Source organism: Octopus bimaculoides, chromosome 20 (assembly GCF_046866305.1).
Source record: "Octopus bimaculoides isolate indiv1 chromosome 20, ASM4686630v1, whole genome shotgun sequence".
NCBI classification, from domain to species: domain Eukaryota; kingdom Metazoa; phylum Mollusca; class Cephalopoda; order Octopoda; family Octopodidae; genus Octopus; species Octopus bimaculoides.
In genome coordinates, this window is record NC_142947.1 from 4117197 (window position 1) to 4189285 (window position 72089).

General features: G+C 34.2%; 1 long non-coding RNA gene across 1 annotated transcript; it reads left to right on the forward strand.

Moving 5' to 3' along the window:
- Nucleotides 1-41227: 41227 nt before the first annotated feature.
- On the forward strand, nucleotides 41228-60565 carry LOC128250365 (uncharacterized). The gene is made up of 2 exons (XR_008266399.2): nucleotides 41228-42061; nucleotides 60300-60565. It is a non-coding gene; the product is annotated as an uncharacterized LOC128250365 (long non-coding RNA).
- The last annotated feature ends 11524 nt before the right edge of the window (nucleotides 60566-72089 follow it).

Genomic DNA, 72089 nt, shown 5'->3' on the forward strand with positions numbered 1-72089 from the left:
TAAGTTAAATTTGAAATTATTTTTGCACCACACCAGCATAATTTTCCTGAAAATGAAATCTCTCAGGCTATGTACGTTCGCAACCCAAATGTTTAACTTCTCTGATGTCTAATGTTAAAAGTTAACTTGTTTCATTTTAATATATTGTTATGACTTGCAATTCAAATACATTTAAAATAATATGTACAGAGGAAAAATGTGTCATTGCCAGAGTAAATACACCATAATTGGCCTAGGGCTAACCAATAAGAAAATATAACTGACAATATGAAAATTATAGATTTGATGTATTATGCAATTCAACATAAAATGACTGCGTGGGTTGACAGGTGATGTGAAATTTCTCTACGAATATCAAATGGTTGGTCTTGAATATATCGCTGTGGAATATTTTAATTTTCTTTCGAGGTTCCTGAGCTGTATTTGCTGGACTTTCATGTTTCTGCGATTGTCGAAATATATCTGTACGATACCACTTTTTACAATGTTTGACATGGACGCTCCGAATATATGTGTATGCTTTGGTGACGGTCTGTGTGTGTGTGTGAAGGTGTGTGTGTGTGTGTGTGTGAAGGTGTGTGTGTGTGTGTGTGTGTGTGTGTGTGTGTGTTTGAACAGGTTAACAAAGGAGAGAGCACTCAATACATTGTCAACAGTTTTTCTTCGTTTGGAAATAGTAGATGATACATCAGGTCATTGTATAAGGACTCGAACAGCACGTACATGATACTCCAGAGGACCTCACGTGAGTGTATATATAAATATATATACAAACATACACATACATACATTATATATATATATATATATATATATATATATATATACGTCTACACACATATGGCACTATGGAGACATATGTGTACGCGGGTAGGTTTCATGTGTGTAATTTCCAAATTTCAATATGAAAATAAAATTTCCCTTCTTACATTGAACATATATCCATACCAAAAGTTGCTGACTGACTTCATTAAAGCCAATTCATTATAATTTGGAAAATTAAAATATTTACTTATTTCTTCTTGAGAGAAATCGTTAGAAAAACGGCGAAAGTATTTTCTAAAACTCTTCATTAACGCATTTGAATTCCGCAAATGTAATACCTGATATTTTCTATTTAATTATGGTGTGTGTGCCTATGGTGTTCGTGTGAATGTATTTATGTATGTGTGTGCGTTAGTGTGCGTGTATATATATATATATATATGCCTATACAGATATATATGTATGTTTTATATATATACATATTTAGATTTCCATTCATATATGTGTCTAAATGCATGCATACAAATAGAGGGAGTCATATATGTATGCATGTGTATATGTATATATATATATGTGTGTGTGAGAGAGAGTGTGTGCGTGTGTGTATGAGTGTGTGTGTGTATGAGTGTGTGTGTGTGTGTGTGTGTGTGTGTGAGTGTGTATGTATATATTTGATTTGAATTTAGGTGAATATCCGTATTATACATACATACTTATATATATATATATATGTATATATATACACCACACACACACACACACACACACACACACACACTGCGAAATACACGTATTCACCAAAATTCATGTTAGTAGAACTTTGACAATTTATTTCCTTCTCTGTGTGTGAGTGGTGGGGGACGAGTATTGCGTATGTGAGCTTATAAGCTTCGTAGCTTATACATCAATAAAACTTCCAAAACTTATTCACACACACATATATACATTAACACAGCTTCATAAATACACATACACATTTAGGTATGCACACACATATATATCCACATGTATATACGTATGTGTGTGTCTGTATCTGTGTGTGCACACACACGTGTATATATATACATACATACATATATATATATATATATATATATATATATATATATATATATATATACATATATATATATATATATATATATATATACGCGTATATGATCATATGCATTTATATATATATACATACATGCATACATACATATACAAATGCAATAGAATGCGTTCTTAGATGCACACACTTAGTGACCTCAAAGTTTGCACATATTACCACATTACATGTATTCATGTACACATTCTGCATGTTACACTTTTCATCACCTTAATTAACGCCGAATACATATTGTGATGAAATATTCAAGAAAATTAACAGGGTCTTCCGAATTGACGTTAATATTTTTTTTTTTTAATTTTTATTCTTTTAGTATTTATTTAAATTCCTTTTGTTATCCTTCAAATAAATTGAACGTGTTAGGTTTTTGAAGGATCTCTTAATTTGTATGGAGCCTTACATGTCAGCATGAAGGAAGGAGACACACAGATCTGTAAAACTGTTCACTGAATCCTGAATACAAATTTGCAAAGCTAATTTACTTGAATAAGCGGTGTTTTATTTTTTTTCTTTATTTCTGATTGAGAGAATAATTAGACATTGCCGTAGAATCTACACTGAGTATTTCTGATCAATCTTGTTCATTTACCTAACTAAACGTTACTCTAATTTCAGAAAACTGGTGTCAAATCTGTGCTTATTACCTTGCTGTTACTTTCTACCTAAATGTATAGCTATCGATGTCTCTTTACAGTAAATAGAAGATTACCAAGCTAATGTCACATAAGAGGATGCAATATCGTGTTGGGTATCATATTTAAGAATTATCTGTTCTACTATAGGCTCAAGGCTTGAAATTTGGGGTAGGGGTCTAGTCGATTACATCAACTCCAGTCCTCAACTGGTACTTAGTTTATCGACCCCGAAATGATGGAAGCCTAAGTCGACACCGGCGGAATTATATCTAAGAATTATCCGACGCCCTTCTTATGATCCATGTTATGTTGTATAGTCTTGCACATTTAGACATTTTGGGGCTCTGCATCACAAAATTTTAGACGAATTCTGAATCAATTTACAGTTATATATGGCGGCGAGATGACAGAGACGTTAGCACGTCGAGCGAAATGCTTAGCGGCATTTCGTCTGTCTTTACGTTCTGAGTTCAAATTCTGCCGAGGTCGACTCATATATATGTGTGTGTGGGTATGTGTCTGTGTGTTTGTGTGTGTTTGTGTGTGTGTGTGTGTGTGTGTGTGTGTGTGTGTGTTTGTGTCTGTGTTCTTATTTATGTATGCATGGATGTATGTATAGCTATATAGTTATATAGTTTGGACTCTCATTACGCCAATAATAGAAATACAAAAAAGAAACATATATATAGAGATAGATACGTATGTATGTATATATATATAAGTGTGTGTTTGTGTGTGTGTGTTTGTGTGTGTGTGTATTGGGTGTTTGTTTGTGTCTGTGTGAATCAATCTTTCATGTAACGTCAGAATGTATAAAACAAGAACAAAATGTATAGAAGCTCAGTTCCATAATGTGGCTAGGATGATCCATCAAGAACTGTGTCAGAAGATTGATCTTACTGGTGAGATCAAACAATGCAAACACGAACCACAGAAAAATCATGGGGGATACCAATGGGAAACACCTGTGGCACTTTGGCATACAAACCAACTAATGTGATAAAACACAGTAGGCTAGATATTTTAGTCCTGTACAAAAAGGACAAAATATGTGACATTATTGACATAACAAGCACCAGGGATTAGAATGCAAAAACTAAATAGAAAGAGATGTAACCAGCTGTAGAGGATTGAGAAGATAAATGAAAACGAAATGGAGATTAAAAGAAGCGAGTGTAACTCGTAACTTTAAACGTATCTTCTCAATCATCTACAGCTGGTTACATCTCTTTCTATTTAGTTTTTGCATTCTAATCCCTGGTGCTTGTTATGTCAATAATGTCACATATTTTGTCCTTTTTGTACAGGACTAAAATATCTAGCCTACTGTGTTTTATCACATTAGTTGGTTTGTATGCCAAAGTGCCACAGGTGTTTCCCATTGGTATCCCCCATGATTTTTCTGTGGTTCGTGTTTACATTGTTTGATCTCACCAGTAAGATCAATCTTCTGACACAGTTCTTGATGGATCATCCTAGCCACATTATGGAACTGAGCTTCTATACATTTTGTTCTTGTTTTATACATTCTGACGTTACATGAAAGATTGATTCATGCCTTTCACCGTACAGTCTTCAATTTTCGGATCCATCCTGCTTATTGATATTTGTCTTCATACAATCTGTGCAAAGCGCTGAATCGTGGGCTGCAAGTATCACGCATTCTGTCTCTTTCTTGAAAAAGCGTTTTGTGCTAACTTTCAAGATTCATTACTTATTCCCTCTGAATCCCTAATAATTCTTCCATGGAATGGTTCGTTCTGTTTCCAAAACTAGTTCTCTTTGATCCCTCTTCATATTCTTCGTATCGTTGTCTTTTATGGTTTCCACATTTTGCAGGAAGCTTTCTTACCAGATTCTACTTATCATCTCTCATTGGATATTCCAAATAACTTGGCCAAGTTTTCTTCTTCTTCTTCTTCTTCTTCTTCTTCTTCTTCTTCTTCTTCTTCTTCTTCTTCTTCTTCTTCTTCTTCTTCTTCGCTGTGGTCGATGTTGTCTTTCATCTTGACAGGAATAGTGTTATTATTATTAAAGGCGTTATTATTACTTGACGTCTTTACGTTCTGAGTTCAAATTCCGCTGAGGTTGAGATTTCGTTTCATCCTTTAGGAATCGATAAAATAAGTACTAGTCAAGCACTGGGTCGAATTGATCTACTATCCCCCTCCCCTCATATTCCAGGTTTTATGCCTATGGTAGAATCCATTATTATTATTATTATTATTATTATTATTATTATTATTATTATTATTATTATTATTATTATTATCATCATCATTATTATTATTATTTGCAAAACATTCAGAATGGAATAATCGTGTTGCCAACTGCTGTGCGCTTCTATCGAAGTTTTGTTGATTTATATGGTATTGCATATTTCATGTGCGATGCTTTTCTTTGTGGTTGTAAATACGTGATGAAACGACAGTCGAATATGATAATTATTAAGAAAAGCCTAAGTTACAGAACTAATAGTGAAATACGCAAAGCCTTTCAGAAAAGAAAATCAAATAAAAACAGTGTCGTGCTTTCTAATATGTTTGAAAGGGAAGTTGTTTTTAATATCTCGCATCATATTTGTGTTTGTGTATGTTTGCATGCTTCAAAGAAAGTTTACGTTTTCTCTTCTTACTCAAATATACATAATTAAATTCCAACAATTAATATAATTACAATTTCTGTATATTTAATAAAATTCACCCTAATGCAGCTTCATTGAATTACCCATAATCTATTGCATCCTCTCATTTAAATATTAATTTTTCCTTCATCCATTTCCCAGTTCTTTCATTCACACTTTTACACTTTCATATCCATTACTATATTCATCAAAACTAAATCCTCATCATTTTCTGTTACTATTCACAAATCTTTCTCCACCACCTCATAATTTTCCTGCTTTTCAAAACACATCCGTCACTATTATCTCAATGTAAGGATATGTGTCTTAAACATTTTCAGTTCCCCACAGCGAGTTTTCTGGTCTTACTACATTCTTTGACTCCCGAGGAAGTTGTATTTTCAATAATTTTGAGTAAACCTAAATCATTTCACTGAAATTTGACACCTGAAAACTGTGCGGGTACCCGGCGAAAATATTTAATTATAAAAGCATTATATGATTTATTAAACATGGAATGGCTAGGAGTGTCCCTCCGGGCAAAAGAGGTATCAAGAATGTCCGCAGGATAAAAAACATGATCGAGTGATACTGATTTAAAGCAACTAACCCTTTCTGCTGCAGGCTCAAGGCTGAAATTTTGTGCGGAGAGGGATAGTCAATTACACAGGACCCAATGCTTAGCTGGTACTTATGACATCCACCCAGAAAAATCAACCTAGGCGGAATTTAAGCTCAGAAGATAAAGACAGACAAAATGGCGATAAGCACTTTAACCGGCTTACTAACGATTGCTGTATTGGAGCTAATAAATCCTTTGTTCTATGGGCACAAGAACTGACATTTGTGGGGAGAGAGCTAGTCGATTTCTGACCCCAGAACTTGATTGTTACTTAATTTATCGACGTCGAAATTATGGAAAGCAATGTCAACCATGGTAGCGTTCGAGGTCCAACGTAAGGTGGACGAAATTGCACGTAGCATTTCGTGGTTCCATAACCATTCTACCAGCACTCAGCGTAACAGCGCATGATATGGACTATAGTGCCACGTTCTTCTGTTTTTATCGAATTCGTTCGGAATTCTAGATTTAGTAATAAGAAGTACAAGGGGAAATATGTTTCAATATTTATTTCAATTACTCGAAGCGACGTGATTGTAAAATTTAAAATTATTATCAAAGAAAGTTTATGTCTATGTACACCGGCATGTATACACCTACATCCATATACACAATTTGCGCACAAACACTGACAGAAGTAGATACACTTATAAACGTAAAGACATACACACACACACACACACACACACACACACACACACACACACATACATATATATATGCATATATATATATTTCATTAGAAATGCAGAGACGCCTATAATAGGACATCTACTCGCTAGAAATAGCAGCAAAAATACTACATACCACAATATATATATATATATATATATATATATATATATATATATATATATATATATATATATATATATATACATATATATATATATATATATATATATACATATATATATATATATATATATATATATATATATATATATGTATGTATGTATGTATGTATGTATGTATGTATGTATGTATGTATGTATATGAATATATTATACACTCACACATACAAACTTGCTCCCTCTCGCTCTCTCTGTCTCTCTCTCTCTCTCCCTCTCTCTCTCTCTCTCTCTCTCTCTCTCTCTATATATATATATATATATATATATATATATATATATATATATATATAAATATATATATACACACATCTGTTTTGAAGCATTACAATAAATATTTCCCCTTGCGCAATAAATTAAGTCGTGGTGACCTCCAAACTGATGGTTGTGAAACTATTTTTTTTTTCTTAAAACTCAGTGCATAAAGCATAAATAATTTTCGTTTTATGAAATTTCAATTGCTGCTAGAACTAATGATGGAACATAGATTTAGAAATGTCAACAAAAAAAACATTATCGTTTTATAAAGAACCAGCCATTTCATACAAAATATAACTTAACGTTTTCTATGTAAACCAAATTAAGCGACTACGAGAATTCCTCTAAAATTATTGAGTTGTATCTAAAAAAAATGTTGTCTTGAAAGCATGCATTATCAAGTGGATACAGTTAGATATGTGTAAAAAATATATCTAGAAGTTAGTAAAAATCTATTAAAGTAAACCGAATTTTCATTTGTTTAAAGAAGAGAAAAGTATTCTTTGGCTCCCGTTTACTCCTCCGATATGAAACTTAGAAAATAATTTAAATATGCGTACAATATTGTTACAATTCAGTAATATCTATCTGTACACATATGAGTTCATATTTATGTATGATGTACTTGCACATTTACGCAAACACATACACACACACACATACGCACATGTCTCTATGTATGTGTATGGTTATACACTATATATATATATATATAATGCTCACAGCCTTGGTCTTTTATCTCATTACGAAAGATAAAACTTTATATATATATATATATATATATATATATATATATATATATATATATATATATATATATATATATATATACATATATATATATACATACACATATATATATTGGGTCATCCTATAAATAATGTGATTTTTTTATACTTCTTTAGTTTTTCAAAATTAAGATAAACAACATTATTCTACCCTGGGTTCTCATTCCTGAAGTATTTTTCGATGTTGTTTTTATTATTATTTAGGCAGAATATTATAATACAAATGTTCAGTGTGATCACATTGGTTAATTAGTCCAGACAGCTCGCATGAGTAAATCAGAAAACACTTCATATGAAAACTATTGAGAAGAATCAATTATAATTTAAGTTATACAACAGCAATTTCTGCTCATCTTCACATTTTGCCGACCTGATATAATTAATTTGAGCACCTTCCTATAAATAGTATATGAATAATTCAGATCTGTGTGTGTTAAATGCGGTTATGAAGTGCAGAATGGCGATAGGTGTGGGGCGATAGGTGTGGTACGAAAATAGAAAACTAAAAGAACGACATAAGGTGGAAGGACGAATCAGGAAAGAGTTCAATTTCGAAGAAAGTTTAAAGAAAAGCACTTGTATATGTTTTTGAATTTCTGTGCTATTATTCTTTTTCGAGTTCTATAATGGTCACTAAAAGATCTTGTTTGCAGTTAAACTGAGCACTCAGGAAATTATTGGGGAATATACTACTTTTCTGTTATGGAATGATTAAAACACACAACCTTGCCTGCCATTCTGCATAGCTTAGACAGTTCTAAACTCTCACCACGAATGCTATTCAACAGAAGGGCAAGATTAAGCAATCCTCAGATATCCCAATTCTCTCTTATTGTCAATTAAATTAAGCCTCAATAATTAAGTGGTATGCGCACTATTTTGAGACAGTGGGAAAATGAATGGAGAAGAAATACAAACTGCAGTGGGAAATGAACTCAAAACTACAGGAGACGGAACAAGTAACCGCCAAGCATTTTCTGGATATCTAGGGATCATGCCAACGACCGCCCATTCACATTTATACTTACACATTCAAATATGTACACACATGCAAACATACATATATACGTACACCGCATGAGTCCATATATACATGCAAATACATATATATTGAAATATATTAAGGCGTATTATGTTCACGTCAAGATGTCTATATAATTAATTCATTCTTAGAGATTATGAGGTTCTCAGGAGATTTATCCGCCCTTTTTTAATATTCTTGATAAATATATCGATTATTTTCTTTCTACAGAATTTAAAAATTGAGTGATGCATATAGGACTAACTGAACAGGCATATGTTTTTTGATCCATCAATATATTCGCCTCTATGTTCTTTTTTTTTCCATTCTATACTATTTCTAATCCATCACGTTACATTTCCTTTGCATTTATTTAAATTCCTTACCAACATATACCTTCAATCATTTCAATTCATGCGATCTTGTTATTATGAGGGGCAAACAATAGGAACGGAAACTAAAATAAACACTTACATCTGTAGATATTATTCTTCAATATTATCGATAAATTACATATACACACATACATGCAAACACACACATATGGTGCACACACACACACACAAACACACACACACACACACACACATATATATATATATATATATATATATATATATATATATATATATACGTATATATACATATATATGTGTGCGTATATATGAATATCTATTTATCTCTATATATATACATATATGTCTGTGTATATATATATGCTTATATATATATGTATGTATATATACGTATATATATATATATATATATATATATATATATATATATATACATACGTATATATATACATATATATATATATATATATATATATATATATATATATATATATATATACATATATATACATACGTATATATATACATATATATATATATGTATATATATATATATATATATATATATATATATATATATATATATATATAGACATATATATATGTATATATATATATATATAGATTTAAATTCATATATATATGTGTGTGTGTGTATATATATATATATATGAATTATGTTTCGTCTTTTTTTCTTTCTATCGGGAATTATTGCTTTGAATTATGTCTTGGTTTATATTGCATGCGTTAAACTTTTTTCTATTCCATTCGCAAATTGTAATCCTCCATTCATTGATGTCCTTTTTCTTCATTTGTTTTTTCTCCAAAGTTCTTTCGTGTTCATATGTATTAAAATCCCTAGCTTACATAAAGAATAATATCATATATAGACATACATTCACACACACACATACATATATGTACATATATATATATATATACAAATATATATATATATACATATTGCACGCGGATGTATGAATATATGCTATTTCGGCAGAGCTTTGTTAAATGAGAAAAACGAATTTTATATCACTCATATCGCAGCGAACTTTCCTGTGCAACCTGCAAATAGACCATGTATTCTAATGTGTTTTTCATGGTAAATATTTCTCTGATTATTAGACTAGAGAAAGTTTATTTCCACACGTTGCTGTGTCAATAAGATATATTTTTCTATTGCTCTTCTCCGAACTTAGATATTTCATTTTGAAACACTTCCCATAAAATACATTCTGAAAATTCAAACAGTTTTCAAATATTCATACATATGTGTCTATATATATATATGTAACAGCACTCTTTTATGTGGATATATATATATATATATATATATATATATATATATATATATATATATATATATATATATATATATATATATATAAACATATTCTATGTATACATACATAAAGGTAGGTAGTTATTAGAGGTTTTCAACATCGGGCACATACGCGTATACCCATATGCACACAAACACACACACACACAAACACATAGACACAGACATACACGCACACACACATACACACACAGCGATGTGTATTTAGAGCTGGACATAGGGTGCCAGACACAGATAGATAGATAGATAGATAGATAGATAGATAGATAGATAGATAGATAGATAGATAGATAGATAGATAGGTTTCTTTATTAGCCACACAGGGCTCAACACAGAGGGGACAAAATACAAATGTAGAGTTTTTCTTTTCGAGGGGGTCGAAAACAAAGCAGAAAAAAAAAAAAAAAAAGTGGGGACAACGATGAAAAAAAAACATCGCAAAACGTTTGGGGTATTTACAAAAAATACGAAATAATACAAAAAATTCCCAATAAATGGGGAGGTTATCCGTGGAAAGAAAAACCTACGAAAAGACCACGGTAACCTCGGTCTTTAGCGTCACACTTTGTTAAATAAAATTTCTTTTATTTAAGCAAGAAACGTGAGTAACTCTCTGTTTACAAAATTTTAAAACGTTTTATAGAATCATGGTCAAGGTGGCTTCGTCATTTATACGTGCCATTCTTGCTACATGTATCCATCTTTTTGCGAAACATTTGCTAGACAACACTTGCCTCTCTACTCTCACCTTCCTTTTCAAGTGATACTTGAAAAAGTTGATGAGAGATTGACCAGAGAGGAAAGTATTTGTCTCTAATCCTTTCAGACGCGTCCACCAGATGCATTCTTTGGCCATAGCCACAAGTACGATAAATACAGCTCTTCCTTCCCGTTTAAAGGAAGGAGGCGTGACGATATTGACGATAGACTCGGTTGATAAACCGACTCGTCCCACACGCGACAGCAGTCGTTCGACATAAGCCCACAGCTCCGAAATGATTGGACACTGCACGAGTGCGTGCAGAACGGTTTCATCGCTCTGACCGCATCTCGGGCAGGTCGGCCCCGCATTTCGCGAGCCGTGTCTATAGAGCTTATCCCGAACGGGTAGCGCCTCTCGGTAACACTGCCAGGCCAGGGATCTCTGGAAGTTGTCCATAGGTCCCGGCCCGAAAGTCGTCCTGAACAGGCGGGTCAGGTATTCCTCGTCGACGCCCAGGTTCGCCCCGAGATCGTCGTCGTACCTGCCCTCCACTAATCCCCTATAGAATGACTTCGTTGTGATGCAGCCGCTCAAGGTCGACCCGGGACGGCAAAGTTGTTGCAGAGCAACGCGACACTCACGGTGCCAATCGCCATTCCTCGGCCTCTTTTTGATCCACGACTGCAGCTCGGTCATGGAGACGAGCTGCGGGAAAGCGCGTCGCACAAACGGCGACCACACCTGCTCACCGTCGTCTACGTAGAGCCGGAGATGTCGCAGTCTCAGCGCATGTCTGCGCATCATCAACCACGGCATGCCCAGCCCTCCTTTCAGCGGGTGTTGGCAACAAACGGATCGCCTCACTATCGGAACGCTTCCTTTCCACAAAAAGCGGAAGAGGATGCGCTCCATTTCGGTGATGGCGCGATCGGGACAAGGCACGACGGTCAGGCGGTATTCGATGACGGACGCGATGTACGCGTTCGCCACCTCCGCCCGACCTTTTAGGGACAGCTTCCTCTCGGACCATTGCCGGCAGAGAGTGGCCACCCTACTCATTATCTCGTCCCAGTTCTTCTCCGTTGCAGGTCCGGACCGAACCAGACTCCGAGCAACTTGACCGGACCGTCCGTCCAGCGTCCCACTACTGAGGCGCTGCCGGACGGTATGGGCTTGCTTCTCCAGGTGCCGAGCAGCAAACCCACCGACTTATCCCGGTTGATTTTCGCTCCCGTCACCGCTTCGTAGTCTTTCAGCGTCTCGCCGACAAGCTCAATGTGCTCGTGGCTAGACGCTATGACGGTGACGTCGTCCGCGTATGCCGACACGCTCGTCCCGCACCCCAGTTCTCGCGGGATGCCTCTCAGCGTCGCCAGCTTCCGCAGTAGTGGCTCGAGAGTCAATACGTACAGGAGCGGCGACAGGGGGCATCCCTGACGAACCGAACGTGCAATGTCGAAGGGTCCCGATAGACGTCCATTGACACGAACAACCGAACGGATGCCTGTGTGCAAGGCAGCCATCCAGCCGCGGAAAACGGGACCGAAGCCGGCCGCTTCGAGGACGGCCTCCAAGTATCGATGGTCTACCCTATCGAAAGCTTTGGATTGATCCAAATTGATCAGGGCCCCACCCATGCCAGGTTCCTTAACTACCCTCTCTATGATGTAGCGCATCAGATGGAGGTTGTCATGGATGCTCCGGCCCGGCACGGCGCACGTCTGCTCCGTGCCGACCAGTTTCTCGATGACAAGCGCCAACCGCTTGGCTAACACCTTGGCCAAAATTTTCATGTCTGCATTGAGCAGAGTGATGGGCCTAAAGTTATCTATGGCGTCCCCCTTGTTTGGATCTTTCTTCAGCAGCGTTACCGCTCCTCGGCTCACAAAACCGGGAATGCTCCCGTTCTGCTGCCAGTTGCAGTACACGACCGCCAAGACTTCTCCAAACAAGTCTGGCATACAGTTGTAAAGCTCGTAGGGCAGACCATCCAAACCCGGAGATTTGTCCGTCGAGCAACCCGCCATCGCGTCCCTCACCTCCTCCGCCGTGATGACCCCTTCGCAGCACTCCGCCTCTCTTGCAGAGAGTCGTGGCAAGCTGTGCAGGTAGGCACTAAAGTCCACCCTGCCTTCTCGCTCGCCACTCCTCCCGAACAGTCGGGCAAAATGCCGCTGAAACGCCTCGCACATCTTGCTCGGCTCGAGCAATTCGCGCCCCTGTTCGTCTACCAGAGACCGGATGGTGGCTCTGTTACCCCGCTGCGCCTCCGCCACCCGGGCCTCTCGTGCGGCTCCAACACCTTTATTCCCCAGAGCACGCATCCTTGCCCTGACAGCACACCCTTCGTGTTTAGCATTGAAGTGTTGGTCGAGGGCCAACCTCGCCGCTAAAATGTCGGATGCGATGTCACTTCGCAATGCCTCTTCTAACTTTATCACTAGCTCCCCCTCTTCTCTGTTCCTCTCTACAGCTAGTGCCCTGCTATACCTTATTGCTTCCGCCCTTACTGCTCTCTTGAGGGCAAACCACCATTTGTTGTTGACGATGGCTCCCGTCAAAGCCCTCTTTACTAACGTGCTAATCCGGTCTCTGAAAACCTGTCTCGACGGGAAAGACGCGTTTAGTTTCCAGTAACCGGGACCCTGCCTATGTGCCTTATCTAAGTCTAGCGTACACGTCACAAGTTTGTGATCCGTGTAGCTGACTATGTGGAACTGTGGACATCCTAAACTATCTCTATCTCTTGTCCTACACACTATCCTATCTAGATACGATCTCGACGACCCAATGCGGTTGCTCCAAGTCCACGTTGGCACATTTGGGTGGTCGAGTCGGTACCTGTCAGACAACTGGAAGCGTCTGAGCAGGTCTATGAGGCCTTTGCATCCCCTTCTAGTTTTGTCACTCCCCACGTAGTCTAGATGCGTGTCCAAGGTAGCATTCCAATCCCCCACTAAAAGTAAGGGACGAGACGTTCCCAGGAATACTTCTAGACGTCGAAAGAAGTCTGACCGACCTGTTAAAGGAGGCACATAAACTGCCAGCAACCGAAAAGCGCCTCCATCGCTGCCGTCCGCATCTAGGACAACCAGTCTACCCTCCGGGTCCGTAAATATCGTCTTTACTTGGAGATCCAGACTCTTGCGAAAAAGAACCGCCGTGCCACTACCGCCCATCCTCGGCAGACAGGGAGAAAAATAAATGTTAAACTGTCCGCCAAACATGGACTTTAGGGCCCGCGGTTCATGGAGTCTGGTCTCACTAATGGCTATGATATCCAAATTGTGTGACTTGATGTCATTTAAGAGGTACCCTTGTTTCCAAGGGGACCCTAAGCCACGCACATTCACACAACCAATCTTCACCATGATTCTATTTATACGTGTGCTTTAAAGCACAAAACAAAAGAACAGAGTGTTACTTACCGTTAGAAAGTTTTGTTTCCTCCTTGGATTTTTCACCAAGGAGGCTATTGTACAATTTCTTGCACAAATATTTCTGGAATCCCCCTACCGAGTTGGGGTAGAGGGATGTTATTGTGTTGTGTAATGCTGGTGTTACATGAATAATTTTAATGTGTTTTGGCGGTGTTGTACGTGGGTGGTTGTTGGTTTTGATATCGTTATTTGTGATGTTTGTTTTAGAGTTGATGTAATTCATCAACTCTGTGTTTGTACTGTCTATTGCTGTTAGCATTGTTTTTTTTATATTACTATTGGTGTTAGTAGTATTTTCGGGAGATGTGAATCTCCCTGCTTTGTTTGTGTTTGCATTTTGTTTTGTTTTCTTCTTACTGCGCTTCCTCTTTCCTTTCGTAGCTATTTTCCACTCCTCCCCACTCTCTTCATCGGATGATGGGAGATCTGAGGAGTCAGAAAGAGGTAACGGCAAATTTTGTGCGTCTGTGTGTGTTTCTGTGAATGTTTGTGTTGCTGTTTTTATTGATGTTGGCTGCTTGTTATTTATGTGTGGTGTATGTGATATGGGGGAGGGAGAGGCAGTCTTGGAATTTTCTTTTTTTTCTTCTGTTTTTGCAGTTTCTGTTGTCTTTTCTGTTGTGGTTATTGCTGATATTTCTGTTGTTGTTTTTTGTGTTGCTGGTGGTGTTGGTAGTAAGGTTTTTCTGTTGGGGGTATTTGGTAGTTGCTTCTGTTTTTGTTGTTGTTGTTGTTGTTGTTTTTCTTTGTATTGTTGCCGTTGTTGTTGCCTTTTCTTCTGGGCTACTGGGCATGTTTTTTGAAGGTGAGTTTTGCTACTACAAACGTAGCAAACTGGCCTTCTGCCTTCGACGAAAACATGAAAAATTGAATCCTCAGTTAATTGGATTCTATTTGTACCAGTTTGCTGGATCAATTTGTACCAGGAGTTGAAATTCCTGGCCAATCCAGTTTTGATTGCAAACGGCAGATGCTTCTAGTATGTTTATCTCCTCCTCTATGCCTAGACATATGGCAGATACTAGCCATTCTTCCTCAATTTCAGGAGGCACATTCGAAATTTTTATTTTCGTAACCCTACGACCAAGGTACGTAGGGATCATGAGCAGGTTCTCATGCTGTAATGACTTAGTGGAGAGGTCCTTCGCTCGCTGCTCGCTGTCTAGTCTTACTTCTATCGTTCCGAATTTCAAACCTCTCGTTATGTAAGTCTTGTAAGACCAAATCGGCTTTAAGCATTTCTCAACATTTTCTTGGGTGAATGTTTCCACTGTCCTTGTCTTTAAATTAATGGTTCTGTAGATGATAGTTTTTTTTTCGATGTTTATCTTAAAGTCCGCGGGCGTTTGAAGATGGACTGTAACGTCCTTTTTACTTAGCATGCTTTTGCATGCAAGTAATTTCTCTTTCGATATATTCAAAATTCTTTTCCTAGGCTTCAAAGCCTCGGCAAAGTTCGTTGTGGTGGTGGTAGTGGTGGTATCAGTGGTGAGGGCAGTGGTTTTGTTAGCAAGGACATTTGTGTCCTTGTTGTTGTTGCTGCTGCTGCTGCTGCTGTTGTTGTTGTTGTTGTTGTTGTTGTCACTGGTTACGTTGGCAGGCAAGACTGCTGTAGCAGCAGAGTCTTTCTTTTTCTCCATTCTCTCCTTTAACTGTGAGGAAGGAAGACTAGGAAATTCTTTTTCGAACGAAACACTGCAGACTGCAGCGTTCGTTTCACAAAAATTTTCATGGCTACAAGACGCCATCGTCTCAAAAAAAAATGGCTAGAAAGCCGAGATTGGTTTTTATATCCTGGAAATGTGCCACACAGGGCAGATTTCCGTCGCAAAAAACTTGCACCAGAGAGTCTACAAGTTGTTATACAACTTTGTATATAAAATAAATTTTACAAACAAACTTTTTAAAACATGAAAAAGGCAAAACTTACAGAGCCGACACGTCTACCGTCCGTCCATAGAGATAGATAGATAGATAGATAGATAGATAGATAGATAGATAGATAGATAGATAGATAGATAGATAGATAGATGATGGTTTTCAGTCTCTGAAATTTAACTGAGTAGAGCAACAGTTGTATATCAACAATATTCCTTGTGCCTAGATGTATTTTGAAGGCAGCGAGCTGGCAGAAACTTTAGCACGCCGGGCGAAATGCTTAGCGGTATTTCGTCTGCCTTTACGTTCTGAGTTCAAATTCCGCCGATGTCGACTATGCGCGTGAGTTCGATTCCGGCAGAGTATGCTGTGTCCTTGGGGAGGTCACTTTATTTCACATTGTTGCAGTCTGGTCAACTTGCAAATATGAGTAGTATTTGAATTCTAAAAGCCATCCTGTCGCAGTCTGTTTTAGGCCGAATATCCCTGAGAACTTGATTAAGGGTACGCGTATCTGTGAAGGGCTTAGCCTGATGCACGTTAATTTCGCGAGAGGGCTGTCCCGTTGATCGGATCAGCTGGAATACTCGTCGTCGTAACAGACGGAGTGGCAGCTTATATTAATGAGTTATGTACAAGTACTTTTCAATGGCCATCAATCTGTCGGCAGCAATTCAATGTGGCGTATTTAATTTTGGTGAATTGTATGAAAGGGGGGATGAAAGGGCGGTGGTAAAATAATTTGATGATAGTTAAAAAGATTTCAGAAGCACTGATGTAGGCAGACAAAAAGAAAATATACAAGTAATGAAGATATGTCTCCCGGTCAGGAGATCTGTAAAGGAAAGACAACTGAGGTCGTTGCTGCAGGGGGTATTTCTCTAAAAAAAATTGAAAACGATATTAAAAAGGAATTGTGGAAGCAATACATAATAGCAATAAAGTTATATCTTGTTTGTTGATTATCTATTTGAAGTATAGCGCTTTAAGACGCATACAGAGCAGCCAACACACATAGACACAAATAGACAGATAGAGAGTGTCTCATTTTTCGATAAATAATGATATACAGACATACACTCCTCACCCAAATCCACAGACACGAGCTCACCCATGTGTGCTTATGTATATGTATGCTATGCTTATATATCTATACCTGCCCATCATTCTATCTATCTATTTATATATATATATTTAAATATTTTTCATTCCCTTCGAAATTGCTCTCAAATGTGGTTTTGGTCGTTTTGACTGCTTCTTCTAGCGTGTAAAATTACCTGTTAAAGGTAGTTTTTCTTGTGTTTAAATTTACACTATTTTATATTGAGAATATGTTGTCTATTGACTTTTTATACATGCTAGGCCACCGGTAGTGAAATTTTAAAACAACTCTTAGCCTTTATATTCCACCAAGGCTTGCAGGACGTCGTCGACAAGCTCTACAGATCTTCCAGGAAGATGCTCGTCTTCTAAGTTGTAGTCAGCGGCTCGGAATTTCTGGAACCAACATTGACACTGGCTTACGCTTATTATCCGATCCCCATATACTGAATTAATTTTCCTCGTACTTTTTTGACATTATTGAAGTAACAAAACAAAATATGCCGAATAAGATCCTTTGCTATTTCCATCATAGTTTTAAAAAATAAGTGTTAAAATCGAACTGCACTCTTCAAAACTGGCACTAAGATTAAGAAAGTTAGAATTACTACCTGCTTTTATAGCAAGTTGATACAAAATATGGCAAGCTTCAAACACTAATCAGAAGCAAGACAGCTAGGATATAAGCCACGTCTGTCTATTTGAACTTTTAGGAAATCAGTGTAAATTGTGAAGCCGGTTAAAGATTTAAATATATTAATAAGAAATATTTTAACTATTCTCAGTGCATTTTTAGCTTCTACTTTTCCTATATTTCTAGCCGTGTGGAATAAAATAACTTTGTTTTCTATTTACATATGTGTGTGTGTGTGTGTGTGTGTGTGTGTGTGTGTGTGTGTGTGTGTGTGTGTGTGTGTCTATATGTATGTATATATATATATATATACATAGATAGATAGATAGATAGATAGATAGATATACATACATATATACACTTATATATATGTATATATATGTATGTGTGTGTGTGTGTGTGTGTGTGTGTGTGTGTGTGTGTGTGTGTAAGTACTTATACATATATGTATATATATATATATATATATATATATATATATATATATATATATATATATATTGCAATATATTTTATGTTGTGTGTGCGTGTTTATGTGCGTGGCATATGTGTGTCTGTGTATACACTTTATGAAGAGTGATAAAGCACCACACGTTACCATATAGATTAGGGCAAGATATTCAAACGATATTAATCTACCATATTCCGATACTGCACACTTAAAAGCGTATACAGCAGCATATATTTGGATTGGGGATATAACACGGGAGAGATTTTCAAAGTTGAAGTAATCGGTGTTTTCTCTAATTACTTCAAGTCTGTCTCTTATATACACATATAAAGTGTGTCTTTGTGCTTATTATATCTGTGTGCCTATAAAGATATATATCTATATATACATGTATATAAATATATATATATATATATATGTGTGTGTGTGTGTGTGTGTGTGTGTGTGTGTGTGTGTGTGTGTGTGTGTGTGTGTGTGTGTGTGTAAATAGATACAGAAGTATGTGTGTATGTATACGTGTATAAATATTCAAACGTACATATATGCGGTTATATCGATATATCTATCTATATAGATTCAAATATATATTTATGTATATTTTTATATACATATATACACACACACACATATATATATGTGTGTGTGTGTGTGTGTGTGTGTGTGTGTGTGCATACATACATATAAAGATAGGTATACAATATATATGTGTATGTGTATGTGCCTTGGCATGGCTGCAGATCTCGAGCTGAAACTGATAAAATACATACACACACACGCACGCACACACAAACACACACACACACGCACACACAAACACACATGCACACATGCACACACGCATGCATACACACAGCACACACGCGCGCACACATAATCCAGCGTGAAACACTACATCTAGGATGGTAAATGCTTGGAATCCACATCGAAGATCTCTCTGTTTGACAATGAGTTAACTCGAAGCTACCGTTAAACTTCAAAGCGTCATCAGTCCTATGCTAGATTTCGGTAGAAAAGCCAGATTCCATACGAGTGAATTACTTTAAACGATGTCTCTTCCATGGAATTCACTGTACATACATAGTGGTGTTTAATTTTATGAGGCTTTATAAAAGGCCTTACATTCAATGCGATGTGGGTGCGGACTAATACAAATCTCTTATACAATAGAATATAAGTTTGGCATTGAAGACACATTATGGTGGTGTTGTATCCAGTTACTACCCATTAAATTTGACGTGTATCACAAGTAAAAACAAGAATTCATGCGCAAGAAAATAAGAAAGTGCTTCAGTAGAGACACTGTGAGGCAGATAGATCAACTGCCCAGTGCTAGAATATTTGCAATGGCTTTAATAAAGTAAAACTAATATATCCCATATTGTGGGCTTTTAGATTACTTTCCTTAGCTCTCACTCGGATCCATGTTGAAGCTTTTCGTATATTAGAAGTTGTTTCGAATATTAGAACTTAGTAGAGTCGTTAACACGTCTGGCAAAATGTTTAGCAGCATTTCCTTCTGAGTTCGAATTCCGCAGATGTAGACCTTGCTTGCCATCCTTTCGCGGTCGTTAAAATAGGTATCAAGTGAGTGCTGGAGTGGATGTAGAAGACTGAATTCCTTCCCCGAAATTGCTCCCGTTGAGCCAAAGTTTGAAATGAATATTAGAATGTGTTCGGAAATATGGTGGGAAAATCTAATTTATTACTTTGTAAAAAAAATTGATTCCTTAGTCCATTATATGCATCTAAATTTCTATTTAGAACGGTGCGTATGAATGGGAGCAGACAAAATTATCTATGGAAGTAAAGTCAAGAAATAAACCGCCAGCTGATAACTGTCAAAACGAGGCAAAGCCACTGATGATACTGCCAATCACGTGATTAACTGTAGAGAGAACCTCCCGCTGATTACGCTCAAAAGGAACCAATGCCAACGACACATACTGAAACCCACGCGATTAACCTGGGGCAGGGCTCCCTGTTGATACCGCTCAAAAGAGCTGTCGTCGTTGATTTTACTTGCAGCCGCGTAAATAATTCTAAAACTGAAAGATTTTCTGATATCAAGTCAATATGAAGGAGTCATTAGCAGTACTAGCGACCACATAACCAATCACCTGACCCACTACGTCATACAGCACATGTCAAATTATAAAAAGGCTTTCAGCACCTATTAATATCCTAAAAAAGCATTCCATTCCATTATTTCACACTCGCTGTTGGGTACTCTGTTCTAATGTCAACTGCTACTAACAACAGCACCAGATGTTCTGTACGCAGAACTTCTTTTGAACATCTTACGCATATAACTGAAACAGTCTTTTAATACGCACACACACGCACAAACACACACACACACACAACCTTATTATTGCTCTCAAAATTCTCAAAATTTTCAAGTCTCAAACTTATCTTTCAATTATCCTCAGAATGCTAACTATCAGGTTGAATTCTTTTGTAACAAATAATGGAATGTCTGATTACTATAATTTAACAATATCTTGTTTTCATTAACCTACGTAGTGCATCACCATGACAGTTTTCAATTAAAGTTTTCATTAAAAATATTCGCAACTAAAATAACCAAACGAGTTTGTTAACTTCATGGAATTGCGCAAATTAATTATTTTCATTTTCGGTTGATTCGTCCAAACTGTTAATAATTAATGGATGTCGATTAATTGAGGCAAAAATGACAGCTTAAATGAAAATATGTTGACGATTAAATATTGAAAAAATATAAGTTACAAAAATATTTTCATCTTCATATTATAAAACTGATGAGGATTCAATAAATGTAAGATGTATAAACTTTTTCTCAGATACTCTAAAGAAAATAGAGGAGTGTAAATGAAACTTGTAAAAGCAAGAATGAACAAACATCCAAACTGTCTGTAAAGTGTAATCTGAAAAGACGAGCCTTAAAACAATACGTGTATCAAACTTTAGTGAAGACATCAGGTTACATCAATTTTTAAATACTATAACAATATACACACTAAAATTACATTATTCACATGTACGTTCTTTTCCTGAAGAAAAATTCCAGCTATGGTAGCTATGGCAACATCAAGTACTAAAGACAATCAAGCGACACTTCAGGAACAGCATGATGAGACAAAAAAAGACCGAATAACCTAGCCGTCCTTAGTATGAGATCAGACATGTGAAGAGAAATGACTTTAATGAAATAAAATTCACAAACATTTACTTTGAAAATGCACGTAAATCATGTTTTGGTTAGTTATGAGAATTCTTTATTTTGTATCATTCAACTCATTAAAACAGTCCTTGACAATAGTGTTTCTCATTAAATTATCAAATTACCTGAACAGATATTTTTCCTATGATATATTTTTTTTCTTTTCTTAGAATGATACTTTTGTTTCAGCTACCGTGTGGATGCGTCACTTTAAATAATTTAAGAAGAAACGAAACTGTTATATTATTCACGTTTTGACTCTTTCTTCAGATGTTGAAACTGTCGTCGTCCTCTTAAGTTCTTCTTGTTAGAACACGCTGGGCAGTTACTGATACTACATTGTCTAAAGGACTAATTGCACTATATTCAAACTATCAATAACAGCGTAATTCTCTCGTATAATGGAAAGAATATCAAAAGTCTTCATTAAGTTTTATGCCTGAGCGTTTGTTCGTAGCATCTCATGTCTGCTGCTGTTGTTTATATTCAGTTTCATGTACTGAGAATCTCAAAGATAAACGTACCCCACCCAAGTCAGGAACATAAATAATTATTTAGTAAATAATGATTTAGTACTAGATGCACTATACGCTCTTCGTTTAAAACTAGTTTGATACGATTACGATTTGCGTATTACTAAGCTGCTATTTCTTGCAATAGACATAACCACGTAGTACACCTGTCGGTTTACGAGACGTTGTCTAAACACTAGCAAGATTGGCGCAGAATTAATACATTCAGTGGGTATTGATATTTGAAGTGTGAAATGGAACGTTTTCGTCAGGATTTCCGCTAAGTGATCTTTGTCTGACTTCACTCTCTATTTTAAAGGAGACCAAGTATCCCAAGTTTTATCAATAACCATTCTATCATGCCACAGTTTGTTTTCAACAATAAATAACCATATCTCGTGTGTACCTACCATAAGTGTTGGAATTATTGTTGCTACTCGACAGAATGAGACAAAGCGAAATCAGTTGTAGCTGGAATTATATAGAAGTGCATCGGCCGTTGTATTCTATCGATGTTACGTATAAAGTAAATCAATATTGACCATCAAGTTGATGGATTTGAAGAAACGTCAATAGATTTTCAGGTTTTCATGTAAAGTGTTATTTCGATTGGGTCGGTGAGTCATTTAACCAATTAGTTAATTAATAAGAGACTGGATAACAATATTTGTCAGAGCGGATATATTAGTAGACATACTGTAACGATGTTTCAAATCCAGTTTTGGTCATCCATATATAAAAAAATGCGCGCGTGTGTGTATGTGTGTGCGCGTGTGTGTGTGTGTGGAGATAAACACAAGGATTGTCACTGGTGACAGCGATTTAAGCGATATCTCGGACAAGAGAAAGAAAGGATGTATAACTGAACTATAGTATTGGAGCAAGCACGTACATAAAAACACACGGATACATACATGTACGTACGTACGTACATACATACATACATACATACATACATGTATACCATATCATACTTGTACATTTTGCCAAACGACAATAATTCGTGACCTTTGTTGTTAGCAATTTAAGTGAAGAATTGCACTTGTCCTTCGTGTTCGCGAATTTTAGCGGACGACGGCCAATGGATATGGAGTATATGGCTAGACAAATACAATGATCGCACTGCGAATGAAGACCAGCGACATGTCTTCCGAAGCAACGATACACGTCGAACCAAATATGTAATCGATCGATTTGTGCGCTACCAAAGGTACAGTGGTATTTATTGCATTCTCCAGTGGTACTTTTGCATTTAATGATTATGTAAACTTAAAATCCAGAAACGATTCACAGAGTGCGATCCAGTTTGTGATGTCACCTGATCTGAAGCAGGCCGTCGTTTCAAATCCCATTGTGGATGGGATGTTTTATTCACTTCTAACTATTACAGTATTTTAGTTATTTATTTATATCATGCAATAAAAGAAAATTATTATGTTCAAATATAATTTAACAGCATTTTCCTCTCCACTGGGTGTTTATACTGTTTTTTCCCTATTTGTGTATGCATTTGTGATAAATGGGTATCTTTTATAAATTCATTTCTTTGTATGAATTGATGAATGAATAAAATTATTATGATAATTGATATACTACTACTACTACTACTACTACTACTACTACTACTACTACTACTACTACTACTACTACTACGACTGCTGCTGCTGCTGCTGCAGCCGTGGTAGCAGTGGTGACGGAACTGTTCAAACGTATCTCTCTCCGATGTGTAAGTTTAATAACAATTGTTGTTTTCCATTTAGGGATTTGTTGTTATCGATTTTCTGTCGTATTTTTTGCAGCCCCACGACCCCAAAGGGCTATTCGATTCATTTAGTTTCTATTTCCTATATATTAAAAACAAATATTGATTTTTTTTTTCAAGCATAAACATGTTGACAATATTACTGGTTGGTCGATAATGAGGAGGAAAAAGAAGGCGCTGGTTTAACCCCAGGAATAAATTTGCCACGTGATAAATCACTTTCATTGCTGCCTCGTGCAACCTTGACCACCAACACCATAATGCTATGGTTGTGGAGAGGAACATCCACACCGAACAAGTAAAAACAATATCTAAAAGAAAGGTCTCAAGAGAGACAAAAACAACATTACTGCCTACAGAAATTTAGCAACAACAAATAGGCCCAACATGACAAACCCCCAACACTGGAACCATCATCGTCTGCACCTCGAAACGGCCTCAGCAGACATAATAACAGCAAGTCAGTTGAATGTATGTTTACGCATATAATTGCTATCATCTCTGAATCATGTCCTTACTGGAAAATGCGAAAGTTTGGCAATCTTCCAGTTTATCTTTGACCTATCAGTTAAGTCTGTCATTCTCCTCTCCGTCCACTAATTATTGATGTAATCATGAAGAGTGATTAATCCTTTCCCATATCGATTACGATTCTTCTATCAAAATTTTACAGCAGTAAAGACGATAGAGAGGTTGCAGAAGAAAATTCACGGTTCACCAAACGTTTTGTAATATGTTTTTCATTCATAATAGTTCGTTCACTTCCCCGCCTTCTATGGTCTCCCGAATTTTTCTTAATATTCTGTGATCTCTGATTCTTATTTGGTCAAGCGTTTTGTTATTCTCATCAATTATATACCACAATTTCGAAACTATTTCAGTAAGAAAACAATTGTAGCAATAGTTTATATTTTCGTCCATGAATAGAGAAGAATGAATCGTAACCGAGTATTTGTTATTGTAAACAGCATCTATCACTCGAAGTTGAGAAATTGTTGCATTGGTTTGACATCTAGAGGGCAAGAAGTTATGTTTGTACACAAGCTGTAACTGATTTCGTCTATTATATTTTAATCCTTCTTATTTCTTCTACTAAAAGAGAAGAATTATGTGATTTTCAATCGAGCTGAACGGTCCTGCTGTAAAATAATGTATTTTCAGAAAAAGCGTGTTTGTTTGTGGAGGTCCTATAAAATATAGTGTTGATTGATAATGATAATAATAATAATAATAATAATAATAATAATAATAATAATAATAATTTTATTATTAGTAGTAGTAGTAGTAGTATTTTATTATAGTATCAGCAATAATAAAAAGAATGAAAATGTGAGTAGCAGATGAAGTAGAAAAAGAAAGAGAAGAGAATACAAACAACTAGAACAAGAAAATAAAAAGAGAATATGGAGAACAAAATGTAGAAGAAAGAGATGGAGGAGAAAGATAAAGGAAAGTAGAAAAAAGAAAAGGTGTAGAAGGAAGAGCAACATGCAAAGGAAACGGAAGAGGAAATTAGAGGGATGGGAGGAGGAAATTAGCAGGAAGAAAAGAAGGAGGAAGAGGACGACTTCAGTTTTAGTTATGGCGGTTGAGAGAAATCAAAAACTGTATGTAAAAGACAACCTACAAAAGATGATTAGGTGTTGGAGATCGATATGTGGAAACTGTGATAATGACAAAAAGAAGAAATAAAGACTAATAGCAAAATCCTAACAAATTAAACGCTAAAATTGGAGAAATAACTGCTTAAGACGAATCAAAGAAATGTTAGAAAGCCTCCCTGGCGTCAATCAGTCACAGCGAAGGCCATTTCAAATGTTTCCTTCTCCAGGCTTGGTGTCAAAGATGGGTTACATCAAATATCGCAGAGTTGCTTGTCAGTTGCTTGACCATGTCTCGAAGTAGCTAATGATATGTGCATCCCTGATCAAGAGGAGGAGTATGGAGAAAGGAACATAGCAATATGCTGAGAGGAATTATGGGGCGATATAAGTATTTTCTAACTAGGCTCCATCAGACCCAATACGAAGGCCAACATCAAGCGCCTAGAGGAGATAGTGCTAACCTGCGTTAAGCGGGTGGTTACTGGAGCTACTGGTGGCTACTGGAAGACCCTATGTCTGGCAACAGGACTCTGCACCCTGCCACACAAGCAGGAGGATCTAGTCATAGCTGTCAAGCAATTTCTGCCACCACCTCACCCGTAACGTCTGGCCAAATAACTCGCCTGACTGCAACCCCTTGATTATTATGTGTGGTGTGCAGTTGTGCAAGAGACCAACGAAATTCACTGTCAAAGATGAACTGAAGGCAAGGATTATGGCATCATTCACTAACTTAAATAATGAGACAGTCCAGAAGAGTTGCAGGAGATTCTGAAGTCGTCTGAAGGCCGTGGTTGAAGCCAATGACGATTTTATTCAATAAATTTACTCGTTAGAATTTCAATATATTTTCATGTAATTTTGGTAAATACACCTGTTAAAATCAGATGTCAGTCTTATTTTCATTTTCGCGCAATTTAGACGACAGTTTATTACTCGCACCCTGTATATATATATATATATATATATATATATATATATATATATATATATATATATGTGTGTGTGTGTGTGTGTGTGTGTGTGTGTGTGTGTGTGTGTGTGTGTGTGTGTGTGTGTGTACCCCCGAAAATTTGAAAGCTAAATTAAACTGTAGTTCTGATTTGACGTGAGCACTTGAAATGGTTCCCGATAATTTTTGTTGCCCTGTATTGACTGTAATTAATGACGATTATTAATCAAATTATATTAATGTTAATATCGGTGAATTCCAGTTCCGTTTTCTATAGCTAATGGAAAAATTATGCAAAACCATCGACATGAGCCCTCAGTGTCTTCCCTGCCTATTCCTCTTCTTCGGTGTTCTTTTACTTAAACAGTAATTTCAGCTCACCATTGTCGGTGACTGCAGTGTTTCGACTGATGACGAAACCCGTTTCTCGTAATTACACACAGCCAACAATAAGTGGTGTCTCTTGATTCTGAAGCTTTAAAGTTTTACTAATGACGTTGTTATTGTTGTTGCTGTTGTTGTTTTTATGCTGAAGTAGTCTGTGTTTGTTGTTTGTGTGTAGTTGCCTAATTGCGTAATAGTTTCATTTTCATCATAGATCGCTGAATATTTAGTATTTGCTTGTGAACTGACAAACTGACAGATAATAATTACTCTTGTTGATTTGTTAGCTATGATCTCTCTCTCTCTCTCTCTCTCTCTCTCTCTCTCTCTCTCTTTCTCTCTCTCTCTCTCTCTCTCACTTTCAGGCCTTTCATACAATAATTAATGGCAGAATGTTGCATTGAATGATAAATTAGACATGTCAAATAAAGCTGTCACCTGTATATAGAAATAAATATATTAATTGCTTGTCACTAACTGAACATATCAGCGTTTCATTTGAAATAACAGTAACTTCCAATTAAAATATTTCAAATTCGTTTTTTCTCTTGCTTATTTTTGTTTTTGGGATTTTAGTTTAGTTTATGTATTTGTTATTTTATACCGATATATTGACGTCAATAACTATTTAGCATAAATCTAGTATCAGTATTTTCCATCGTTTAATGAAAATACATGTTGGCCTGAAATATATGTAATACTGCGAATAGGAAAGAATCGTCAGGGCCCAGCAGTGCGCTGTCAACTGCTTCAGTTATGTATGTATATGCATTGCACACGTAATCATAAGTATATGGACTCCATCCATGGACGTTGAGCAATGCTCTTCATAACACGTTGCTGCAAACTATCGATTTTAATTCGAAAGTAAATACTTTTTCCTGCAGAGCTCTCTCTCTCTCTCTCTCTCTCTCTCTCTCTCTCTCTCTCTCTCTCTCTCTCTCTCTCTCTCTCTCTCTCTCTCTCTCTCCAGGCATCGCATTCTTATATTCTGCTGGGCTCAGTTAGAGATGATATGGCGACAATATACGAGTGGGTGCTGAAATGTTCCTGGTTACAAGGTATCGCGAATGGCCTGACTGAAGAGGCCCAACATTCCGAGTTCTTTTACATGGCTTAGAAAAGCTGAAGAACCGCTGCGACAAGAGTGGGAATCTGAGAGCGGAATATGGTGAGTAAAATCATAATTAACTGATCTTCCTGTATTTTCTTTTAACCCAAAGCCAGGAACTTTTCAGCACCGAACATATACGCCAAAATAACAAGAAAAAGCCTGGTACAAACTCCGGGGTAGCAATCGCTTGAAATTGGCGGCAAATATTGTTTATATATATATATATATATATATATATATATATATATATATATATATATGCATGTATTTACCCTGGCATTATTCATATATTTGATTTTATTCTTTGATACAACAATCACTTTCTAATAGGCCTTCAATAAAATTGTTTAATATCAATCTGATGATTGCCTTTTTCACTGGCCTGGATTTTATATTCATTGATGGGCATCTAGTGATTGTTCACGTCACAGACTTATATACATGTATATACATATATATATATATATATATATATATATATATATATATATATATATATATATATATATATATAAACGTGTGTGTGTTTGTGTGTGTGTGTGTGTGTGTGTGTGCGTAAGTGTGTGTAAGTGGGTGTACGTAACTTTATTATCAACAATGTTTAATTCATACCTATATTTCTCTGTATTTCTTTTTATCTGAAAATATCCACGTGTTTGTAATATATTTTTATACCATAATATAGATATATTCTCTAAAGGTATATGTGTTCAGAATATTGAGAAAGATATCGGCCATTTTATTTTGATGGTAATCGACCAAGTATCTGCTTCAATTGTATATTGTATAAATACACATGAATTGAGACAATTAAGAGATAGCAAAGATTTTGAAAGGGGAGATAATTGTTGTTTCATTTTCTCTCCTCTTTCTTCTTTATTCACTCTCTCTCTCTCTCTCTCTCTCTCTCTCTCTCTCTCTCTCTCTCTCTCTCTCGTTATCTATCTATCTATATATCTGTCTATCTATCTTTGGCAAATGAAGTCAATTCAAAATGTTGTAAATGAAGAAATTAATTTTCTAAGGGAAAAGGCATGATCTAATTAATTTTTAGAACACATGATTGCAAAATGGAAAGGTCCGTTGATTAGTGATATTCAGAAATATATGAGTGTAGAGATATGTTATATTATATGTATTCAGAATATATTTTGTTTATAGGTAATTAACGATGGGAAATAACTGAAATTACCGAACCTTTCGAACTTAGACAAATATGTTAACGGATGTCCTATAAATGACATATTCACAAAATAAGAATATTATAATAACAATAATTATAACTGCTAACGATTTTTAAATAAAAGGAGAGAACATTTTCATAAATTGTTACACGAATAACTAGAAGACAGATGATAGCAATTCTGTAACCAGAAAGAATCGACTGGAACTGTTTTCTCCTTCTTTGTCAAGCGTGTAAGCAGCGTCCATCATCCGTTACAGAACTTCTGTGACAGATGTGACAGAAAGGAGAAAGTATGCTCAAAACCGAGCCATGATCTAAACGGTTGTACCATAGTGGACAATGTTCTAATCAGTCGCAAGCAATCGAGTTAAGTCTCTGGTTCAATCAGTCACCGATTCAATCCGTCAATCAATTTAACACAACCGCTTAGCAACGTCAGTCTCCTAAAGGGTCTTAAAGTGTCCACCAATGCTATTAAATTGGGCAATAGATTAGATATGCCAACGAAAAGTCCTGACATGGTTTGAATTCAAAGAGTCGAAAGAAATATCTCAAGATGTCAGCTCAGACATGTTTATATTTTCATCGTTGAAAGTAGAAAAGTAATGTTGAATTGAAGAGATTTGCACTCAGGAGCTGAGCATCAGAGCAAATACTGCAAAACATTCTCTCTCCAAAGCTATAATGATTCTGTCAATTCACCATTTTGTTCCATCACAATAAACGAATTTGTTCTGTAACACGAAAGGAATTCTGAAAGCGTTGACTGTTTACAATCCACAGCCATAAGAGCTATTACGTTTCTTGAAAGTTTGTTGGAACAAGATAAATTCGCACTGCTTGCTTCTGTAAAAGAAGATGTAATATCTCAGAATATCGATCGTCATGATGTTTCATCAAAAGTACATCGTGGTAAAATGACAACGAATGATTTGTATGAATTATAATCTTGTCCCTGACAATCTTAAATAATTTCTCATCTTTTAGAAGTGATTTCGACGTAGAAAATGTAGATTTTTCCTTATATACAACGAGAGACATCAGCGTTGTACATTATTTTCGATTCTGTGCAACCAGATACATTCGACGACCTTCTAATCTGTTGACACTTCGCCTTTCGTATAAGTTTTGTTGTGTTGAAAATAAGTCTTCTCACGACACCCTGTTCACTTATGGAAGTCGCTTAAAACTTCAATTACTCTTTTATTTGTTTCAGTCATTCGACTGCGGCCATACTAGAGCACCGCCTTTAGTCGAACAAATCGACTCCAGGACTTATTCTATCGGTCTATTTTGCCGAACATCTATATTACGGGGACGTAAACACACCAGCATCGGTTGTCAAGCGATGTTCGGGGGACAAACACAGACACATACACATATACACATACACACACACGTATACACAAACATATATTTGTGTATGTATGTTTGTGTATGTATGTTTGTGTGTGTCTGTGTATGTGCGTGCAACTCTGTATTACGTTTATATGTTATGTTATTTATGTATATATAGATATGTATACACACACATACACACACACACACACACACACACACACACACACATATATATATATATATATGTATATATATATATAATCAATACATAATTTAACATTACTGTTGTATATGTCATACTTGATCTATCTGGTGATTTAGTGATATATTATTGATGATGGTTATACATTCTTGTATACGGAAATAAATCAATCAATTAGACAGGTAAAATGAAAACTAATCAATTATATCTCTAAAAATGATGCAAAAAACACAAAATTATAAAAGAAATTTAAAAAAGCAACGGGAATCAGTTTTATTTGCCTATTTACTGAAATGGATTCTTGCGCAGAAGAATATAATTAAAGAAAAGCAGCATATGCACAGTTGATAGACATACATCTTGGAATTGGATAAACGAAGGAAAAAAAAAAACACAATGTGAAATGAGTGAAAGATTTGATGATTTGTAGCAAAAATGATAACAAAAGTAATTATATGCGAATGTATCATTCAATTTTCGAAAGTTTATAGAAAATAAGAAAACCAGAAAAATCATAGAAATAACAATTCTTATTTGCTTTTTGATCCAAAGAAAAGCAAAACAAAAGAATTAATGAGAAATGCTATACATAATTAAACGGATATCAAAATAGATACAGGCTTTCACCATCACAGATCCGTTGAATTATTGAAATCTTGATGGAATAACTCCAAAACTTAGAGATAAATATTACTCACGGAATGTTTTTTTGTCTTTTGTATACACAATATTTATATCAAATGTTTTTACACCACAAATGAAAACTCATCAATTACGTATTATCTTATGTTGTTCTATTTGCTTATTGTGAGCAAGTGTCATGCGAAACCTTCACGGGTTTCGTCGAAACTATACAATATTATATAAAAAAATTCTATTTATCTACTACTACTACTACTACTACTACTACAATTATTATTATTATTATTATTATTATTATTATTATTATTATTATTATTATTATTATTATTATTATTATCATTATCATTATTTTTATTATTATTATTATTATTATTATTATTATTATTATTATTATTATTATTATTATCATTATTAAGGCACGGGAGTGGCAAAATCGTTAGCAATCTTAACGAAATGCTTACCAGTATTTTGAAAGTCTTCACGTTCTGATTTCAAATTCCACCGAGGTTGATTTGGCTTTCATCCTTTCGAGGTTGGTAAATTATGTACTAGTTGTGTACTGGGGTGGAGCTAATCAACTGCCCCCCCCCCACACCCCAAATTTCAAGTATTGTGCCTATAGTAGAAAAGATTATTATTATTATTATTATTATTATTATTATTATTATTATTATTATTATTATTATTATTATTATTATTATTATTATTATTATTTTTGTTATTATTATTGTTATTATTATTATTATTATTGTTATTATTATTATTATTATTATTATTATTGTTATTATTATTATTATTATTATTATTATTATTATTATTATTATTATTACATGTAAACTCAAGGCTTATTTTGCTGCGTATGACGGAAAATGTCAGTTGCCCACAGCCAGCTGACTAAAGTGACACTCGCTTACTGCTCATGCTTCTAGAACCCACCAAAGAATTCTTGCAGCTCCAAGCAATGCTGGTTTTTGTAGATTTTTGTAGGTTTTTGATAACACCACGCTGGAGAAGCAACTGTCTTGAGATATTCCATTATTATCATACTAAACAAAAAATGGGATAATGAGTGATATAACAAAGGTAATATAACATTTATATACATTTGAATTTCTATTTGAGTGTATAGCTGATATTCCATCGCGTTGGGTGCATTGGAACCACAAACTTTGTCGATCAAAGAAAATATGGTTCAAAGCTAAGTCCATCATCAATGCGTTGTGGAAACAGTAAAGCGTTTTAATCTTTAACTATGACTACAAGGTCATTGCTTTTAATCTTCTTATTTCAACTTCTTGTGTTATTAAGCAACCCGATATCAAAGGAATTCGAGTGCAAAATCACTGGTACGCAAGTCCAGGGAAAATATGTATACTTTGATAATAAAACTAATACTATCGTGGTCTTTCTGAAGTTAAATAAATATGAAATGCCGATAGTAATAAAGCGTAGTATACCTTCAATGTAGTAAGAATATTGAGAATACTGTAAGTTCAATATACATATATATATATATACATATATGTATATATGCGTATATATATATATATATATGAATATATAGATACATATTCACAAGATCAGTATCGCAAACATATATATATATCTGTACATGCCTACCTAGCAACATACATACGTCTACATATTTATATATAGATGTGTATATGTATGTACATGTATACGTATATGTATTTATATGTATTAATGCATAAATCAGTATATTAATGTATATATATGTATATACATATTTGTACACACACACACACACACACACACATATATATATATATATATATATATATATATATATATATATGTATATATTTACAAAAAAAGTGGTTATATTACCTTGTGTCAGGGAACACATTATATTTCTTCTTTCACATGAGAATGTAAGACAATATGCAAGTAGCCGGGAGAGCAACGCCTCATGTCTTGCAGATAATGTCTTTTATTGATGTACATCAAAGTAGAGCTGATAAAATTAGTGAGGCAGATGGCATAAAGTGTCAAATATTATCAATCACATATTCCTGTCTAAAGGCATGGAAATCGTATATATCAATGATATGTATATATATATATATATATATATATATATATATATATATATATATATATATATATATATATAGATAGTATACTTTGAGCAACGTTTTTGATATGCGCCCATTTGCGTATGCTCCGTTACAGAAATAGATAAATGCGGCGGAGTTTATATATGGCGGTTCACACACAATTAAAACCTCTCATAACCAAAGAGTCAAATTGAAAAAATGCACGAATACATCCATATTATATCAAGATTCGTTCAGAGCTTAAATACTCTCTTGGAAGATACGATGGTGAAAGCCTGTATTTATTGATCCAAGAAAAAGTTTCAGATGATCCACAAGCAAAACTGAATATATATTTTGTTGGACTAACGATTATGGATTAAATATTCTACACATACATACATACATACATACACGCGCACATATAATTACACTATACATATATATCCTCTGTCACCTACCTCTGAAGAAGAGCATTTCTTGTACTTTTCCTTCGTGTTTTTTTAATACTGCATCCAGAGACACTGGAATTATTATATGTTTACAAGAGCTTGGTAGGCATCGCCAACTAGCAAGTCACGCTACTCCATACTCTTGACGAGCAAAAACTCAGAATCATGTCTTTGTTTATACAAGCACACACAACGCATACGCACACACAACGCATACGCACACACAACGCATACTCACACACACACACGTAAACTATTTCATTTAATTTATAAATTTTATTCGCAATGAAACCGTGTGATCCACGCACGATGCACACCTTATGTTAAATATATTGTATCCACGTAAATATGTTTTTGAAGTATGTGTATCACTCTAAAACTATCGAAAATCAATTAGCTTCCTTCACTAGCACGTGTTACACATTCCCTTCAAATATAAAATCGGAACAAATGAAAAATACAACAAAACAACAAACACAATTCTAGATGTCTAGAAATTCCAATCTATCATTTATCACTAGTGAATGACGTATATAGGCTACGTTTTGTAGTAAACTCGTGGCAACGAACGTAACGAATTAATGCAAGAACATGTGAAATGTGTCATCGGACGTAATTTCGAATTATCGTATATGTGACAAGTGTAAAAGAGACATTAAAAAAAATGGATTAATTAAAGAGATAGAAAAATGGGAAAAAACAATTTATATACAGGCAATTTTAGGCGCATGAGTGGATGTGTTGTAAGTAGCTCGCTTACCAACCACATGGTCCCGGGTTTAGTCCCACTGAGTGGCACCTTGGTCAAGTGTCTTCTACTTTAGCCTCGGGTCGACCAAAGTCTTGTGAGTGGATTTAGTAGACTCAAGCTGTTCGGCTGATCGTATCAGCTGGGTCCCTCATCGTCGTCATCGACGGAGTGCTCATTTGATATATAATATATTTTGAAGTTACGAAGGTTTTTCATTGTTGTTGAGTATATTTTATCACATACTTTAGTTAGTGACTTTGAATATCGGTACGTATGAAGTTACATACGTTCTCTAATCTGACATATACGAAATAATAACTTGTAAGATAAAGCTATTATGTAATACGTCAACAGAATATTCCAGAAAACCCAAACTACGCATTGTAATGCATAAGAAAACGTTAAACAGTGACAAGAAAATGTTATTTAATACACAGTGTTGTAATAACACCTTGTATTAAATTGTTAATTTATTGTTTGAAATTTTAATATAACTTTCAAAAATGTAACATGTAGAAATATTATTTATTTGTATGTACAAAATGAATTCCAGGCATGTTTATGGACTGTGTATATGTCCAATAGTAAATATTGTTGCTGAATTATCAAGAAAATGCTCTAATAGATTTTAAAATTTTAAACTTAGATGTTTTTAAATCATTGTAGTATAGTTTCATTACGTTCACAACACAATTTTGTTGACAAATGATTTTAGCAATATATCATCGAGAAAATATCTTAATTCATTCCAGTCGAGTTATAAATACATATTTCTGATAAAAATCATTTATTAATTTCATACAATGACTTTGTATAATCTACTAGAAGCATGAATTAATGCAGTAAATTAGTTAGATAAGGGACATAGAAAATTTGGTTTATATTACATGGTAACTAATTAATTTTCTCCAGGGATAGCTATCACAGTTTTTAATACTTTAATGTCATGAATACACACACACACACAAGCATGTACATATCTTTATATTTATATATATATATATATACACACACATGTCCATATATATATATATATACACATATATGTATATATATATATATATATATATATATATATATATATATATATATATATATATATATATATATATACAGATATATATATATATATATATATATATATATATATATATATATATATATATATATATATATATCTGTATATATATAATCATCGTGATTGACTGCCTCCGTTTTCCTAATCAATTTCATGTATTCCCATTGGACTCCATTGTAGAAAGGAAAAAATTGTGCAGTAAATTATATGCTGTAACCATTTTCAGCTATCAGTGGTTGAAGGGACCTCATATCACTATGGCTCTAATTAGCATGGATAATTGCACCCCTGTTGAAATTAATTATATGACCAAAAGATATATATATACATACATATATATATATATATATATATATATATATATATATATATATATATATATATATATATATATAATTTACTGTCTTTTAATTGGTGTGATCGACCTAAAAGTACCAGCCATTTTGTATATTCGGATGTAAAAGTTTACTTGGACACAAAATGCATTACTCTTAGTGGTTTATTGTGTTGTAACAGCATGGAGTCAATAGCAGCTCGAATTTTAATATGAAGCAGTTGTGAGTGTGGGGGGGGTGTATTACGTGAAAGTTTCACATAATCGTCAGTAAGCTAGGCGAAATTGCTCCGGTAAACGGACAGAAAAACAGACAGACAGGCTGGAAGGCAGGCTAGCTGATTACTAGGCTGGCGGGTTGGCATGCAGACAGACAGTCAGGTTCACAGACAAATGGAGGGATGGAGGGTTGCATGGAGTGATTAATAGAGAGATAGAGAGATAGATAGATAGATAGATAGATAGATAGATAGATAGATAGATAGATAGATAGATAGATAGATAGGTAGGTAGATAGATAGATAGATAGGTAGAAAGATAGATAGATAGATAGATAGATAGATAGATAGATAGATAGATAGATAGATAGATAACAATTCCCGTCCATATATGTTTGCAGTAGCAACGTGTCACAGAAATGACGGAAACTACTCCTGATTATTCGGATGCTCGATACAGATTAACAAATCATTGAAGCATGTACTCGTCCTTTGATGCTTTCATGCCTTTAAATGTTATTGCTGTATTAGGATCGCTCCGTAATTTTGCTGTGTATGGCTTATTGAAGCTGTAGGATATACACAACGTCAAGTCATTCTTCAATATGCTCGATGAACCTAAATCTTTAGGGTGTCATGTGATCAAATTTTCATTCATGAGATATTAATTAAAGTTACTCAGAAGGAAGTGACCTCATCAATTTGTATGTATTTCTAATACTCACACGAATGATTATTCCATGAATATTGAATGCCATTCCAAATAAAACTTCCATAATATGCTCACTGGACCCCTGGCAAATAGCAGGATTCACTCTTAAATAGGGAAGGAAAGTAACAGATAACGTAGTTCAACATAACCATAACAAATTGTATGATGAAGAACGGAAATACGTGATGAGAGGTTTGGCCGTTCAGAGATAAGTTAGATCTACACAAAGGTATATTGCACATATAAAAGCGTTTTTTTTATTTTTATTAAATAGTAATCTCTAACATAGCCACAGGCTCGGCTGCCTGGCTAAGAAACTTGCTCTGAAACCACATGGTTTTACGTTCAGCCCTACTGCCTGGCAGTTAAATATTTATGCACACACACACGTATGTATGTATGTATGTATGTATATGCTTCTGTGTGTATGTATGTATGTATGTATGTATGTATATGCTTCTGTCTGTATACATGCATTTATGTGTATATGTCATATGTAAAAATATTTTGGCCAACATTTGCGAGATGGTCATGCGTTTTTGGTAGAGTTTTTCCATGTGCGTCTAACATCTACGACTGTATTTTGAACAGGGTATTGTATGTAATAGGAAAACATAGTCTACGTCAAAAAGAAAAAAAAACAAGGTAGAAATACAATTTGTCACATAATTAAAACCATACAGTGGCAGTTAACCATATGAAACATATGCTTTTGCCTTCTTTAATTTGATTATTACTATTAACTAAATTATTTCATCAATTATTATTTGTCATAATTAACCATCTTGGATATATTTTCTACGAGCAGCGGTTCATAAAAAATAAATGACTGAGAGACAGATAACAGAATTATTATTATAATTCTAAATAAAAGCTATTGTACTACTTGTTTTTCTACTATATTTGAGTTTAGATTTATAGAGAAAAACAAGTATAAAAAGCAGCATTACAGAAAGAAAAGAATGTGTTTTGATTAGATTAAGTTATGTGATCATTAAGATTGTAAACAAAACAAAATTGGGAGCAGTGTCTTCGAACGTTGTTTTCCCCCAGGTATATACATAATGCCAGGTATTTTTAATTGACCAGAATTTTAAAGAGCAGGTAATTATATTGTAAATCATTAATGAATAAGTCCGCTGTAGATGCTGTTAGAGAGTAATATGCGTTTTTAATGGTAGATATTCATCGTAGAAACGTATGGCTTTGATCATCGTGGTAAAATGGTTAATGGTTCTTCAAGCACTAAAGTATTTCATAATAGGTTCGAGTTTAGTAAGAACATTTAGACTTCATTGAAAAAATACCTTTAATCTTTTATGTGACTCACGTATCAGGCAGCAGCAATGCTGATGTACTGGCTCGGTTATGTTAATAATAAATTCATACTTTTTTTCAGTCCATTTGTCTCATTTGTCAGCTGCTTTATTTGCCGTATTTGTCGGTTACGGGAACTTAAACCAAACAACTAAGTGTGAGTAGCGATGCACGGACATTCAGGAGTAAAGACATACAAACATGTATAAAGACACACACACACACACACATACACATACACACACACACACACACACACAGGTAGCGAGCTTCTTATCAACGCATCCATGCCTATAATACATTAATACATGCATACACACATCTAGTCAGATACAGCAGGAAGAAGGCAAGTAAATAAAAGCATTTCCAACATATTCTATTTTTCTTCTTTTTATTTTGTTTCTTTTTTTTTTTTTGTAATGTGTGCATCTCATACGAAACCGAAATAAAATTTGATGCGTAGTAAATTATTCTGCATATTAAACCGACTTCTTTGGTTGAAATATCCAAGCCATACACAATGTTGCCTCTAGAAGGAGGTACGAACCAGAAAATCGACAAAATAATTATCTCAGTTCATAATCAGTAATGTTTATGCAGAGATAAATATTCCTATCAGTTGTTTCAGTTAAGTGCGTTATGAAAACTACTTCAAGAAAATGAAAACTGATATAATGCAATATGTTGCAAACCATTTACATTTCAATAGCTTGACAATCATGGCAATGTTTTATGCATGTATTTCTACTCAGAGTACATCTAATGGTATAATTCAATAGATTCCCCAAATTTCAATTTACAGATATATTAGTTTTAGTAATTAAAACTTATATCAAAATCATATTTATGGTTTCTGAATAGTAAATTTTGTATTTATTTTCTCAATGCATCGCAATATTCGCTTTTAGCTTTCCCATTAGCGATTTAAACATGATTTTTTTTTTTACAAATATAATTCCAATTCAGTTATATAAATTTAATTCACATAATTATTTATATATTCATTTATTTTTCAGTTTGATAACAACATGTTTATCACAAGCATCGGTCGATCGATCATTGTGTTTGATTAAAATGTGTGAAAACTGAAGCGGAAGTTTCGACATTCCTCTTAAATATATTTTTGAATCAATACATATTACACTGTCACCTTCAAACAGATAATCTTTACTAAAATATTCTCATGGTAACATCGAAGATCTACATGGAAAAATAAACATAGTGTCATCTCACGGTTTATGTTTTGTTACATTAAGTTATAATATACATGCATACCTGAAGGTAATGCTTCAAATATGACTTCAAATACTTTAAGGATTTTAGCTCTTCTAACATTAGATAGAATCCGGTTTTGAGTAGCCGATAGTTATAGATAAAAGAATTTAGAACTTGGGAGTGATAGATATTATATATATATATATATAGCGGAAGTAGTAAATAAAACGTTAAACTCAGATAGGGAAAAGGGAATTTATAGGTATAAAAATTTGCAAGAGCGTATGCTTTTGTTCCGTTTCATCACATTAACAAACTATAAATGAAACAGTAAAGAAATAGTTTTATAATATCCCCACTTTGAAATATTCATCGATTTTCAAGTTTTTAATTTTTCAACTGCAGTTTATATATGCACTAGCTTAAAACCTGCACCCTGTGCGGAATTACTCCTTTAATCTTTTACAGTCATTTGACTGTAGGCATGCTGGAGCACCGCCTTATATTTATACATATTCTCTTTATATGCTATTAAAGTGATAGCGTTGGTACAATGCTAGAACATACCGTCTACAAAGAATGTGGGTTCGAATTTTGCTATCGAAAAGAGTTTTCTAACCCAAAATTTATCTATTATTATTGGTGACTCTCCCGTCAAGATGTTGCCGAGGTTTACTTTGCTGTTGATCCTTCGAGGTCGATAAAATAAATGTCAGTCGAACAACGGTATATATATATATATATAGACCAAAGGTAAGCAGAGTTAGCGGTTGTAGTAATCGACGAAGGGATAATAATATCGGTATCAATTAAGTGTGCTATCCCTGGGAGTGGGTATCCAGACACGCTATGCTCATAGGGTACATATAACAACGGAATAAATAGAAAGATGACATGACGAATATTATTTTCGGCGTGTCTTTCGTAAGCACTGACCAACACTGGAAGCGGAAACGGCGGTAAGAAATGTTATGTCATGTTTTGTATTAAATAATAATCAATCGAAGTGGTTCAATTTGTTTGTTTGTTGATCAAAAGTTTTCTACATTTTCTTATTATTTATATATATATATATATATATATATATATATATATATTTATATGTTGTTGTACTTGGGGATGGTCATATTGCCAGTTTAGCCAATATATATATATATATATATATATATATATATAAAGAGAGAGAGAGGGGTGTTAAATGTCACTGGCAAATACATCCATATCTCCATACATAAATTTTCTCATTTGTGAATGCATACTAATCATTTGATAAAAATATTACTATTTCTTTTTTCGTAATTTCTGCGATCAGCTTTTACAGAAAATATCTTTTGCTCTCATATTCAATTTAAAACCCCTCGTAAACAATATTTTACCATTATCATTATTTTGACCTTTGATGTCATAATAAATCGTCTTCCACTTTTGAAACGGTGTGACATATCTCTGAAAGGCTGGCATTCTTTTTGCTTAATTTATGAATCAGGTTCAACGTAGCAACTCTCAATAATTGCACTTGGCATATGCTTATGGGGATGTTGAATCTCATTTTAGCAGGATATTGATGCCATATAAATTTGCACCGAAAATAAGTTGGCTTCACAGGTATTCCAAAATGAAACTTTCCCTACCAAATTCTCAAGTCTATTATGAGTACACGTCAACGTATCACATGAACCGCGGAATTAGCAGAAATGTGAATATTCCTTCCTCATTACACATCATGCGATCAAATGCTTGGATGTGTGCGATTCGACTTAAACAAAATGAAAAGTAAATTCCCTTGTGCACAGGTTTTTACGTCCCGACCGTTATTTCTAGTAATTCATCCAACAACAACAACATCCATCCCTTGCCCCAACATCAAGAGGGAAGAAAGACTCATTTTTTAATAATTTTATGACATGACTAATGCATCTGTCACTGCAACTTCCCGAAGAATTAAAAAGCAAACACTCTCATTATCATTTCTATGCTACTGCGTTATGAACGGCATTAATAATATTTTATTAACAATTACAATAGCGTCAGCAACAGCTGAATATCTGTAAAAAACAACAACAACAAAAATAGAAGAATTGACTCAGTAATAACGATAAGAGCAACAACAGCTGCGATTACATAAAACAACAATAGTAGAAGCACCAGCATTGACCAGAAGACTGCATCTGGTTTTGACCTCTACTTTGACGAACGAACTTTGGTTCCGCATCATTCTAACATTATCGTTTCAGTAATTGCTAATATCTCTCCTCGTTTATCGGATCCATGATGAACATCACGTGGTCCTTAAGGATGACTGATGTCTTGTGCAATGATTTTTTTTTTTTTGAGTACAGATTGGATCACCCTCAACCTCACCCTGCCGTCAGTTACAATCTTAATCCAGTGGCAAGAACAGGTCAAGATGGCTGATGATGCTGACAGGTTTTGTGGATGACCAAGAGGTATTGATTTCCTTTTTTTGCTACCTCTCTCTCTCTCTCTCTCTCTCTCTCTATCTATCTATCTATCTATCTATCTATCTATCTATCTATCTCTCTCTCTCTCTCTCACTCCCTTCTCCGTTTCTTCGCCCCAAACTCCACCAGGTCCACACTTTGCATGCATAGGTAAGCAAGCCGTAATATGCAAATTAACCCCGGTCACAGAACCAGGGGTCTCAGATTATTGCACTAAGTCCTGTAGAGTTTCTTATCGCCTTATGTCACTTCTGTTTCCCATCTCTACAAAGTACTTGAAAAACAATAGTGATAATGTTATATCTTACAGTTCCGTTTCTTACTTTCGTTTCGTTGCTATGGGAAACGGAAGCCATATTTCTTAAAATGTTGAAATGCTAACAATAAGAAATATTCTTTTTCTTCAAATCAAAAATTCAACCTATTATTGTAAGTATCAATTTTGTCAAACTGGCAGTTAGATCTGTAAGATAATGACCAACCATATCAAACAGCGAAACACCAGAAGTACAGAAATCAACAGTTCTTAAAGCCAAATTCCGCACAGTTAACTGAACTAGCACACATAATCCAAAAGGAATATAAACAGTAGACAATATAACCTGATATGCTTAGCGTCCAAGATGGCAAATTTCATGAATATTTAAAATGTTCTTAATATTCATCTCCAAAACGCTGGTAGTTTATTCCCAATGTGCAATATTCAACTCAAACACTAATTGTTGACGTAACAAATTGTCTATACAGACGTTTAGCCTAGCACTTTAATGCAATTTCATAATACTCTACCCGTGTTTCTTCTCTATCGATTTAATATTTCTATTCACACAAGTAACAGAGCGAAATGTATTTACAAACACAAGCTATGATACAGGAAAAATCCATTTCTTAACTTAACCTAATTGAAATTTCGCTGTGAATTAATGAAAGCAAATTGTGTTTATATAACTTTATAGACTGAACTAATATAATTTACGTACATGCAACATACATACGTACATATACACGAACGAATGTATATATGTATGTATGTATGTATGTATGTATGTATGTATGTATGTATGTATGTATGTATGTATGCGCAGGCGTGTGTACGTTCGTGAGTGTGCGTATTCGTGTGCAATGAACAACAAAATATAGATCGGCATTTATTCATTTGCAAAAATATCGATGTATTTGTAGCTGTGTCTGTATATGAATGTGCATGTGTGAGTGTGTGTGTGTGTCTATCTGTGCCTGTGTGTGTATACATGCATGCATACATAGACACCACACACACACACACACACACACACGTATCTATACATATATATATATATATATATATATATATATATATATATATATATATATATATATACGTATGTGTATAAATATATGTATATATATATATAAATATATATACGTAAATATATATATATATACGTATATGTATTTATTTATATATATATATATATATATATATATATATATATATATATATATATATATATATACGTATGTGTATAAATATATATATACATTCGAGGTGGCATCAAAAAGTCCCCGGTCTAGTTCTGTAGCATGCCAACAGATGGTAGCACACGGTTGTGTGCTAAGTGAGAGCTAGCAATGACCTTGGTGAGGCTGTGTGATGAGTGACATTGTTGCTTTTACTTCGCAGCTTGTCAAGTTTGCCATTTTGTGATCAAGTGTATGCTGTATTCTGCGATTTTTGTCATGAACAGGAAGTTGGTACAAAGATGTTCACAGAAGCGTTGGCGTAAGTGTCGTTACACACGTGAATTTTATTACGTTCTCTACATCTTGAATGCTTTACATCTTTCGAGAGTAAATTTAATATCTTCCAGCTCAAAACTGTGTATCAGTGGTGTTACTTCTCGTTCTGTAAAAGGCACCTTCACAGCATTGTTATTCAGCCAATTAATCACGTAACCAAGCCCTCTAATAATTATAATTAGAAATCTAAAATCACAATCTAGTGTGAGTTAAGGCGGACTCCCTCAGGTGATTGTTTTTCCTTTTATAGTGTCACCTGCAGAATAACTCTTTTTAACTATTGTGAAAAGTTTCTTTTTTCACAGAAAGATCCTTATGCTTGGTCTGTTAGGCTTCCATTTTACTGAAGTCTTTACAAGTTTATTCTATCATTATTTTCTCACAGTTTTACACCCAGCACCTGGAACTCTACTTCAAAAATAACGTGGATCTCATCCATAATGTTATGGTGACATCGACGATTTTCTCGGACCATAACTTGATAGAACTAATAATATATGTTCCAAAGAAATCTACAGAGATGCAGTCTACTAGAATCGCACAACTCCTCTCCAGCCTGAACTTTTACAAAGCTGATTGGAAGATTATTGAGTAAGAGGTCATGCAACAAATCAGGTCTACCAGTCTCTCAATTTCTGCCTACCAAATCCATTCAAAAGGCATTGGTCAAGCCGAGGCTATAGTAGAAGACTCAAGGTGCCACGCAGACGTACCGAACCCGGAACCGTATAGTTGGGAAGCAAGCTTCTTATCATACAGCCACGCCTGCCCCTATAATAAAGGATAAGGCCCGTGGAATTGTATCAATATAAACGACGAAATTTCTGACCCCATATTTATGCATGAAGCAATATTGAGCCTTTCAACCATTTACAATTTTCATAAGGAAATATCATTTACATGACCATATAAGGAATGTACGTGAAAGTAGAAAGATTTTCTAAAATCTACAGCCTTGCTTCAAGATTTATGTATATTTTAACGAATCACTGATTTTTGGAAAGATACGATATATGATGAGGTCAAATTTAACTACCAAATAATAGCTTCAGAGTATTGTACATATATATATAAATATATATATATATATATATGTGTGTGTGTGTGTGTGTGTGTGTGTGTGTGTGTCTGTGTGTGTGGGTGTGTCTGTATGTATAATATATATATATATATATATGTGTGTAAAATATATATGTATATATATATACATTTTATGAGTTTGATGATTTAATATATTTTCATTTTTTAGTACCTATGAATAACAAATACGCAGTTTTACGATTCCTCCCTAAGGCAAGTTTCTCTACTAACGGTATATTTTTTCATATATATAAATAGAGATAATTACATACATGACACCACACACACACATACACGCACGCACGCACGCACGCATATATTTGTGTATATGTACATATATACATACATGTGTGTGTATCTCTCTCTATATACATATATACATATTTGTATATATATATATATATATGTATACATGTATGTATATATATATATATATATATATTATATATATATATATATATATATATATATATATACATGTATATGTGTATATATATATTTATATATATATATATATATATATATATATATATATATATATATATATATATATATATATACATACATATATATATATATATATATATATATATATATATATATATATATATATATACATATGTATGTATGTATATATAAGTATATATGTACACACACACACACACATATATATACATATGTATATATATCTGGATATAGGTACATATACGTCTGTATTTCTGCGTACACCATCCATTCAGCTGCGATCGAGAACTCCTAAAAATACATGCTAATCGATGATATTAGAAAATAATGTTTACTCTATAAAGTTCGTATAAAGAAAGTGGGCGGAAGGGGAGCGGTGGACAAGGGGGAGCAGGGAGAAATGTCAGGTGAAATTTTACCCCTACTTCAACAGGTGTTGTAATCGAATTTTTTTCGTCAACTCAAAATTCTGGAGATTTATTTCTAAAAGCAATTCCTTCTCAACCACATGGATCCGGGTTCAGTCCCACTGCGTGGAACCTTGGGTTGGACCCGCTACTATAGCCTCGGACCGACCACAACCTTGTGAGTGGACCCGGTAGACGGAAACTGAAAGAAGCCTGTCGTTCATGTGTGTGTTTCAGAAGTCTTTCGTCAGTTGTGGTTTATAATAGAACATTCTTACGTAAGATGTCGCTGTTGAGCACAAAATTGAGCACAAAATGCAGAGGCTGCAAAACTAACTTCTTAATCACATGGTCATTGAGTCAATCATTTAGAAACATATTCAAATCGTGGGAATCAGAAAGAATATTCTTTTCTACTCTAGGCACAAGGCCGAAATTTTGTGGGATGAGCAGTCGATTAGATCGACCCCAGTATGCAACTGGTACTTAAGTTATCGACCCCGAGAGGATGAAAGGCAAAGTCGACCTCGCCGGAATTTGAACTCAGAACGTAAAGACAGAAGAAATACAGCTAAGCATTTCGCCCGACGTGCTAACATTTCTGTCAGCTCGCAGACTTGGAATTGGAGACAATATTGAAGACAGGATTATAACGTGCCCCAGATTCGTTTTTTTAATTCTGGCAGCTCAAGGAAATAATGTCTAATGTGGATGGAAAAAGAATTAATCAAACAATTCTGCAAGAATTACGAAGATATAATCTAGTACAATTTGTAAGGAACTCAATTTAAATCATACATAACCGTAACTCATGCTAATTTTTCATAATTACGATTGGAATTCAAAATAATTGGCATAATAAATTAATTATTTTAAAACCAAATAAGATACACAAGTACACACACACACACAAACAAACACACACAGAAAATCACACACAAATGCACACACTTATATCAATACAGCAGACGAACATATAGATGTGTGTGTGTGTGTGTGTGTGTGTGTGTGTGTGTGTGTGCATGCATGCGCGTGCGTGTGTGTGTGGATGTATACCTACACGGACGGACTGCATCAATTTTACATCATTCATGCAATGTATTTAATATTTTAGCTGTAAGTTTCTCTCTCTCCATCCCTCTCTCCTTCTCTCTACCTCCCTCTCTCCACTTCTCTCTCTATATATATATATGCATTTATGAATGTATGTATGTGTATATATAATATATATAAATGTTATATATATATATATATACATATGTATACATGATATATATATCATATATACACATAAATACATATATGCACACATACATACATACATATACATACATACGTATATATACATACATACATACATACATACGCACACATACATACATACATACATACATACAGACAAACAGACAGACAGACAGACACTTTCTTCACTGCGTATTATTCTGTTCAGTTCTAATCTCCAATTAGTTGGTGATGATGATGACGACGACCGTGACGACGACGACTATGATGATGATGATGATGACAATGATAATAATAATACTAAAAATGATAATGATGATGATAATTTTGTTGATGATGTTGATGATGATGATTATTGCTATTATTATTATTATTATTATTATTATTATTATTATTATTACGATGAGCATCATCATTTTGAATTTTAATACTAGTATTACCACCATTACTACCAATACAACTATTATTAGTAGCAATAGTAGCTTCTCACTACGCTATAATATAAAACTATTTCACAATTATAACCGGTTTTCTTATTGACACTAATTATAGTTTTAACTGGAATCGTCAAAATTCCGTATGAATATAACAGTTATTACGCGTAAGAAACTCATTGGATAATATCATAATCAAGTCTTACAATATATACTCATAGATACACACACATACGCATACACACACATACGCATACACACACATATTTATGTATGTATGTAGAGATATAGATATATGTACGCATTTATAACATATATATATATATATATATATGATGCACTCAGTTATATGTGTATGTATGCAATATAGATGTCTGTGTGTGTGTGCACGTGTAATTTTGTGTAAATCATTCAAAGGTGTGTATGCGTGTGTGTGTGTGTGTGTGTGTACGCACGACGGTCAGACGGTTGTAGATGACGGACGCGATGTACGTGTTAGCCACCTCCACCCGACCTTTTAGGGACAGCTTCCTCTCGGCCCATTGTCGGGTGAGAGTGACCACCCTACTCGTTAGCTCGTTCCAGTTCTTCTCCAGTTAGAGGTCCGGACCAAACCAGACCCCGAGCAACTTGACCGGCGCTGTTGGACAGCATGGGCTTGCTTCTCCAAGTGCCGAGCCACAAGCCCACTGACTTTTTCCAGTTAATTTCGCTCCTGTTACCGCTTCGTAGTATTTCAGTGTCTGGCCGACCAGCTCGATGTGCTCCTGGCTAGACACTATGACGGTAAAATCGTCTGCGTATGCGGACACGGTCGTCCCGCATCCCAATTCTCGCAGTAGTGCCTCGAGAGTCAATGATGATCTTCCGAGTCAGCTAATCCAGCACCATAGTGTTTCTAATTATTGCAAAACCAGTCTTATTTCTATTGCTAACTTTAATAAAAGGGGGAAATGTACTAGGAGTAAAGGAGAAATAAATCTAAGGCGAGGCCTTACTTTGCCCAACGGAGTGAAATACAAGAAAACGCATCAAGACTTTTAGACTTAGGAGCATTGAACTGGTCTATAAATTAAGTCGTCTGTTCCAGAATAGAGACATTCATTCTGGACTGTTTTTGTACAGTTATATCGAATATAACTATAACATTTTATTCGGCCAGAGAATCTTATTGAAATTCCCACTGAGGTGATACTGACATTAAAAAACGTAAACAGAACTCTCTCAACCATACTACCAGCACGCAGCATCGATCGTCTTATATACATATATATATATATATATATATATATATATATATATATATACATATATTATAACTCATGCATCCAACGTACTTTGACGTCATGTCAGTATTTCCTAGAATTTAAATGCCTCCCGATATTTTGTGTCTGCACGAAATACAGATATTTCCGTATATTCAAAGAGAATTTGGTTTAAAATACAGCGAAAATAGGAAAATATACCAAGGAATGGTAATTTGATGGATCAAAGGAATTTCGTCTGTAACTAAGATATTTGCTGAATCTATTTTGAAAGAAATTATACAGTAAACATGATTCGTTCGTCGGAAATATAGGGGCCTTATTCTTAAATCATATTTCGGTTGAGTTTGCTTGTCTTTAATGTTACTACGAACTTATATAACGTACTGCAACTAAATCCATGTGAACTCGATAGAACTCATCGATATATATTTATCATCTGATATTGTATCTACAGCAATAATTATATTCACGGCATGTCTTTGGTTTATTACGTCAATGTATATCAGAATATATTCGCAGTTTTGTTAAAGTTAAACTGAAACTAATGCAATTCTGTTGCCAATATATCTGAAAGAAACTCAGGGAAAAAACCATCGTAAACATGGGTTGCGAACATATCTTTTCATCAGCTATTTCAGCCAAATATTTGTGCTACAATATCAGCGATGCAAAAAAGAAACAAATAAACACTTCTTCCGTTAAGGTATCCATTTTGTGAATAAGGAACAACCCAAAAAATAAATAAATAAAAATAAAACGTTGGCAATTTTCTTTCCATTTTGCTACTCACATTTGTGCTGATGAAACATCATCATATCATAGAATATCTGATATCTTGTTTATATTGTAGGCTTGAATTCCAAATATCCGTAAGAGCTCTCCCCTTCAAACTACTCCTGTTTTTCGCTATTCGTAATGTACTTCAGTGAAATTCTCCTAGATACGACTGTGCAATTACATTGCACCCCACACACACGTGCGCACACTCACGCACGCACAAAAACAAACATACAGATATATAAGAGTGAACATTAATGCAATGAGTACAATCCCTAACGGGCGGTTGTACGAAATAGGTGTTTCCATGAATATAATATACAGGGTATACATATAATATTTTTTTGGCATTTTATAAATTGTAAACATGCACATATACTGCAAACTATATGTTAATTTCAATATATCTAATGAGTGCCTTAGATAAGATATTCTTATCAAAAGTAATCGAACGACTCGATACAACTTCAGTCAACTTCCCCTATCTATTGTTTCGAATTTACTCCCATTCTGCGCTAACCTCGCTATGCGTCTCCTCCTGGTAATGCCCAATGGCTAGGCTAATGTGTGGATCACCCAGTACATGTGTATGGATGTGTGTGTGTGTGTGTGTGTGTGTGTGTGTGTGTGTGTGTGTGTGTGTGTGTGTGTGTGTATGCATATTCGTAGCCACTTTAAGATGGCTGCCCATTCAAGCAGACACTACTGCGAATTGTTAACCAGAAGCGGACATCTCTTCTTGCTGGTTAACGATGCACAGCAGCGACCGATTAAATTGCGAGCTGGGGAGAGAACCCCTACCATCTGCTAGTGACTGTGGGTTCGCTTGAAATATATATATATTGCGTGCAGAAGCGAGCTGCTATCATCCCTGGCAGACGAGGTGTCCAGTACTGAGAGGAGTGACAGAAATAGCCGGAAACCGGGACTGGTCTATTGGTCCCGTCGCTAGAGAGAGAAAGAGAGAGAGGAAATAATTTCAAAATCATAGCATTCAGATAATATCGTATATAGATTTATGTCTTCGTCTCTTTCTCTCACTCTCTGTCCCTCTCTTTCTTTCTCTCTCCTCTCTACTCCCCTCTCTCTCTCTCTCTCTCTCTCTCTCTCTCTCTCTCTCTCTCTCTCTCTCTCTCTCTCTCTCTGGGGGTGGAGTATGTGTCTATCTATGTCCAAGACTTAAAATTTGTAAGAGAGTGACCCCAGCATGGTCGCAGTCTACTGTCTAAAACAATTAACAGTAAAAATGCACCAGTGATTGGAGCTTACCACATAATGAATAGACACAGAACTTATAGACAAACCGATATAGCACCCCATGGGACTTGAAAATTCATTTCTCAGTTCTCAGACTCCAATAGACCATCACCAGCTTCCTTCAATTCTAATGTTCAAATACATAATATTATTTGTTATTCACAAGAGAAATGTCGGTAACGCCAAATGGTACAAAAGAACCAATGTATACACAGGTTTGTTAGGCGTTAACATTAATACTGTCTGATTGGCAACGGAAAAATTATGACACTTCGCTTACCGTTAGTTGTAATGTCATTCGATCGTGAATACTGTGACGGTATAATAGGTTAATATAAGCTTAAATAACTACCAGATACAAGTGTGGGGACGGGACTAATGAGAACATCGTATAATTGCCAATATTGGGAGGATTCAAACATGAGAACTGGCACCAATCACCAGCATTCTATACTAATTCATAACACAAATTCAGTTCTATATTTAACAGATGAGGAATTATATACATTATTTACATTTGACGGATTTTTGTCCTCATCTTGTTTCGGTTAATATACCCTCCAGCCTTCATCAGGTGTCTTGGGGAAATTTCGAACTTGGGTTCTTATTTCTAACGTATTTTTCGATATTATTATTATTAATATTCAGGTCACTGCCTGGAATCGAACTCGAAATCTTGAGGTTAGTAGCCCACGCTCTTAACCACTTAGCCATATACCCGTGGGCATATCCGTCAAATGTAAATAATGTAAATAATATATATTTCAAGTGTTTCTTAAGAGTAAAAAGATATTGGTTATCGATGTTATTTAATAAATATGTGTTATACCGATATACAAGTAAAACTTTTCGCCACAATCTGTTACAGCAATCTCATATATACAAATTCCAATGAGCAATAGTGTAAAAATCAATACTTTTAACTTATCGATTTCTAAGTGTGAAACACCTCAAGAAGTGACTAATATATTGATGAAATGGACCCAACAGAAAACCAATGCATTCATGTGTAATGCGAGCATTACGCATAAAGAAGAATAAGTTGGAATTTCAAATTCAATACTAACAGATAAAAAATCAAGACATTTTATACCGCGTTCTATTTTGTCGTAGAAGCGGTTTTTATTGCACAAATAGGAAATGTTCCTTACATAATAAATGTATTGCTAAAAACAATATAAATAAATATAAAATGTTTATACTAGGTTAAAGTTATGCATCATCGCTCTCATAGTTTCTGTCATTGGATGACAGTCATGCAGTCGTACCATTTCAAGTTGTGTTTTGATCGATAATATCAAAGTCAATAATTAAGTCTGGGACTTAACTGATCCATCTTTATTCATCGAAGTGCTACGCTTTACTGTTTGACATACATGTATTTTGATACAGACTGTATACCGGTCAATGTAAACATGAACACCGACAAACGCACAAACACACACATAGACATACACACACAAACACACACGTACATACACATACACGCGACCACACACTCGGATACATACATATAGCCAAATTAATGAATGCGTCTTGTTGCTTCGGCCAATGAATTTTCAGCAATATACAGCTTGCACAGTGTCAGAGTCTGGCAAATGACCATCACTCATTTGTTGCCTTTTTGAAGTGCCAAAGCCGAACATTTCCATTAGCATCCTCAACAAGTTTCCGTCAATATTTTTTCCCTATCGACATTGAACAGAAGAATGTGTGAATATGCTGATGCTGGTGACTTTCTTTGCTGTAGAACCTGTATGATAAATATCATTATAGCGGTAGTGGTTTGTGCAGAAGCACTCCTACTCTTTCGTCCGTCAAACGTGCATATATATATATATATATATATATATATATAAACACATATATATACATATATATACATATATCCTTTAATGCAGTGCCCCAACATGGCCGCAATAAGATGACTGCACCGAGACGAGTAAAAGAATATATATATATATATATATATATATATATATATATAGATAGATAGATAGATAGATAAATAGATAGATATATATATATATATACACGTGTAGGCGACGGGTTGCTATCAGTTTCCCTTGCATAATCAACTCGCAAGTCTCGTGACCGACTCTCGTTTATACGAGAACCCATTCACAACAGAGACCTCGCAAAGGGCTTCGAGCCGAAACCGCACGGCTTGGAAACAAACTTCTCAGCGGTACGGTCATTCCTCTATGTGTATACGTGCACGTACGTGCGTGTGTTTAATTTGAGGGCATGGGTCGGACATCAAAGCTAAAATAGTGTTTCTATAAAAAGAAAGACGCAGAAACTCGATTAATGAATAAATAGGAGTGAAACGAATCGTTTTAGCACGCTCCTTTCATGTGATTTTCTTCTTATTTTGACAGGTAAATCAGAGATAAACAATTAGCTAACAATATAACTACAACATTGGCGACGAACAGACAGTCATAGTTTGTTTTCTATTGATTTGAACAACATAAAGTTACAACGTTTCATTTACTGATTTTAAAAGTGAAGGGTTTTATGTTTCAATGTTATACAAATAGAAAAAGGAAATTGGAAGTTAGTGCTATAGTATATCTCAAATTGACAACACCATTGTGTAAAGTTCGGTTCTGCACGAGAAGATATTTCACTAACAAATATATATTGTTGACTTCAAATCTTAAATAGCTTTTGGTAAATGGTAGCAGCAAGAAACTTCGTTGTCCTCTCCTTTTAATAGGAATCAATTGTAAATTGCTGATTTAAGTGAATCTTTCTCTTTAATGTGACAACACATACAACGGATACAGTAACTAATGGGTTTGAGTTTTCAGGAATGTATAACCTTTTACTGACCGACAATGGAAGGTGAATTGCGATTTAGTGACGACTACGCAGTGAATGGTAATGCAGTGTCAATGATTGTGTGAGTATGTATGTATGAAGAGGTGAACGGATTGGTGAATTATAAGTTACTAAAATATAATTAGATGATAACAACGTGCAATAATGAGGTGCAATCACAATACACAATAAGTCGTTTAATCAGCTTTTAACTTTGTACTACATTATTTCTTTATATTGGCGAACCATCATGAAGGAACATTCGATTTGGTCGAAGCTAGAACGTGGTTATTTAATCGGCCACGGATGTATAGGATGCAGATTTGACCCCTTCGGTTTTCAATTTATACTCAGATCATATTAATGTGATCCAAAATTCAAATCAATTGTCGCTGCTAATTTACAAATTCTGACTATATATGATGCTATGTCGATTTTCCATATCATTAATTTACCACAAAAGACTCATATTAGGGAGGCACTGAACTTATTTTTGTATCAAGCCCGACCATTTATCTAATTCTTTATTCTAACCGCCTCGGGTTTAGACGTATACAGACAAAGTTGAATTTCTCCTACAGATTTTGAACTCAGACAATAAATTTATGAAAGTAAACACGACAAAATATACTTTGTGCAGCATCCACAATGCTTCTTATAATCCATGACATTGATTAAATCTAAAACAATATTGGTTTTGAAGGCTAGAGTCCACAGTAGGTATGCTAGGCTGTGGTCAGTTGAAACGACCTTATTAATTGAATGGTGCTCTAATCGACAATAGAAATTCATAAAGTAGACAGCGCGGAAAATTTGAAATTTGAACGTAAAGGTTGTTAAGACCATCTCTCCGTTGTCTTACAGATTTACGGTGCCCTGGGGAAGTGTATTGTATGAAGAATGGGGTTAATTGAGAAACAAATAATGTCGACTCATAAGCAGGACTAAATGCCATTGGAATGGAAAGCATAACAAGGCTAACATACAGTTTGTCGTTGGCATTTTAAATTACACGTCACTAGGATGACCGACGGTTCTTCAGAGAAAGTGAGGGAGAGAGGCGGAGGGGTAAAGTGTGAGGGTGGAAGAAGAAGAAGAGTTAAGGTTGATAAATATAGAGAAAATCAAAAGGTTGAAAGACAAAGTTGGCCATACCGGAAATGAATCCACATCGCTGGAACATTTATCCAAGATCCAACCAACGATTCTACCAACTTGACCCGAATATCGGATTCTTATGTTTTGCGAATGAAGTGAAATACAATCGAAACAGGTTCATAATTATCACTACCCTTCCAAAATTCACTCAGTTCTATTATTTTAATTAATTTTAATGAAGGAAACTTCTATTATTCTCTTTTCTTAATTTGTCCGCTGTTTTTCTTTAATTGCAAAATAAAATGTTTGAAAATAATGTGAAATTCAATTAAAACTGTAATTTTTTAAATATTCTTTTCTACTCTAGGCACAATGCCCGAAATTTGGGGGGAGGGGGCCAGTCGATTAGATTGACCCCAGTATGCAACTGGTACTTAATTTATTAACCTTGAAAGGATTAGTCGCCCTCTGGTAGTTAGATGATGGTATTTAAAAACAATTATTTATGTTTTTATGCTTTGCCGTAACCCGGTTTTCCTACAAAAAAATTTTAGGTAAATTTATATTTTTTCATTTTCCTTTTGAATTTGAACAAAGAAAATAATAATTGATTATTACATTTCGATCGGTGTCTCTTGTATTCCAAATACTTTGTTCCTTTACTTTTAAATTTGTCATTTCCTTTTTATTTTTTAGCTTGAAATTACCTTTTGTTTATCTATGTCAATTTTAGACAAAATATATTTTGAAATTTGTAATACCTTACGAAAATATTTCAATTTCCTTATATTCTAGAATTTACTTACGCACCCCACACATCTTCCCCTCAACAGAGTTTTATCAATCGTTCTTGGAATACTTCAGTGCAATTATTTTTTTTTAATTTCTTTCGATATATTTAGATGAAATGATGTTATTCTTTAAAAAATATTTCGCTCAAAAAAATAAGTAAACAATGAGAAAGAAGAAACAACAGAATTAAAGAAGTATTTCGGAACAAAAATATAGAAATGTTTTTTAAAAAATTGGATGATAATATGGCAGAAAAATCATGAATAGAAGCAGGAAGTTGACTATATTTAACTTACGGTCTTATTAGATGAAGGAGAAGGAATTTGGTCTTGTTATAGCGTTGGGCGGCTGATGAAAACCGTTCCTACAAGGTTACACTATATATATATGTATGTATACATATATATATATATATATACATACAATATATATATATATATATATATATGTGTGTGTGTGTGTGTGTGTGTATATATATATATATATGTACGTACGAATACATATAAAATATATACATATACTACACATAGTGTTATATATATATATATATATATATATATATATATATATATATATATATATATATATATGCATGTAATTGCAAGTGTGTTTCTGTGTTTGTGCATATCTATGCTACGTACGCTACGATCAATAGCTTCATGATCATTGCTGTTTCTCAATTCCCGCTGGAACTATTAGAGGCGAGGAGTTCTACTCTTTTGAGACAATTCCATTTCTTTATCTGTCTGCAAATCTACCATTTTATAATCAATGCTTTACTTTGAATACAGATTGTAAAAGATAACACTGCGATATATAGCATAAAATTTATACGCATACATCCACGTATAGATACACGCACGCGCTCGCACACACCCACACATACACACACATAAACACATAAATACACAAAGACACACACACAAACACACACACACAAACACATATATATTCACTTCTGTACTTCCGTGTTTTACTTATTAGCAGATAGTATTTATGCGTGATCATCGTTTTTCTTATGATTATTATTATTATTATCATTATTATTATTATTATTATTATTATTATTATTATTATTATCACCATCACTATCATCATCATGAAGGTAATCATCAACATCATTGTATGTATGTGTGTGTGTATATATATATATATATATATATATATATATATATATATATATATATATATATATATATATATATATGTATATATATATATATATATATATATATATATATACATATATATATAAACACTTGCTCAATTATGACAGTGTGCAAACGATATAGAAATTTATTAATCAATACATGGGTATTAATCGATTACGGCAATATATATATATATTGCGGTTTAAAACTAGAGAATGGTGCAAAACTTTATTTTCTGTATTTTACATACATAAATATGTACATACAGGCAAACATACAAACACAACACTCACAAACACACACACACACATATATATACGTATTATGTATATATATATAGATAGATAGATGCGTGTGTATCTTTGTGCTTCTCAGCCCACCATGGCTTGACAACCTCTGTTGCTTTTTATACTTCCGCTTAGAGAGTGCTTTGGCAAAAGCGACCGAGAATGTAAATACTAAATATGTGGGACGATCTATTTGACTAAATCCATGTAGACATTGTACTATCATAGATGCAGTCCAATGGCTGATTTGTTTTAAAAAGAAAGACGGATATCGTTATAACAAAAGAAATATGAAGATATCATTGATTTACGTTTATATTTCGCGGAAACATTTCTGCGAGAATCACGCGATGAGCAAATTTCATCAAATTCTGGTGAATCGTATGAGTGATTTTCGTCTAAACAACATCTATCTTATTTAGTTCCCATGTGACAATTGTATTATAGATTTGTAAAATTCTGGCTGATAACGTTAGTTTGGAAGTATTTTCTGAAAATAAGCCGTGTTTTCTGTGTTCTCTTAAAGTAATAATATCAATGTTATTCTAAGCATTAATTCTATATGGCTTAAGAAAAACCATTTAAGATTGTTTGATCACGTTGTGTCTTTTAAAAGAAATAGTTTACTTTTGTGGAAATAATTAAATACAAAACGTAACTGTAGGAAGCATCCTTACAGTCTACATCCCCACCTGTATTCTACCATGTTTGTTTAATATTTCTGACTCTAAATTCCAAGATGTCTGGGATAGAGACGTAGTGGTTATGGGTATTCAGCTCATGGTCGTAAGGTCATGAGTTCGAATACCATCCGCGTGTTTTGTCCGCGAACAAAACACTTTATTTCCCTCTGCTGCAGTCCATTCAGCAAGCAAAAATGAGTTGTACTTCTATTTCAAAGGGCCAGCCCTGTCGCACTCTTTCGTGCTGTATCTCTCGTAACTGTGCAATGCTCAGCTACTTGCACGTTAAGTTCTCGTGCACGCTGTTCCGTTGATCGGGTGAAGTCGAATTCACGTCGTGGTAACCGACACAATGGTAGTCAATGTACTTTTGTACTTTTATAGCTAACATCTAACGCCAATGTACATATACATACTTAAATATTTTACTGTTTGTTGATTAACTTATCTAAATTTAGCATGTCCTTAAACAAGATATAAATCGATTCCAGTTTTAAACAAAAACACAATAACATCTATTCTTTGAAAACTCCCCACCACAAACGAAGCTCATTGAAAGGGGTTTCGGTATTCTAATTCAATTTTCGTTGGTGCTGGCTTTAAGAGAATCTTGCCTGTGTAAAGAAATGTATTTCAATGCCGGCGCGAAAAGGCTATTTATCTAATTTTTAATTCAATTAGAGTAATTGACGAATTTTCGCCCCTCATATAAATTGAAAGGTAGATAATAACATGTAAAGTACTTTCGACGAACTTAGCCAAATTCAAGAAAGCAATTACGTCAGACTTGCTGCGGATAAGGCCATTTAAACATACTTTATTATTTGTATTGGTGTTTCTATCGTCATTAATAATATTCGTAATGTTGTTAACAAAGTGAAAATAATATGAGGGAAAAGTTAATGCTTAAAATATTAGGCAGTATGCCAATTTGAATATATGGCTATGATTATACGTACACGTACATATACATAGCTAAGACGCACAAAATGACGGACGTACGCGTCCACGCTCACACTCATGTACGTATATAATTATACAAAACATCAATATATATATATGTGTGTGTGTGTGTGCGGCTGCGCGTGTGTGTGTATCACTGTCTTTGTATTTATATGTATATATCTATATATGTATATGTAGATGTATACAAATATATGCATATATACATATATATACATGTCTGTTTGTAAGTGTACATATACGCACATATGAACATGTAAAGGTGTGTACACATATATATGTATATACATATAGGCATATATATTTATACATATATCGATAAATATATATATATATATATATATATATATATATATATATATATATATATATACATATATATACACCTATGTATATGTACATGCATGTATGTACGATTATACAAGAGCATATATATCCATACGTATATATGTATACATATACACATATATATATTTAGTGTGTACGAATATATATATTTGGATGTATGTCTCTATGTATACAGTTATGCATCCCTGTATGTATGTATATATGTATGCGTATGTGTATGTATATAAGCAATACCACCGAGTAGAATGTAGTATAATGGATAATAAAATAAAACAGCTTGTACGAGGGAAATAAAGCGTGAAATCAAAATATTCTAACGAGAATTTCATGAGGCGGAAGATTACAACCGTAGTGTGTAGTAAATTGATTACAGACGTTCATGAACTAAATTTTCAGTCTATGTCTTTTAAAACATTGAAGTTAATTTCTATGTAACCTCTGCATTTATAAACGCTATTACTCAATTAATAATGACCAAAGTGAAAACAAAAAAGAATAATAAAAATATCTTTCTTTTATACATTTGTCTCGATACTTTCGTTTTTGGGTGATTTCTTTTTTCGAATAATATTAGAGAGATACATTTTGGTTTTTGTAGTGGATCGTTGAACAGATACAATATATATTAGAATGTTAATTTCGATGTAGGAAATACGCTGCCCGGCTCAAATGCACCAATGTAGCCTTTCTGTAACGTTTGCTGACGTTTTCCCCCTTCTATGTATGCGGGGGTAGATCTCTAGTATAAGGCGAATATTTCCATTGCTGACGCCATTCTTGGAGGTTCCGACAAATGGTAGGATCAATGTTTGTTTTTCTTTTTTTTTCTTTCTAATAACGTTATATTTCTGAGGGCGAATTTTCCTTAAACAATGATAGGATTTTGCGATGGATCATAGGAAATATAAGCATAGAATGTTTCGATAACTCGTAACATATATATCTGATAGAATATCAATATGAATACGAAACTAAATACAATGCCTCGTTTAATGACAGAACCTTATCCCAGGGTGGCTAGAGCTGAGGAAACTTTAGCTTTCGTTTGTAATTTCTCGGGAAACATCTGCGGTATAAAATGAATTCTTTATATACCTTACATCAATTTTCATAGAAATGATATATTTCTAAATCTCCCAGAGAGATTGATGCAGTGGCAGTACGATAAAGTGATAGAATGTTGTCAACTTAATGAGACAGTCCCATAAAAGGGAAGAATGACAGACAGACAGACAGACAGACAGACACACAGACTGACAGACAGACACACAGACACACACACAGACAGACAGATAGATAGATAGATAGATAGATAGATAGATAAATAGATAGATATGTCCTTGTATTTCTATATTTTGTTTTTTAGATTGTATGCGTACATATCATTGACAAGGCTGAAGACGAAAAATTAAGATATACATTGAATTTTCGAGTGAAAGAAGAATAATCTCAGATCACACTGTTAATGCCATAATAAAGTAAAGACTAAACTTTGCCAATTTTTCTATTTTACAATGGAAGCTGTTTGTTCCAAGGCAAATGGAAGAATCACCTTTTCCACTTCTTCAGTCGTATATATTTTGCTTGATTTATGGCGTAATGTGAAATAAAACTTTCCAATCGATAAAAGAAGTTTCTCTTTATTGGATGATAATGAAGAATCACAAACGAGTTCAAGTCTAAATTTTTATTACAAATTCAATTTCTGTGCTATGGTTGTTGTTGTTGTTACCATTATTATTATTATTATTATTATTATTATTATTATTATTATTATTATTATTATTATTATTATTATTATTATTATCATTATTATTATTATCATCGCTGCTGTTTTTGTTGTTGTTGTTATTATTGTTATCTTTATTATTATTATTTTAGGCGGCGTGCTTGCAGGATTATTAAGACAGCGGGCAAAATGTCTAACGGTATTTCGTCTGTCTTTGTATTCTGAGTTCAAATTCCGGCCTGGGGTCGACTTTGCCTTTCATCCTATCGGGATCGATAAATTAAACGCTAGTGAAATACTGGGGCCGATGTAATCCCCTAGCTCCCCATCCCACTTCCAACAGATCTGAGGCTTTGTGCCTTCAGTAGAAAGGATTATTATTATTATTATTATTATTATTATTATTATTATTATTATTATTATTATCATTATGGCCACCATACTGTGCAGACACGGTAACTTGAAGCTCCGTGAGTAGCAAGAGTGTTTATAATTTTTTTCGGCCTTCTAAGGCCCCGTTTACCTGGTGGGGCATTACCTGACCGTTTACCTGGTGGCGCATTCCCTGACCGTTTACCTGGTGGCGCATTATACGCTATATAAACCTATCAGATTTCTGTATTATCCAAGCATGAAACTCGAAGTAGATCATGTATCACTGCTATAATAGTTGCACTTCACACATCTATCACTGGATTCAGTATGTTTCTGCAGATCCTACGAACATGCAAAAAACACACACACTTACAAATACATTCACATATTCACAAACACATTCACATGCATACTCACGCGCACGTGCATCTATGATTATGACGTATTTGCTATTCATTTTCTAACAATCCGGGTTAGAATATCGAGACTCATTTATATTTATGGAAAAAAGTTTCCAACTATCAGGGGATCGATGTTCTACTTTGGTTTCACGATAATTTTATTAATATTTGTATTCTTTATGGTCATACTGTGTAAATGAAAACATTGATAGATTCCAATTTGCTACATGTTTACTCTGCTAACGACACTTACATACATTTAAACCAACCAAGAGAAGAGAACATGAACGGCATTCATCTAAATGTCAATTACCGATTTGGCTAAAACATATTTTGTATATAAAAAATGACATTCAGCTCTACAACTAACTTACACTTAACATTTATCACTTTCAGAATGCAAATAATAGAACATATACGTCATATATGATATATGAATGTCAAAACCTTATTTCACTTAATAATTTGTGTCTGTCTATGTATATATATATATATATATATAGACACAAATTATTAAGTGAAATAAGGTTTTGACATTCATATATCATATATGACGTATATGTTCTATTATATATATATATATATATATATATATATATATATATATATATATATATATATATATATGAGAGCGCGTGTGTATGTGTGAGTATATAATATATATTTATATATAAGCACGTAGAATGTGAGAGAGAAAACGAGGGACACTTATATGGGTACATTCACACACACTCGCGCGCAGTCAGATAGACAGAAGGCAGATAGATAGACAGACAGATAGACATACATACATACAGACAGACAGACAGACAGACAGACCGATTGATCGATCGATCGATAGATAGATAGATAGATAGATAGATAGATAGATAGATAGATAGATAGATAGATAGATAGATAGATAAACTTTTGCAGAAGATCCTCAAGGTCGTTTCTTAATTTGCTAAAATACCTACCAAATCTTATTCAAATGAATGCCGTGTCATACCTCTTAAAATGGACACTAGCCATAATGAAATAGTTTAGATCAAGTCTGAAAATAAGTCTAATTAGGTAAACAGATGCAGAAACATACTGAATCCAGTTATAGCCTTTGACTCTAAACTTTGCTTGCCTAAGGATGACCTGCAGTTAAAAATAAGGCATAAACAATGATTGAAACAATGTTTAAAGGAACTGTTTCCAGTTCAGAACCGGAAACAGCAGCTCGTCTCTAAAACTAAACCAGCAAAACAAGAAAATCTAAAATTCAAGGATATATACAATATCTGAAAATAAAACGTGTGGTCCAAAATAGGAACACTTTTGACTATACTTTTGCTTCAGCAGAAATGACCTGTGGTTAAACAGCATAAGCAAATACTTTAAGCAATGGTGGAATGGATTTCTGATATTTAAATGTTTCTATCATGCAAACAGGACGCACAAGCATTTAGAATATTACATACTTCCTGCCAGTCAGTTTCTTTCCCGCTAATGACACATTTAGCAGAAGCTCTGAGACCTCCTGTTAAATTAGGCTTAACACGAAGCCAACAGCGGAGACTCTTCAGGGGTGCCCAACCAGAAACCACACCACAACCTTCTGAAAGCATCACAAATAATTCTGTATAAAAGCATCGATATAAAGAAGACCCTGATATTCATGAATGGAATGTCTCTTAAACCATAATTCTATTAAATTAGAAACGATGTGGCTTAACGAACAATAAATAACCCCTTTGCAAGATCTTTGTTATTATATCTATATTAGATGGGAAACTCGACCTGAGACCCATGTTTACAGTACCAAGTCATCCTTGGGTAACTATAAGCCGCTCCGATGTTCGTATTCAGGCCAATGCTCAGTTTATAAAATAACACCCTTCTTTGCCGCCAGGAGGCCTTGTAAAATAACATGAGCAGTGCTCTTCCTCCTCTGCCAGTTTTATAAAAAAGAACATGTGTTCTGTACTGAGTATCTTAAAAACTCCATCAGAAATGGTTGTATCATATCTTGCAGAAGAATCATCTAACAGCACACATCTCTAACCAACTGTTAAATTAGCGTGCAATCCTGGCGTTAAATGGGAAAACACTAAAACTACATAGCACCATTTATGCTGTAAAATCTCAGCTTATAACCAAATTGAGAGAACGCATTTACTACTATCTATGCAATTATATACGATATTTCTAATATAGGAAAGTCAGTCAAAATTGATCCGATGTTTAGAAGCAAATTACCAGCAAGCATAATTGATCAATATCATACAGGCATTCACCATTCATTTCAAACACAGACATCTGTGGGGAGATATGAACGGTTATAATTATCAGGCGTGAACTATAAAAGTAGAAGATAATATTCAGTATTTTTAAGAGCTGGAATTCGATTCTGATACGGTCTAATAAATATCGCTTAAAATACGTAATTGAGTGTGCAGGGGGAGGAAGGTGATATACAGAAATTCCTGTTCGATTTAGTTTGTTACTTAATAAGATGGAAAAGAACAGCGTTATCTTATAAATATATATGAAAAAAATAATACTAAGAAAATGTAATGTGTCATTTTTATGATATTTCTCATCTGACTGGAGATTAATCATTTTCGACATGAATGTTTGCATGATAAGCAATGATTTTGGGGAATGATATTACGATCTTTCAACGGTGTTCGGTTATCGATGAATATAGGTCTAAATATAACGCAATCGCCGTCAATGAGAAGAGGAAATTAATTATGGTTGCTCTATGAAATATCGCTTTGCTCAGAATTCAAACTGTTCTGTTCAAAGCTTAAAAGGACAACAAACGAAATAGTAGCAAGAATCCGTATAGCTTTGCCAATGCACCATTAAACCGTGACACCCATGTAGTTTGTTTGCAACTTATTTCTAAAACCTTATGTAATTTGCAGTTATATGCTGTGCACAATGGCGAAAGATTTTCTAGTGAAAGTAACTTTGCAATGATGTGGTCCCGTGGTCGATTCCACTTCATCGCACATTCGCCAACTATTTTCTTATATAGCATCGGCTATGGACTGTTCTCGACCTCGTATATTATACTGGAAACACCTATTGGTTTAATGAAATTATTTGCTCTTAAGGCACCTGTTGTAAATTTCTACACTGTTTGAAGTACCAAAAGGAGGTCTTCTCTTAAAGGATAAGGCCTTCTTTTACATCCTCCAATTTTGAATGCCTAGAAAAATCTCAAGGTCGTTGTCTTTCCTCTTCAAACTAAAATATACAGTTACAGTGTCACAAAACTCGTGAAATTCTGTGTTTCGTACAATTGCTAAATTTACGATAGCTGCTGTTGCTGCTGCAACTATTTACATTTACATCATACAATAATCTAAAGGGAAATTCACTTCGAGAGATAAATTAAAGATGGATTTAGTTAATCTGTCTGGTTATGCTGATTGTTGTGTGACGTAACTAGTTCTAAAATTAAAGTATTCAAGTTAGCTTCCAAAACCAGATTGTTCTGGGTCCAGTCCCACTGCGTGACACCTGGGGTAGGTGTCTTCTACTGTAGCCACGCGCCAACCAAAGCCGTGTGGATGGGTTTGTAAATGGAAACTGGAAGAATCCCGTTATATATACATATAAGTACATGTGTCTTTTAGTGTTACTCCCCTATCACCAATTGACAACCGTTGTTGGTGTGTTTGTGCCCCGTAACTTAACAGTTCGGCAATTGATATCGATAGCATAAGTATCAGGCTTTACAAGATAAGTACTGGGGTCGATTCATTCGACTGCAATTCCTGAAAGGGGTGCTCCAGCATGGCTCCAGCTTAATGACTGTGAAACAAAGGATATGATTAATCCTCAAATCCATTGCAGCTACACATTTGTTTGCAGCATAGTGACAGTTACTATAACCACTACACTTGCATAACGCTATAAACAAGATAGAGGGACAAATATATTCCCAGATAATGTTAAGATGACATAATCTTGCAAAATTAATATCTTATCGTAACATATGACAACCTGGAAATCATTTTAGTATGTGATGAATATTCAACCTCAAATAAAGAAGCCACATCTTTACTGAATATATTCTCCTCAGCATAAACATTAGAAGCCATTACGTGTATACATATACGACAATAATGTGAGGAACAGGAACTGTGATACATCTTAATGGTCCTTCTGGTTTTGTTGCTGTTGCTTCCGTTGTTGATCAGATCATTCTTGACTGAGAATACGTGTTGATGGCCCTCCGACCGTGACCATAAAATTGACTCGTCAGATACTGGATAGCCACGACATTATCCAAAAGGATCTTTTTTTTTTTCTTATTTCAAGTATTCTGCCGATTATTTCTAGTAAGTCGACAGATTATATTAGATAAAACTCCAGTGACTGACGTTGTTGTTTAGTTCCAAGTAATACTTAGTCCCTCAGACATTGATTTAAAAACTTGGCAAAACCGACCTCAATGGAATTTGAACTCAGATAGCAAAGTTAGATAAATGCTGTTGGGCATTCTACCTGGCTTGTTAATGATTCCGCCAGCTCACCACTTTACTTTAGACTAACTAAATTATTAATACACTGCATTAGTCCTTATAGGTAGACGATGCGCCCAAACACTTAAAACCTATCGGATAAATAGTTTTAGGCACATTCAAGTATTTTTTACCAATTTTTCAATTGACTTCATGTTGAAAGAATATATAAGAATAATCCTCTTCATATATAAACAATCGGTTTTTAAGAAACAGAAAACACTCAATTAATTTCTATTGAGAATACAAGTTTTCTATTTAAATATTCTGAAAAAAAAATAGAATAATGTAATTAAATATTAGAAAATAAGTCCGGAAAATGATAAAGCAAGTATTTAGTTTCACGTCTAAGTTGTTTACTTTACTCAAAACAGTAATACTGTCTTGATCATTGTTAAGATACTAATTGATTTCGGAGAGGAATGTCTACAGTATCAGAATAATTCAAGGAGATATAACACACATTCTGTAATTTAGGATTCATAGTAATTATAAAACAATTAACGTTATTGATAAACAAATTATACCAAATATATCAAAATACATTTAATACAAATTTCTCTTAGTGGAAAATATTTGAAACAAAAACCTCGTGAATTTATAAAAGATTGCTTTGTGTTGTATTTGCATTTCGTATTAAAAGACTTCGTTGAAAATATTGTGTGATTGTTAGGTATACAAAGAAAACGTTGGCACAACTTCGACAATGAAAACTATAACTCAAATAAAACGCCAACACACACACGTACACATACACACTCAGGCGTTTTATTTGAGTTAAATTCTCCCATATATATATATATATATATATATATATATATATATATATATATATATATATTTATATATATATATATATGCATGCATATACACACACATATATATACACGTGTATATGTATGTATGTATGTATGCATGTATGTATGCATGGACACGCTAGTAATAAAATATGAGTACGCAATAAGGGCGCCGCACAATTTATCTAGTATTCTTCGAATTATCTTTTATTTGGAAAGGAAAAATGAATATCAAAGCACTTTTGTAGAATTAAATAAGCAATTTATTGCAACTTTGTATAAATAGCGGTACTCACATATATATGCCTAAAGTATATATATTATCTGGAGAGAAAGAAACTGAGAGAGTGATACATACACACGCACACATATATACATATATTTATATATACGTATATTTATATATACATATGTATATATGTCTATGTGTGTAAGGGGACGTTCTGTGCGTGTGTGTGTATACGTCGTTATAAATCCACTCACAAGGCTTTGATCGGCCAGATGCTATACTAAAAGACACTTGCCCACGCAATGGGACTGAACCCGGAACCATTTGGTTGGGAACAAACTTCTTACCACACAGCCGCTCCTGCATCTACATATATAAATATACATACGTAGCGCATCTGGAAAGTTCCTTGTTTTAAGGGTATCGCGAAGTTCCTGGCTGGAGGCCCAGCCTTCCCAGTTCTTTCTCAGGGCACAGAAAGATTGAAGGACGACTGATAAAAGTATGTGAGTCTGAGGGGGATGTATTGAATAAAATTACAGTTAACTGATCCTCGTGTACTTTTTTTATCCGAAGCCAGGAAAATATCAGCAACTCCTGGTGTCAGTGTGTGTGTATACGCATGAATGCATATATACATATGAGTATATATACATACACATACACACACGGATATATATATATATATATATATATATATATATATATATATATATATATATATATATATATATATATATATATATATATATGTATGTATATATATATGCGTATGTATATTTCTTTCTTTATAGTTATATATACAAATATCTGTTTGTGTGTATATATGTGTTATATAAACGAGGGGCCCCACATATTTCTGTCTATATAAGTCCACTCTCATCAAAGCATCGGTTATGACGAGCAAACCCCTGTTGTCTGCTATATTGAATGAAACACTCAAACAGGGTTCAACAAGGTTCCGCTCAATGGGAATCTTCAGCCAAGAGGAACAGCCTGGACGTGAAACAAACTTGTTAACCACAGAGCCACAGAGCCAATCAATTATATATATTAGATTCATATTCTACAGGAGCTACATCAATAGCTTCACCTAATATTGATATACATACACACAGACACATACATATATATATACATATATATACATATATATATATATATATATATATATATATATATATATATATATATATATATATATATATATATATATATATATATATATATATATACACATATACATACACACACACACACAACAGAAGGGAATACAATGATCGAACGATGATTATAAATATAATAAATATCGGAACAATGAAAACGACAGACAAGAGTTATTTATATTGCCTTTTTTCCTTATAATTCACTCGGAATTATTTTGAATATGATTCATGAATATCAAAGGACGTTCATAAAGATAATCAACTAATTTCTAACTTATCATCATCATTACTATTATTATCATTATTATCATTATTATCATTATTATTATTATTATTATTATTATTATTATTATTATTATTATTATTATTATTATTATTATTATTATTATTATTATTATTATCATGTGCGTGTATATATGTGTTTTGTGTTTGTATGTACGTGCATATCTATACTCCTATAGCTTCGTACTCACACATATATACTTATAATTATGTATATATACATACATATATATATATATATATATATATATATATATATATATATATATATATATATATATATATATATGAGTGTGTGTATAAAGATACTTATACGCGTCTGTGCGTTTATGTGTTTGTATTTGTAGTAACTCGTTGCCGTTATGTGTGATTTAAATTATGAATTCGCGAATATATAATTTATAAACAACGTTGGGTTTTTTTTTTCAGTCATTGTTGTTGATCACTGTCTGGTGTTTTGTTCTCAGATATATTAGTGAAGTTTTTTGTCAGTTATTGTTATGGGCTAAATGATAACAATTGTCTAAAAGTGTATCAACGCCATGTTATATTGGTAGAGATATTACACCTCATAAGGCAGAATTTCAATCGATTTTCCATCTCGTTTTTTCTCTTCTGACTGCTTAGTGTAAGTGAAACTTTTCGCCTTTTTTGGTGTGTGTGTCTAACTCTTGCTCTTTAACTCTTCCTAAAACAGACTGGGTTTTATCAGTATCCGTTGGATTGTGTATTGATCTGCCTATTTTTTTTTTCATCTCTCTGGAACTTTCCTCTTCTTGTTTCGAGCATGTTCGTTGATTGCTGTTTTGTATTCACATCAGTAGGGCAGCTGACCTCTATGGCGGTACCTACCTTTTCTCGCCTGTCCCAAACATCATCAGGTTTGTTACGATTAAACAAGACAGATATTTTAGTAAGAATGTTTCACCAGTATTCTTTGAGTTCATGTTTGTATACGTCTTCCTTCACACGGCGATTGTCAAAATTTATTCCCGAATAGTAATGTTTTCCGAATGGCATTGTGTATTGTGTTTTGCGGCGGCGTAGTGTCGCATATGGACGTAGATTTTGGGGCAGCTGTATCACGTGTATGATATCTTTCACAGAAACACGACATAATTTACATATTCAGTTGTATCTTGGAGCTCTAAGTGTTCACTCTCTACTTTATTTGGCATTTAATAACAATCTTCATTTCTTGGATTTCAAAAGCAAAGCCTTCGAAGTGTGATGTGACGTAGAGGTCACGAGTTCAAGGCAGACTTCACTTTATGTCAGTATTACTATCTTACTATCTTCTTCAGGTTTTCATGAAACATACACGAGAATGATCTTTTTCCGGGTATACTGAGCGTTTCACATCCAGTTCTTCTTTGAATGTATGCGTGTATGTATATATTGCAATTCTAAATTAGGAACAGCTGTATAATACAAACATTATTCATGTTACGTAATGTATTGTGATGCTGAACGCTTTTGGCTGCAGTATTTCGTTCAGTTAAAGTTCATTTGAAGACGTTATGTGTTGATAAAGTATACAGTGTTTTGCATCACATTACTGCTTTAAAGGGACTTACCCTGGTTTCCCTCAGCGAAATACCACATTCAAAAAGCGATTAACAATACATAAATCATGTGACATCGATAATGTACATGTATGTATATGTGTGTATTTGTATGTATGTATGTGTATATATATATATATATATATATATATATATATATATATATATATATATATATATATATATATATATATATATATATATATATATATATATATATATACACACTTTATTAATAAAACTGCAAGGAAATTACAAAAACTGTTACCCAGATGTCTTTGCAGCTTTATCAATAAAACATATTACTCTAGCTCCGGTATTCGAGTACTATTTTATGTGCGTTGTTTCACATTCATTTGCTTACTCTGGTATTTATGCATATATATGCATATTTGTATGTATTTATATGTGTGTATGTGTACATGCGCAAAATAGAAACGCACATAAAATTACATAGAGCTAGCTTGAGATATGTATAAACGTTTCTACAGAACTAAATGATGTGTGAAAGTTCGTATGTGTGTGTGTGCGTGGCTGTTGTGTACGCGTGTATGATTGAATTTGTGTAATTGTGTACATGTGCGTCTATATGTGCAGTGAGTACGCCTACGTTTGTGTTTGTCTGCTGCTGTGCGCATATTCATTAAGGCAACAGCGAAGCTCGAGAATTCACGTTTATATGCAGCTCATGAAATGCAGCAATTCTATATTCTATACTCCATATATTCTCATTTATATTTCAACGGAGAAAGAAACAAAGTTTTATTCTTAAAAGCGATCCTACACTCTATTCTACGTTTGTATTGGCATTTTGTGGTTTTCCATCATACCTATCTTAGTAATTCACATTTTCTGCACAAAATGAATAATGCATCTTGACACCAATGCTCCTTTCATTTTATTTGTTTGTTCGTTGTTAAGATATTCACAGTGCCTATATATTATGCACGTCAAAAGACCATATCATAATAATCAATTCGTCACATCGGATACGAAACACCTGATCAATTTCTTTCAAAGTCCTCCATATTTATTTTCATAGTTTCCCCTTTATCTGCTTTCATTCTTCATTTTATGATCGATGTTTTCCTTGAAAATGATAAAAGACAATATTGTTTTTAAGTAATTATCTTGCTCGTCTTTGGAACTCACAAGTGCCTATTAATCTTTCGGGATTATGGTTTATTTTTTATCTTCCAGTTTCTAAGATTTTTGGTCATTCCTAGATACGGTTTAGATATGTGATGCCCGACAGTTGCACTCAGTCGGAACTGATTATTGAAGAAATATGCTGAGACGTTATCTTTATCTGATGAATTAAGATCTCACTTTTTCTTTTATAATTTTTTTTTACTATATTATTCAAATATATTTTTCTATTGCCAAAATTGCAGCCGGTTAGATACACATATATACATATATGTGTGTGTGTATGCAAATATGTGTGTGCGTGTATGCACATATGTGAGTGTATCTGCAAAAATATGTGTGTGTGAGTGTCTGCAAATATATGTTTGCGTGTATGCATATATGTATGTGTGTATGTGCAAATTTATCTGTATGTGTGCAAATATGTGTGTTTGTGCGTGCGTGGAAATGTATGTGTGTGTGTTTATGTATATATGTATATATGGTCGCTTCCTACGCTGTTTCCTTTTATAACACTTTACTTACCGTGCGTTGGACAACACAGGGTTATTTTAGAAATAGCAGCCAAAATATGAACCATACTGAAGGGAACCCATAAATATACCTTGCTTTACAAACATTTTAAGTAGATAGTCATGCCAAACACGTGGACGCAACCTTACTGTAGTTAATAAGATTTTTTTAATCGACACGACAGCTAGGCACCTATAGGCTAGAAGTACTTATGTCTAGTGAATGATAGGATTTCTGGAGATGCTTCACTCTGCCATCTTGAGTTAGATTTTTGATTTAGTAGCTGTTCTTGTAGTATTAACAAGTCATTACCGTTTTGTATCAAGAAGCCATGTGTCTAGTTATCATGTTTATCAGGTGATATGTGGTTTGAAAATTACATGTCATATTGACAAGAAATACTATTAACGATAAAATACTAATTAACAATCATTATATTATT